Source organism: Equus przewalskii, chromosome 12 (genome assembly GCF_037783145.1).
Source record: "Equus przewalskii isolate Varuska chromosome 12, EquPr2, whole genome shotgun sequence".
Taxonomy (NCBI): Eukaryota; Metazoa; Chordata; class Mammalia; order Perissodactyla; family Equidae; genus Equus; species Equus przewalskii.
The window spans coordinates 31,539,411-31,600,358 of NC_091842.1; the positions used below are offsets into that span (position 1 = coordinate 31,539,411).

At 41.9% G+C, this 60,948-nt stretch overlaps 1 long non-coding RNA gene across 1 annotated transcript; it reads left to right on the top strand.

Moving 5' to 3' along the window:
- The first annotated feature begins 14,552 nt into the window (after window positions 1–14,552).
- Window positions 14,553–57,507, top strand: LOC139074759 (uncharacterized). The gene is made up of 4 exons (XR_011524498.1): window positions 14,553–14,673; window positions 41,626–41,796; window positions 55,851–56,062; window positions 56,980–57,507. It is a non-coding gene; the product is annotated as an uncharacterized lncRNA (long non-coding RNA).
- The last annotated feature ends 3,441 nt before the right edge of the window (window positions 57,508–60,948 follow it).

Genomic DNA, 60,948 nt, shown 5'->3' on the forward strand with positions numbered 1-60,948 from the left:
CTTGGCACAGAGTAGATACTTGATAAATATTTGTGGGATAAATGAATGGGCAAAATGTTGAAGTTAGTATGCTGCAGTGAAAGGGCAAAGGCAAAAGCTTTGAAATCAGGCAGACCTAGGTTCAAACCACCATTGGAATTGCTAAGCTGGTAGGGTGCAAATCCCCTCCTGTTGGTGGCCATTGCTTAGCGGAACCTGCCCGACACTAATGCCAACACAGGGGAAACTTACGGAATGAGGAGATAGAGACGTTTCTAATGACATCACTTGAGTCCCAGATCCATCATGCTTAAAGCTAGGCTACTCTTTGAATTTTCTTTATGTCAGACAATGAATCCCCCTTTTGAGTTCAGTTGTTTATTTTAAATAAGTTAATTTATACTACTTGAAGCCCAAAGAGGCCTGATTGATACACCTGTGCATTTTGCTGTCCTTGGGGGCAGGGAGGTGGGTGGGGAAGCAGAGCAGAAAGGATGGAACACACTGTGTAGAGTGTGAAGGGGCATACTCATTCTTGGTGAGTCCCACAACCATACTTCATCTCAGTTTTGGCTCAGAGGCAGTGGAAAGACTGCCTGAGATCAAATCCCTGCTTTGCTACCTAGGAGCTGTGTGATCTTAGGTGAATCACTTACCCTCTCTGAGACAGTTTCCTCACCTACATAATGAGGATAATGTTATCTATCTTATAGGTGCTTTGTGATGGTTAAGTGACAGGATGGTTGTGAAAGTTCATCCCCTGTTCCTGGGAAATCACCCCATGTAATAGTTTCCTAGGGCTGCTGCAAGAAACTACCACAAACCTGGTGGCTTCAAACAACAGAAATCTATTCTCTTACAGTTCTGGAGGCCAAAAGTCTGAAATCAAGGTTTTGGTAAGGCCATGCTCCCTCTGAAGGCTCTGGGGGGTGGGGGGTGGGGGGGATCCTTTCTTGATTCTTCCAGCTTGTAGTGGCCCCAGAGTTCCTTGGCTTGTGGAAGCATCACTCCAATCTTTGCCTCTGACTTCACGTGTCCTTCGCTGTGTGTCTCTGAACACTTTTTGATCTCTTATAAGGACACTCATTGTATTTAGGGTCCACTCTAATCCAGTATGATTTCATCTCAATCCTTACCTTAGTTACACCTGCAAAGACTCTTATTTCCAAATAAAGTCACATTCTGAGATTCTGGGTGGACATGAATTTTGAGAAGGACATTAGTCAATCCACTATACCCCATAATCTGAAAATTCTACTCTTTGTGTTGAATGCCCCCTTGTCCGTCATTCTGTGAGTTCATCATCCTTTCTTAGTGATTGATCCACTCAAGGATATGAGCTCCCAAGAATCATCCTCACTCTCTTGAGCAGTCCCCCCTTTCAATCAGTGTGGTTGAATTTTTGATGGTGGTTTAGCTCTTAATGACTTTGTGAAGGAGATGCTGTCCCTGAAGACCTAAACTGGAAACTACCCACGTGGCCATCAGCAGAGAATGGATAAACCGTGATACATCCATACAATGGAAAACTCCTCAGCAAAAAAAATGATCAAACAATTGTTATATACAACAAGGTGTATGAATCTCAGAAGTATTATGCTGAGAGAAAAAAGACACAAAAGAGGACATATTGTATGATTTCATTCATATGAAAATTTAGAAAAGACAAAGCTAAGCGATATTGACAGAAAACATAAAGTGATTGCTTCTGGGGTTGGGTGGGAGAGGTATTGAATGGACAGTCAGGAAGGAACTTTCTAGGGTGATAGATATCTTCTAAATAAGTTGAAAATAATAATGACGGTTACTTGGTGTATGTATCCCAACTCTTCAACCTTCACTTACATGGGTGCATATTATTGTGTATAAATTACATCTTCAATAGAGTTGATTAAAAAATAGAGAGGGAAAATATGGGGTCAGTAAGAGTGTCTTCATAAGGGGTTTAACATGTGTGCATACATGCATATTTGTGTATATACAACTGAATGTCGAGTTGAGGAAAGGATGTAAATGTTGGGTTGGAAGTTAGACTAAAAATCCTAAAGGTCCTTCCGTCCCTAATGTTACATGATACTCCAGCACTGAAAGGATATGTTGATTGCTGGGCCTTATCCTCCATGGATCATCTCTCCTGACCCCCGAGGTGACATCAAAAATTCTCAGAGAGCATTAGAACTCACATTCGGAGCAGGCTCCTTGAGTGATCAACTTCCAACTGTCAAAGTTCTGGCTTTGCAGTTAACTCATTGAAGCTGTTTCCTTTCTCAATATGAATCAACAGCCTTTTCTTATCATCCCTGTACACATTTTACATCCAATGGCATTTTTTAATCCAAAAAGATTGTGTTATTAAAGTTTTGTGTGAAGCTGTGATTGCCATCCTTGGAACTGAAGATGCAATCAGGGGAGAGAATTGATGCCTTATAATTCAATGAATGGATGTGCTTCTGTGGTAATTTCTTCAGTAATTACTTGTGTAAACTGTGTTTCTGTAATTGAAACTCAACAGTGAGCGGTAATTTATCAAAATCTATAATTTATTATAGCTTTTCCATCTTGTTTCTTGGTTTCTCTGCTTGTCCTCATTAGAATGTTGTCCCCTCACCACCACTTCAGTCCATCATAACCATTTAGACGAGGAAGCAAAAACACACATTGCTTTTGGGGAAAAAGGTTCTGATGGTCTTGGGTGGAAGTTTAAAATCCATTTTCCAAAGGACACAATTCTTATTGTTGTTTGCAATATGTATTTTCTGAAAGGCTCTAAGATGTGATTTATGAAATGGCTTTGAAGAGATTGTCTACTTCAAGTGTCTAGATAATAACACCATTTTTCTCTTGTGGGTCACCAAGTATTCTGAGTGTGTCTCATGTTAGTTCACAAACGGCTGGAGAGGGAGGCAGAGACAGACATGTGTGTTTTGCTAGCAGAGGACATTCAATCACAGAGCCTTCTAAGAAAAAAGCTGTATCTCCTGACCTGAGGAGTTGCCATGGGGCAACCGGAGGAGGCAGCTATTTGACTTCCATTCCAAGTCCATGCAAAAACAGCCCCCCCAAGCCCAGGAGCTGTCCATGGTGCTTACCACCATTTCCTCTCCAGTAGATCACTGCTATCAAGAAAGGTGCGTGGTGTTTCAAGGATCCTAAACTCGAAGACCATTGAAAGAAACTTTAGAGAAAGTCTCATAATCTAACACATTTTAAAGCAAAATTTATTTGTTTCATTATCAGAATGAAACACAGAAAAGAAGAAAAAGAGTAGAAAGCATTTTTTCTCCTACCACCAAAAGATACCCTATTGTTAGTATTTTGACATAGTTTCTTTCAGTATTTGTTTCTCTGCATCGCTTATATTTGACTTGATATTGTTTTATATTGCATTTATAATACCTCTGTAGCATTCAAAATAATCAAAAGTATAGTTTTAAGGTTTTCTTCAGGATTTTTGAGGTATAATTTACACACAGTAAAATTTACCTATTTTAGTGCACAGTTCTCTGAATTTTGACAATTGTCTACCACCACCATAATCAAGATATAGAACAGCCCCATTGCCACCAAAAATTTCCTCATAAACCTTTGAAATCAGCCTTTCTCCCCACCTCCAGACCCTGGTAACCACTGATCTTTTTTTCTGTCCATCCAGAAATACATTATTTTAATAACTGTATAATAATACATTGAGTAGATATACCATATTTTTCTAAAAAATTTTGTTTCTGTAAAATATTTAGTTTATTATAATTTTTCCTCTTATAAATAATACTGTGATGAACATTTTTTTGCATATGGCTCTTCCATGATTTTAGGTAATTACCTTATTATAGAATTCCAGAAATGGGATTGATGCATGAGAGATAATTTTTAAGTTTGTCTCTAGAACCTGACCCCAAATTAATACCCTTGATACTGAAAATCCAGAGGAACTATTAATAAAAGCTTCACAGTAGAGGCGGGAGAATGTGGAATTTAGAGGAGAACAACACTAATGTTGGGTCCAGCATTTCTGATCATGCCACTATTCTATTTAGTCTTCAATACCTTCTCAATGACCTCAGGAAAAAATATAAATATCTTAGCTTGGTATTCAAAGTCTTTTATCATTTATGCCCATTTCCACCTCCAAATCCTGCTCTATATCTATGGTATACTCTATATGTGCCTACTACTTGTGCTTTCCTAAGTGTGCAACCTTCTCTCATGGTTCCTGTTTTTGCACACGTTTGCCCCTCTTTCTGAAAAACCTCCTTCCCCCTCCACTATCCCCTTCTTTTCTAGTCCTCAATGCTAGGATGGGCTGAGTGCCCTTGCTTTGTGCTCCCACAGTCTCTTCTGCTTATCTCTATGTTTGAATGAATATTCATTCATTTAATCAAGAGTTATATATTGAGGGTCTACAATGTACTGGGTGCCATGGACATGCCAGTGAATGAGAGGGACAGAATCCCTGTCAAATGGGAAATGACATTCTTACAGGGCAGGAGATGATATTGGGGTAGAGATCTGAATGATGAAAAGAAGCAGCCCTAGGAATAGGTGGATGAAAGTGCTTTAGGAAGATGGCAAGCAAGTGCAGAGACCCTGAAGAGTGAAAGTGTTGGTCCATTTGAGGAACAGTAAAATAGCTTTGTGGCTGGAGTCTGATGAGTAAACAGAAAAGTTGCAGGAAATAAAGTTGGAGAAGAAAGTAGGTCAAGATAATCTAAGGTCTTATAGGTTATGACACAGAGTGTGGATTTTATTGCAAATATGATGGAACAATCAGAGATTTTTAAGTAGGAGAGTGACAAGATGTGATATGTGTTTTAGAACATTATTTTGACTTCTGAGTGAAGAAGAAGGAAAATAATGGAAGGAAGATGACCAAGTAGGAGGTCATGGTGGTCACATAGGCATGAAACAATGGTGGCTTAGGCCAGTGGCCAGCAAACTTTTTCTGTAAAGGGCCAAATGGTAAAAATTTTAGATTTTGTGGGCCAAATAGTTTCTGTCACAACCACTCAATTCTGCCATTGTAGCCTGAAAACAGCCATAGACAATATGTAAATGAATGAGGGTGGCTGTTTTTCAGTAAGACTTTATTAAAAAAAACAGATGGTGGGTTGGATTTGGCCCACGGGCCATACGTTGTTGACCCCTGCCTCATACTAAGAGTTATGATGAAGGTAGTGATAAAGGAATAGATTAAGTGTACATTTTTGGATATGGAGTAGGTTTTGTCAGATAAATCAAAAGTTCTATTTTTGACCTACAGAATTTAAGATGCCCATTAGATGTCTACATGAAGTTTGCTTTTTTCTTTTTCTGGTGAGGAAGTTTTGCCCTCAACTAACATCCATTGCCAATCTTCCTCTTTTTTTGCTTGAGGAAGACTAGCCCTGAGCTAATATCCACGCCAATCTTCCTGTTTTTTCGCTTGAGGAAGACTACCCTTGAGCTAACATCCATGCCAATCTTCCTCTATTTTGTGTGTGGGACACCTCCACAGCTTGGCTGATGAGTGGAATAGGTCCATGCCCGAGATCTTAACCCATGAACCTGGGCCCCTGAAGTGGAGTGTACAGAACTTTAACCACTTAGCCACGGAGCTGTCCCCTCCATGAAGATTTTTAATCAGTAATTTGAGAGTTGAATGAAGAGTAGAATAATGTGGAAAGATTGGCTAGCAATATTAATTCTGGGATTATCAACATACAGGTGATATTTAAAATAATAAGAATGGGTGTGGCCCTCTAGGGAAAGAGTTTAGATGGAGAAGAGAGGAGAGGAGAAAGGAGAGAAAGAAGAGGTTAAGGACTGAGCTCTGGAGCATTTCAGCATTTAGAAGTCAGTATATGAAGACAAGCCAGCAAAAGAGACTGCAGAGAAGTTCCAGTGAAGAAGAGTATGGTATCTCCAAATTCAGGTGAAGATGGGGTGTTTTAAGAAGGAAGAGTGGCCAAATGTGTCAAAGATTGCTGAGAATTCTTGTAAGAGGAGGACTGAGAATTGACTGTTAATTTTGACAACATAGAAGTTATTGGCAAGCTTGATAAATGAAATGGTGTAGATAAGAGTCATATGGGTATGGTCAGAATAAGCCTGGAATACGGGGTAGTTTGCTATAAATAGGAAAGAGAAATAGGATGATGAATGGAAGAAGACGTTGTATCAAGAGAAGTGTTCTTAAAAATGACAGTTAGCATATCTTGTCTGTATGCTTATGGGAATGATCCTCAAAGAGGGGAGAATTAATGTCGGGGAGAGAAGGGACAATTGAAGAAACAAAGTCTTTGAGGAGGACAGAGTCATTGTGGAGGGTTTGGCCTACCATAGACAGTCCATCTAGCATAACAGGGAAGTCAGAATTAGCCTGTACAGATGCTTGTAAGTTTAGTGGTGGTGGTGGGATAATGAAGAAGTTCTTTTGAATGCTTCTAGTTTGCCAGTGAAATAAGAGAAACGTCATCAGTTTTCCAAGGATGGAAGAAGAGGCATTGGAGGTTGGGGGAGAAGATGTTAAATAGTCATTCTGGAAAAATACATAGAAAGGCAAACTTTCCAAGGAAAGGTACTAAGATTTTTCTGGGAGGACTCTGGTCATAAGGGTAAAGTGAGTTTGGTCAGCTCGATGTGTGTTTCTCCAACCATGTTGAGCTGCTGGGCTGGAGGAAGAGAGGAGAGGAAGTACTGGGTTTAAGCTGGGCTTGACTGGGCTGGGAAAACAAAATAGAGGGAAGGAGAGGTAAAAGAGTTAATGGTGTCCCCAAGTGGTTTGGTTTAGTGCTTGATCATGAACATAAACTGTGTGAAGAAGACAGTAAAAGTGGACAAGAGATGATCAATAGTGAGGTAGTGATGGAGGACCATGGATTAGAGGCCTCAATGGTGGAGAAGAATTATTGGATTAAAGGGTCCCACAAGGAGTGAGCTGGAAAGATAAGAGGGTGAGAATGGAATAAGATAGGAAGAAAAGATAAGACTCAGAGAATGGAACACTTAAGTTTGAGATCTTAGATCTGGTGCACTCCAAATTCTAGGGTGTAATCTTGCAAATTGGCTACTGAGGTGAAGCAGAAGAATTGATTTGTAGCTTCCTCCTTCAAAAGTCATCCACTGAGATTACTCAGAAGGTTCTTGGCATTTGCAGCCTTGTCCAGGGCTGGGCTTGGCCAAGAATTCTTGAATGTTGCCCTCAGGGTTAATGACCTGTCCAGGAAATTCACCCTTGACTTCTCCCCCATCCCCCCGCCCCCCGCCCAGATTCTATTCAGAGCAGGAACGAGTTGGTAATGACAGCTGGTTTTCATTCTCTTGGTGCTGACAGGGAGATAATGAGTCAAATTGGCCTCGGTTATGAAATGAAGCCCTGGAAGGGAATTATCATCAGACTCCTTAGTGGGGAGAACAGAGAAAGGGATTCAAAATAAAGTGGTATCTGCTGACTTGGTTGGCATTCAGATCATCTCCTTAAGTCTTTCTTTCTCTTCATGTCATCATTAAATGAGACAAAGCATGCAACTGATAAGTGGGAGAAAAGTAGGAAAATGCTCAAATACCATGATAGTCAATCTTTAACAGCTCTCCTTTAGGCTCTGAGCCACACACTGAGCATGGAGCATTCTACTCAGTCCTCACAGCAATCCTACAAGGTGGGTATTTCCCCTCTCCTTGCCCCTTTTGCAGATAGGCAATTGAGTCACAGTATGATCTTACCTGAGGTCATTCATATATCTCTGACCCCTAAATCAGCCCTGTCTCCACCTCATCATGGTCCCTCCCCAGGGACCCCACCCGTCTGCCTTGACTTTGCTTAGAAGCTGGAGGGCAGAAGAGAGGTCAGATCAGGAGGTCAAATCAAATTTCGTTGTGGTCTTCCTCTCTTCCGAATCATGGACTCTAGTGCTTGGCTGCCCGGGTTTACATAATGCCTCGATCACTTACCAGCTGTGTGACCTTAGGGAAATTACTTAATCTCTCTTAATCTCATTTTATCTGTCTGTAAAATTTGGATAATTATGACAACCATCCAATGGAGTTGTTGTGAGGATTAAATAATTTAAGTATGGTAAACATTTAAAACTGTGTCTGGCACAGGAAGTGTTAGCAATTATTTTTATGGTTGCTGCTCTTGTTTTTATTATTGTTAGCTAGTAATGATGATAATGATTATGGGGGCATCAATGATAAGAGCTAATTGTCTGTTGTTCCCTTACTGGGGTGCCAGAGTTGACTGTAACAAGTAGCTTACGTTTAGTATCTTGATTAACTTTCATCAGTTAGGATACTTTTTGGTGCAAATAATAGCAATTGCACTTCCAGCTGGCTGATAGGATAGGTCACTAATTACTGCTTGTAACAGGAAACTCAAAAGTAAGGCAGGTTTCAATGTAGGTTGATTCAGAGGATCAACCTGATACAAGGAGCCAGGCTCTTTTTATCTCTCGTCTGCTTTCCTCAGTGTTGGCTTCACCCATAGGCTCATCACAAGATGTTTGAAGTAGTGACAGGCATCCTGTCTAGACCAGACAACAGCCAGAAATGGAAGAGACTCTTGGAGAAAGGGAATTCTTCCCAGGAGTCCCCAGAGATCTTCTGCTCTTGTCTCATTGACCAAAGTTGTGTCACATGCCCGTTCCTGAACCAACTGAGAGAATAGGATTTCCTCCAGACCAGTCAGGTCGACCTTGGATGTGGGGGGGTGGGGGGGGTGATCAGCATTGCAGAAGCATATGGCTGCCCAGGAAAATTATGCTCTGTGAGGAAGAAAGACAGGGAGATGCATCTGGGCAAAAATTAGGGTCTGCTATAGGTAGGTGTTATTATTCTCTTCTAGTAGAAAAAGAAACTGAGGGTCTGAAAGATTAAGTAATTTTACATGGTCATCAAATCAAAAGTGGAACTCAAACCCATCTGTGTATGACACTAAAATATGTGTTCTTTACAGCCACACTAAACCGTCATGGGATATGGAGAGGAGACGTGACCATTTTTATTGAGCACATACCATGTACTGTGCTCTATGGAGAGACTTTTCAAGAATCTTATTGAATTCCTTTAATCAACACAATGAATTAGGCATTTTAGTTCCATTTAATTGGGAGGGAGGGTAAACTGAGCTTAAAACTGGGGATGTGGCTTGCTACAGGTCACTAATCTCATAAGTGACAAAGCCCAAATTCAAACCTTGTTCTGTCTGGCTTCAAAGCCCAAACTCTTCCTAGGACCCCAAAGTAATCAAATGTCATTCTCACATTCCTCTATTATTGGGGATTCATATGAAGAAAAATCAAACTTTTAATGAGGCTCCTGATGAATTTCAATTCAGTGACCCAGATTTTCTAATTTTTTATTTTAGAATAAGACATTTTCAGAGCACATGCTCCAGTGAACTTTTTCTTTTTCTTTTTCTTTTTTTTTTTTTGCACTCTGAGCTCTGTGACCTCTTCTTTCCCCCTGCTTCACTGAGAACTTCTGGATAAAACATCTTAATTGGCTGCTCTGATGCCCTCTGGTCTGCATGGAGTCGGGAGTGTGGGAATGACCTCCGTGGATTATGAGATGGGTTGCTTCCTCTTCTCCCTTAGCCATGAGCAAGGGGAGAGGTGAGGCGATTATGATAACATGAAACCCAGGTCACACTCAGATCTTGGCTGGCCAGCCCTCAGCAGTTTCTCTTTGTTCCCTGAGATCTCTTCTAGTTCTAAGACTGAGAAAGAAATTCTGGTTGGTTGAGGCCCCAGTAAATTGCCAGGTAGTATACTAGTGTTTAACTTTTACAACATCCACATGAAATATTGGTACCCTTTGTAGAGAGGAGAAAGACCAGTTCACAGAGGTAAAATAAATACCCCAAATAACACAGCAGGTGAACAAGGGTTTGAACTGACCTGTGTCTGACTCCAAATCTTCCATTTTTCTATTGTGTTTCCTGGACTGTAAATTCCTATAGGGTATCTGCCATGGTCCTGTACTTCTTTACACCCCTTCTCTATATCCTTCGCATAGTCATATTAATTTGTTATTTTGGTTGCAAGTAACAGAAATCCACTTAGACTAGCTTAAGCAAAAAGAGGAATTAATTTTAGGAATAATAATGTCTCAGGGAGCCCCAGAGCAGGTCTGAGACTGGCAAGCAAATGGGAATAATCAGGGTCTTCAATGCCACATAGACTTTCCCCCATTATATGAGCTTCTTTGAGTATTTGCTACACTCTTCTTATTCATTGTATAACAGCTTCCTTCACTTCCCACAAAATTACCAAAAAAATGACTGCTGGAACCTCAAGTTTACATGTGACTAGATTTTCATGCAGAAGACATTTCTTCTTTTTTTCCCCCTCTCTCTCATCGTCTCAACCCCCTCCAAATTCTGTGTTCTCAAGGAATGGATTACTTGGGCTGGCCAAGGCTTGTACTAACTCCTGTCCAATTATCTATGTCTGAAGGCTGGGAGTAATGTTTCAAAATGGTGGCCCCCCTTGGAACTTCGTGGATGAGGGAGGGGCACATGATCTCAGAAAAATGTGAAGGGGAGATTGGAGAAGTCGTGGTTGTGCTGGGTAGAAAACCTAATTTCTCCTTTACAATAAAGATGATAATAGTACTTACTCATTAAGAAGATCTGGTGAGTCACATGTAAAGCATATAGAAGAGTGTCTGTTGAAGCAAATCCTCGATAAATGCAGTGAGTTATAGCATTGGTCGTTCAATGGTGTTTCTTTATGCTCTTCTTTCAGTCTTGAGGTGGAAACACTGAGTTACATTTGGAGAGGAGGAAAAAGTCAGTGTATGAGCTCAGAGGGACATGGATAAAAGGCCATGGAGTTCTTAGAACTGACATTGTTTCATGCTTATCTCTAAGACAGAGGTCCTTCGGTTACAGGGAGACTCAAAGTATTTGCAGATTTTTTTCCTCCTTCATTTAAAACGATGTTCTTAACCATGGATGCACATATGGAATTTTAATGCAGAAATTATTATCTCAACTACGTCTGCTTTAAAAATCCAGATGCTCAGGTCCCACCTCCAGGGATTCTGATTCAATTGGCCTGACGTGGGGCACGTGCATCAATTTTTCAAAAGGCTTCTAAGGTGAGTCTAATACATGCAGAAGGGAGAGTCACTGTTTTTAATGTAAGAAGCAGTTGCCTGAGGACCTGAGCCTGTTCAAGAAGACACTAAGACCAAAAAGCCACAGGATCACAGACAGGCAGGGAAGGTGCGGTTTGCCACAGGCAGATTGGCAAGGCTCTGAAGTGGTGTCCTCTCCAGGAGGTGCTGGGCTGAAGCCATTGACAGGTCTCTTCCAGAGTAAGACCTGCTTTTGATAATTGCAAGAGAAATAACTGAAACTCAGGTGGATCTTGTTAGTGTCAAGCACACTGCTACTAGGCTCTAATTTGCTCTGCCCTCTTAATTCATCATCTCCCATTTGAAACAGTATTACAGCATATTAGGAAGACCTCTTGAAGACCTAATGTGATGGGATAACAGGTTCAAGTGGCCATTTCTGATAGACAGCCAAACTTGAAGAGCAGAAGGAGAACATACCCAGGCTCGATTAGCTCACACCAGGGAAGGCCACTCCAGTCTTGCTGTTTGCTCACTTTCTAGACAGTTACAACTGCCCTGCCTAGACAAAGCTGATAACGGCACCTTGTGATGAGGATCAAGGATGCCCCAGGGAGAGGAGAAGCCTAAGGTGACCTGCCCTACATACTGATCTATATCATCCTTTGGGAAGCATAGGATGTCCTGACCTGATCCGATCTGATTCTTATCTAAAGTTATAGGACCACCCAATAACCAGACCTCACCTACACTGATACCATTTTAATGACTTTTTTTTTAAACATAATCTTTCCTTTGTCTTGTAAAGAGATAACTCACATACCCATGTCTTAAATTTAGCCCTACCCTCAACCCATGTCTGCAGCTCTAACTGCCCATGGGTCCTGTCCCCATGCTACTCCATGCTTTTCTCTGAATAAAGGAGCACTACTGCCAGACATTGAGAGTCCAAGAAATCTTTCTTTTGACTCCTTGACTCACCGAGCCCACATCATTTCAATCTGTACAACACTTTGAAACCTACAAAGCTCCCTCACAAATATCTCAGTGTTCCCCAAAGTGTAGTAATACGAACCATAGGAGGAATATAAGATGATTTTAAGTGGTACATGGAGATTTTTAGCAGTTATCTTAATGCATATTAGGGAAAACGTAATTATCAAGTGAAAAGATGATTTCACATTATTTTTTATGATAAAGTAGATGATTAAAGTTTTTCTCTCTTTTTTAGTGAGTTGATTTAAAGAGAAGTATTAATTTCAGGTGGTAGGTAGATAGGGTAAGACATTGTGATGGGTTTTAAGGATGATCAAAGTTTGGGGAACACTGTGTTATTTCATTGAGCCACAACAGTCTGGAGGAACCAGGTTGTCACGTGTTCTTAGCTTCATTTTATGGGTTAGGAAATTGGGGCTTTGAGAGTTTAAATAACTCATCCAGGTTTTTTTACAGGCTTTAATTTATGTCTTCTGAATCTAACTCCAGGCTTCTTTCTAGGACCTGACTCTTCTACAGAGTCAATGCCTAAGCCAGAGCCTGTTTTTCTAGCATGTGCGGAAGGGCTTCCCAGAGTCATCCACATGCCCTCTGTTGTACCTATTCAGGACTGGTGATAGTGTGGCTCTGGATATCGTCGACAAACATAATCCATAACCAATCTACAAATGAAAATTTGGGAGAGTTTATTCTGAGCTGAAATCTGAGGACCATGGCCCGGGGCCTTTCTTCCCGAAGGTAGAAAGGGCACCAAAGAAGTGAGGTATAGAGAGTGGTTATATACCCCCATACAGGACGTTTCACATATGATTGAAATGTCCCTCCCACAATAGGCACAAGATTGCCTTGTTGGCACAGCGCTTGATGGACACAGCAGATAGTGGGTCTGCTATCTTGCGGGTGTAGCAGGAGGCAAGTCTATTGTCTCGAGCTGGGTGGTCACAGGTGAGCACAGCAATCAGTTCCTAGCCTAAGGAAAGATGCTTAATCCTTAAGGGAATGCCAATGTTGGGAGGGGGAGGGAAGTTGCACCTTTATCTCAAGGGCCTTTGTTCTTGCCATAGGGAATCTCTAAAGCAGATATACAATGCATGCTCAATGCCATGGTCAGGCCCTTTTGGAAAGACAAGGTCAGGCCGAATTAGGTTTACACCAAATGGCTTCCTCATATTCTCCAATATATCCTATTACTTGCCGTTTTTATTTGTCAATATGTAATAGAGTGGACTAATTCAGAGGCTCTGTAAGGGTGGTTCCTGGCCCAGCAGCTTAAGCATCACCTTGTCCCAACTGTGGCTAGATGGACACCTAGCAAATAGAGGCCAGGGATACTGCTAAGCATCCCACAATGCACAGGACAGCCCCCCACAACAAAGAATTATCTATCCCAAATGGTCAATAGTGCTGAGGTTGAGAAACTCTACACCAGACTAATTGATCTTGGCTTGATTAGCATTGTGGTTAGGCCAATGGAGCTATACTTGAGAGCAAAAGTCATCTGAAAATCGTGGCTTATTTTGGCCTCTGGTTGACTGAGTAGTGTGATTTCCATTTTCCTGTGCTTAGAGATGAATAGCCAGTGGGCAGGGGTCTTCTCCAGGTGGTCTGTGGCCATATTCATGACACCTGAAATTGACATCAAATTGTGGTCAGAGAGAGCCAGCCCCAATGGCCTAGTGGTTAAAGTTTGGCACGTTCCACTTCGGCAGCCGGTGTTCAATTCCTGAGTGCAGAACCATACCACTTGTCTGTCAGTAGCCATATCATGGTGGCAGCTCACATAGAAGAACTAGAAGGACCTACAACTAGAATATACAACTATGTACTGAGGCTTTGTGTGGGGGAAAGAAGGAGAAAGGAGGAAGATTGGCAACAGATGTTAGCTTAGGGTGAATCTTCTCCTGCAAATAAATTAAAAAGAAAAACATTTGTGATCAGAGTTGGCGGTGGAGTCCAGCCTAGGAAACCAGGGCAGCCCGAGACAAATGTGTGGGGCTTGAGTTTGGTGAAGCCTACCTTGTCTCTCTCAGCACACAAAACTCCAAACTATCCCCTGGATGCTAAGAGTCTACCCCTCCAGAAAAGAATGCATATTCAGTTCCCTGTCAATGAGGCAGTATTGCCTAATGGTCAGTAGCATCATTTGGGAAGTCAAATTATTTGGACTCAAATTTTAGCTTCACCGTTTCTTGGCTGTGTGACTCTAGGCAAATTCCTCACTTTCCTGAGCCTCAGTTTCCCCTTCTATAAAATAAAGGTAATAATAATAGGATTATTATTATTAATCAGTATTATTGTGAAGATCAAATGGGACAAGGCAGGTAAAACTCTTGGGACAGTGCCAGACCCATAGAATATGCTTGCCATATGCTAAGTATAACTATTATTAGTTCTCTGTACTGTCTCTTTAGGTCTTGCATCTTTAAAATGGCAAATCTGTCCCCTTTGTGATCCGTAAGAATGCTTGATCCCCACCTCTTTGGGCTCATTCCAACTCTGGTCTCTTCCCTCCACGCCAGATCTGACAGTGGATGCTGCTTATCCAGGACCAACTTTTTCTCTCTTCTCACCTCTGATATGCCACCCAATGGATTGCATCACGTGCCCCCTGCTTCTTGGATTTCACCCTGGCTCTAGAAGGTTGGTGTGTATTATTACAAATGGGGATGGGGCAGGAGTCCGGCACTATAGTAGCTGCCCTAAATCTCAGTGCATTTTCAATGATCGGTTATCAGCATCAGGGAAGATATTTTTAGGCAAGGGATGGCTTTGCCCCACGTAGACAAGCTCTCATTGCGGCTTTCATAAGGTCAGCCTAGCCCAGGTTAACGTGGCTTTCAAAATCACAAAGGGGAAGAATCAAAGTCTGTCTGCTTTCATTAAGTCCAACCCTTGCCTGCATATTAGAATATGTATAAATCAACCCTCTCTAGAAGGATGGCCGGCCTCCAGGTCAAGCAAGGTACAAGGGATGGGGGGCAGGGCTCCTCATTAATGGTGGAAACAAATGAGGTCAACATCATTAATAGCAGAGCATCCCCAATTTATCTTCAGACAATCAAACCACTGAGGGAGGGGCTGATGAGGGAAGCCGAGCATGTCATTAGGATGAGAACTGTTCAAGCTTCTTTTGCTTCTATGTAACCTCAGAAATATGCCAAAGGTCTCCCAAAAGGCTCCCAGATCAGACCATCATCCACCTGATGCAAAAGCCTTTTTCTGTCTTTGCATCTGAGCATCATGGTGGGAAATCGTCAAACCAAAACATAAAAAACACAGGGAAATTTCACACAGATGTCTATGCAGCCCTCTTGATAACAATGTCCCCATCTTATACGGAATTATTGGAAAGCAGGTTGAACAGTCTTTAGATTCCAAGGGTGGGGGATGAGAGAAGGCAAGGGATTCAGACTTTATGGGAGTTCCTGTCGGATTTGTTGTTGTTGTTGTTGCTGTTTTGGAGTTCTGTTTCTGGGCCACAAAGTATCTCTCAGGGTATGTGTGGGCTTCACACAAAAATAATAGAGTCAACAGCCAGCCTTGTTCCTTCAGAGGGAGTTATTTCTTGACTGTTTTTACGAGCCACCCTAGGAGAAGAATACTGATGGATGGAGACTTCTATTTCTATTGTTAGCTTTTGAGGGAAAAGAGATATTTTGGTGATTCATCCAACAGTTGGAGGGGAAATCTGCTGAAGGTTAAGAGCATTAAATGTAAGAAACACGAAACAATTAAATGGCAGAGGATAACAGACCAAGCCCTATGCTGGGCATCAGGGCGATGGCTCTCCGCCTTGGCTGTCCATTAGGATTGTCCTTGGCATTCAGAAACAATCCAATAAAAAAGTGCAATCCTGTGCCAAACCCCAGACTAATTAAACCAGGACCTCTGGGGATTCTCCCAGGCATCCGGATTTTTTAAAGCTCCCAGGGTGATTTCAATGTGAAGTCAGGGTGGAGAAACACTGACCTAAATCGACAGAGTTGAATAGGACATAACTCCCTCCCTTGAGAAAGTAAATGGAGGCAATCACGTAAATAAATACATGCGACTCAGGATATTAGATGCACTGATGGTTAATGTGTATAACGTATAGGGGTTTTGGAGAGAATGGAATGACTCATTTTCCTTCAGAGGATCAGAGAGCACTTCATGGAAGAGAAGATGTCAGAATAATTTTGAAGATACGATTTTACCAAGCTGGCAAGCGGGGAAGAAGATTGGAGGGAGAAGGAAGCAGACATGCTGTGCATGCAGGTAGAGAAAAGCCAAGAAGATGCAGGAGATTTCCGACCCATAGCTATCAGATATGGAACAATTTGTGCAGGATGATCACACTCAACCTGAAAGCTGCTCTTGATTGATGAGGAATCAGTGGCTGGAAAAATCCCCTCTTCCCTTCAGTGGAGCTCACAGAGTCAGAGCTAGGAGCTGGAGGGCAGTGCACATGCAGAGATGTCCTTCCCAGATTAAGAGGTGACAGAGAAGGCACTGGATGACGTCTAACCTTTAGTGCTATTAACAATTTTTAAAGCATTTGTTGGTATTTAATAAACTCCATGTGGCTTCAAACTAGGACATCAGACCTCTACCCCGTCCTTATTCTTCTTGGCTCTTCCGCTGAAGAAATCGACCTTCATGATAACAGGTGGCTTTCGGAGCTTTCTCTTCCCTAGACCGTTTTCCTAGCTCCATTACACTACATCCATGTTGGGGGCACCTCCAGTCATGTTTTTTGGTAGCATTTACCCAAGTCTTCTCACTGAACAAGGCCTGTAATTCATCGAAATTGACAGTTGGGCAGAAGCTCTGACTCCTCCTTAAGTGGTAACGCCTTATGCTAACCTCGCCAAAGTAACCTGGGTGGCATTTATCTAAGATGCTCCTATGGTGATGCCTGCCACCAGCATTGCCCCGGCTACCTGGGTGCTTCTGGTGCTTGCTGATGTGGCTGTCGCCATGGCTCACCTGGCCCTGAAGTTTCTAGGGCTCCCTCAGTCTGGGTGACATGTCAGTGATGGAGATAAATGAGAAATTACTGTTTTTCAAGTCACAACATTTTCATGAGTGGGTGCTCTAGCTAATGGAAACAAAGACAACTGTGGCTACAGACGCACAACTTATGAAGATCTGGTGCTTGTTGCCATTTTTGTTTTTTTTTTTTTGAGGAGAAGGAATAGCCCTGAGCTAACATCCACTGCCAATCCTCCTATTTTTGCTGAGGAAGATTGGCCCTGAGCTAACATCTGTGCCCGTCTTCCTCTACTTTATATGTGGGATGCCTGCCACAGCATGGCTTGATAAGTAGTATGCAGGTCTGTGCCCGAGATCCCAACCGGTGAACCCCAGGCTGCTGAAGCAGAGAACACAAACTTAACCACTATGCCACCAGGTTGGCCCCTTGGTATTTGGTGCAAATTTGGAAGACATCATGTGAATTTTGGCAATGACATTCATGTTTGGAAATACTGCTTGAGGTCAACACCAGTCCAGCCGTATCCCCATTGCCAGCTGAGCTGTGAACAGGCTTATCCATCATCTGATGTCTCATCAGTTACCACAGTTATTAGTGGAATTACCTAGAAGGATGCTGCAATGAATACTCTGATTACAATAATTTTTAAGAAATTATTGAGGGCTTGCTATACCCTAAATGTGTTGACTATTTTAAGAAAACTTGATTATTTTCTGCCACTTACACTCCGCCTATTTTATTCTTAATACTTATCAAATGTGTTACTCACATCTTGGTTTACTCATGTAATGAGGGTAATATTTTGAAAAATTTGAAGAGATGCTTTTTCTCCTTTTTGTGGTCCATCGTGTTCTTCCAATGCAGCTTTAGAGGCTGAGGGAAGAAAGACGCCACCTTGGGAAAGAGAAGGGTGCAGAACATCCTTGTGAGAGAGGAAGAAGTAGTGGGAGGCCCCTTCCTGCTGTGTCAGGTGGGTGGGAAGGATCAAGTTAGCAGCTCGATGAAGCAGGTGGCGATAGACATGCATCTTTATCCACCACTCCAGACTGAAGAGCAGGGAGGGGAGACCAGCTAGACAGGTGGAGGGGGAAGACAAGAGCAAAAGAGGATTTGCTTTTCCTGCTTCCTATTTGGGATCTGATAGGAGAGGGATTTATAAGATGCCCCCCACATCAACATGGGGTGGCTCCTTCAGAGCCAAGTCAGAAGCATGCTGTGGTTAGGGTAAGAGTCTGAGATAGCATCTTAAGCCTCCCTTGGCTCTTGTGGGGACTGGAAAGAGTCAGAAATTTTTTGAGTTGTTGAGGGACCTGGATGTTAGCTGAGGATGACTAGTGAGCCTGCCTTAGGGGTTGCTGTTCCAGAGGGGAAGAGATCAATAGTAGGATGCCTACAGGGTGGGCCACCAGGCCTGGAGGCTGAGAGGGAGTGGCCATCCTCAGAGGGATATGCAGCTTGAGGAGAAGCAGGGAGGGACCTGTCATAGGCCCTGTCTGGACTGGGAGACCACAGATCTCAAGTTCACTAGTCACTGGCTTCTACTTGGTACACTGCCAGGCAGGGTGCCCAGAAACCAGACAGCAAGGGACATCGCCATGGAGACCAGAGGAGCCTGGATTCAGTGGACGGTCTGGGTGGATGGCTCTGAGCCCCCTCCCTTTCCTGCCACCCCAGTGCTATGTACTCCGGCATCTTGATCCCCATTCAATACCCAATGGAGAGGATGAGTAAGGCGGGGGGAGGAGATTGGGAACACGGGGAAGAAGCTGACTTACCTTGAGAGATTGTCTGAAGTATTATATCCGACTGAGATAACTTTTTTTTTTTTTTAAAGATTTTATTTTTTCCTTTTTCTCCCGAAAGCCCCCCGGTACATAGTTGTGTATTCTTCGTTGTGGGTTCTTCTAGTTGTGGCATGTGGGACGCTGCCTCAGCGTGGTCTGATGAGCAGTGCCATGTCCGCGCCCAGGATTCGAACTAACGAAACACTGGGCCGCCTGCAGCGGAGCGCGCGAACTTAACCACTCGGCCACGGGGCCAGCCCCCAGACTGAGATAACTTGATTAAACTAAATTTGGGTTTCCCCCACTACCCCGGGATGAGGATTTGTGAGGGTTATCAGGTTAATTTAGGAAATACCAAGTGACGCATTTTCTTTGAAATCCCAGTCTAATGTGCAAATTTGTGACCGAACTGTGTTAGCTTCCTAGGGCTGCCACACACAATCCACCACAAACTACGTGGCTTTAAATAACAGAAATTTATACTCATGGTTCAGGAGGCCAGAAGTTCAAAATCAAGTTTTTGGGAAGGTTGGTTCCTTCCAGTGCCTCTGAGGGAGCTTCTGGGAATGGCTGCCGGCAATTCCGGGTGTTCCTTGGTGTGTAGACATCACTCCAAACTCTGCTTCCGTCTTCACATGGCATTCTCTGTGTGTCTCTGGGTCATCCTCTTCTTGTCTTAGAAAGATGCCAGTTATTGGATTTAGGCCCCACCCTAATCAAGTCTGACCTCATCTTAACTATATCTGCAAAGACCTTCTTTCTGAACATCCTGAGTGTAGATGTGAATATTTGGGGACACCATTCAACCCACTACACCAACAATATTTATTTATTTCTCCCTCACTACCTGTAAGCCCAATGAGTCAGTTTTATTTACCATATTTGACAGCCCCCACGGAGTGTGTTCCCAGCGTGTATTTACTGACTAAATGAAAGAACAGATGCACTCGATCTGCCATGACTTTGGCTCCTTCCTTATAACCCTTCCACCCATCCCAGTACTACATCTTTAGTCCACCTTGGTTCAGACTACTATCCGTCTTCATTACCCAGGTCCTACATCCCCAACTTCTGACCCTCTGGCCTGCCCACTGCCCCACCGCAGGATCTGTCTCCAACAATATGGCTTCAATCTTATCTGCAAGTCCCCAAACTTGCTCCCCTCTGCTCCTGAGGAGGACGTGGTTACTGAACCTTCATTCTGCCTCCCCTAGCATTTGTTGAGAGAGAGGGTTCCTGCTTCTGTGCAAACACGGAGGACATTTATTCCTCGCCTCACATGGCTGGAAGAGGCCAAGCTCTGTCCATCCTTCCTGACCCTCCATTAACTCTGCTGTTTATCTGAGTTGAGGATTAACCTGGGCAAGACACCTCCTCTGCAGGAGGGAATGACTCCATGCAGAATTTTGGAAGGCTTTTGATCAGCCTGCTGTGTAATTAGGAGATAAAATAAATCATAGGCAACTGATGGAAAATGCAAAAAAATAGGTTATTCTGTCAGTGAGAGGCATTGTGCGTCAGCTACAGTATAACGATGGTTACTTCTTATGGCTCATTTTGCTGTGTGCTTGCCACAAAAGAGATTACTTAGCCAATCTTGCTCAAATGTTTAGAACCTGAAGACTAAATTCAATATGGTGCCCAGGTGCCTAAACTACTCTCAATCCCTAGGCACCTGCATTTTCCAGGTAACAATTGCGTCAACCCTAAATCTAAGAGTGGTCAAAATCAGATCTCTTCCATCCTCAACTCTGCCAGCCTTACTCTAACCCATCTCTCCTCTAAAATGCTCCTGCCTTTGCTTGCAGACAGTGAAACTCAAGGTTAAAGCCTGGGCTGTGGAGTCAGATAGACCCAGCTATATGCTTAGTTGTGTGTCCTTGACCAGTGCTCTCAGACCCGGCTGCACTTTAGAATTACCTGGGGAGCTTAAAAATCCTGATACCCAAGCCCCACCCTAGACCAATGAAATCACAATCTTTGGGGGTGGGACCCAGGCATCAATATTTCTCAAGACTCCCCAGGCAATGACAATGTGCATCTGCATTTTAGAACCAGTGACTTGGGACAAGACATTCATCTCTCTTAAGCCTAATTTTGCTCTTCTGTAAATGGAGGCAACTTCTATTCTCATAGAGTTTTTGCGAGGAGTAAGTGACAATCTGTGAAACGTGCTTAGGACAGTGCCTGGCATTTCATAATCTTAGTAATATGATAGCTATTTTTGTTATTTTTCATCTTGTATTTTTCTCAAATGGTTTCTTACATCTTGTTTCCAAAATAAGATGATAAATTCTTCTCTAGAGACTATCTAATACATTTTGTTCTTAATTAACTAATTAAACAAGTATTTATTATGGTTCATCTCTGTATTAAGTACAATAGGGAAGAGGGTTTAAAAATAGATAAGACAGGCTTCTTATCTCCAAGAGCTCAACACATAATGGGGAAAGATGGTGTAATGTACGTGGCTCTAATACAAAGTGCGCTCCACGATGAGCACGTTAGTGTAAGTGCACATGACGTGCAATCGAGGAGAGCACAGTTAATTGTGGTTGGCGTACTTGGAAGACTTCTTGGAGAAAGTAGAGCCTGAACTAACTGGCTCTGTAGAATGAGTAAGTCCGAGATGGACATCTCAGTGCGGGGCAAAGAGCATGAAGGGAGAAAGAATAGCTTTTACAAAGACAAAGGGGACGAAGAACATTGAGTTTTTTTCCCAGAAAAACAAGCAATTTGTGTCTCAAGAATGCATTCTGCAAGGCACTATAATGGTAGAAAAGAACATAAGTGTAGGTAGAGGAAATTTATGGATGCCCTGGAAACCCAAGGTAAAGAGTTTGGACTTTTTTGTCTGTTTTACAAGTTGGGGGCACAGGTTGTGGGTTGTCATGATCTTCTTGCTTCTAGGGGTTGAGTTGTGCAAATAAAGAACAGTCCTGCTTTCAGCATCCCATGGTGCCCAACCACATCAGGACCATTAGCATAGAGCCTAGTTTAGAGGAGTACACATTTCCCAAAATGTGTGTAAGAGAGACACTGGTCAAAATGCAGTGCATTGACCAGCAGCATTAGCATCACCTGGGGGCTTGTTAGCAATGCATAATCTTAGACCCAACCCCAGATCTATTAAATCTAAATCTGAATTTTAACAAGATCCCCAGTGATTCCTACGCACGTTAACAATTGAGAGACATCAGGCTAGCCTCTTCTCTTTGCGACATCTTTCCCAATCTCCATCCAGTTGAGCATTTCTCTCATCACCATAACAACTTGTATCCCAGGATAATCACTAAGGATGTTAGCAGAAAGGACAAAAGGAGCAAGTTGGCAAATATAACCTTTACCCCCAATTAAGAAATGTTTTGTTTCCAGGAGTCTCTTGTGGTGATACCAATTTCTTCTTTTGGGCACTCCTCATGTTTTAACATACAATATTTACTTACTAATACTGGAAAAGTCACCAGTAGATCTGGGCATTCTTGCCGCCAGTGACCTCATTCAGATGCATATGTGCATTTTCCAAAGTTCAGCAAAAATAGTAAATGTACATAAATCTTAAGAATTTTATGCTTCTCTAATTGCCTAATATCTTGATTGCCAACAGAGAATATTTAAGTTATGCTCTATTAGTAAGAGTTGCACAAATATAAGGGCAAAATTAGTATGGGAAATGCCATGTGTTTTCTTTCCTTTCTTAGAGATTTATAATGTATACTAACATATTTAAGATTCTACAGTGTCCTATAGGAAATAAGCCTGCTTAATTTACTGTTCCCAGTGTGTTTCACAACAGAACACCCTTCATGGATGCACTAATCTCTCATGGAGCACAGTTAGAGAAATTCTGCTCTAGGAAAGACATGGATGAACAATGTCAGGAGGCATAAAACGAGCCACTAGAAATGCACTATTCATAGAGAAATAAAGGGAGGGAGGAAATTGTGCAAAGATAGATTCGAAATCCACTGGTCTCAGACTTCTGTCTTGTAAGAAGGTACTCAGTTTAGTCCAGATCAATTCTAATTGATTGCATACCTTTTTAAGCCTCTCCAAATTTCTGAATACATTGTTGGTAAATGGAAAAAATATTAACCAATTTCACAGTCAGAGCCATATACAACTTTTGTGAGGGGGGCAAGGGCTTGGTGTCAGACTATCTATGACCCTGGGTGAGTTCTTCATTTGTATGAGTCTTAGTTTTCTCATTTCTAAAATGGGGATAATGATTTCCATATAACAGACCTTTGTGAGCATTATTATTTTTTGTTTAAGTATTCAATTATGTTTTAAAGAAATTTAAAATATAAGAAAAAAATTCTATATATGCCCATGTAGTTATCATTTCTAGTGCTCTTCATTCTTTTGTGTAGCTTCAGATTTCCATCTGAAATTGTTTTTCTTCTGCCCAAAGGAATCCCTTTAACATTTCTCCTAGTGTCAATCTGCTGAATTATTTGGATTTTGTGTCTAGAAAGTTCTTTATTTCACCTTCATTTTTGAAAGATATTTTCATCGGGTATAGACCTAGAGGGTCGACAGGTCTTTTTTCTTTCATTACTTTAAAGATATTGCTCCACTGTCTTCTTGCTTGCATTGTTTCTTATGAAAATTACTGTCGTTCTTATCTTCATTCCTTTGTGTGTAATATCTTTTTTATCTAGCTATTTTTATGATTTTTCTCTTTATCACTGGTTTTAAGCAATTTGATTGTGATGTGTCTTAGTGCAGTTTTCTTCATGTTTCTTGTGCTTAGGTTTGTTGAGTTTCATGAGATTTATAAAATTTTTGGTCATTATTTCTTCAAATATTTTTTGTGTTCCCCACTCTTTGGAATCTCTAATTACACATACATTAGGCCAAATGAAGTTAGTCACAGCTCATTGATGCTCTGGTTGTTTCATTTTTATTCTTTCTCTTTTTCTTTGCATGCCACTTTGGAAGGTTTCTATTGCTATGTCTTCAAATTCACGAATCTTCTCTTCCAATGTCTAATCTTCTGCTGATTTCCTCCAGTGTAATTTTCATCTCTGGAAGTTCAGTTAGGTTTTTTATATGTCTTCATGTCTCTACTTAACATGCTCAATCTTTCTTCTGCAGTCTTGAACATAGGGGATATATTTATAATAACTGTTGAATATTCTTATCTAATTGATTCTATCATAAGTGTCACTTCTTGCTCTGTTTTAATTTGTTTTTCTCCTCATTATGGATCATAATTTCCTGCTCCTTTGAATGCCTGGTAGTTTTTCTTTGAATACCAGACATTGTAATTTTAGCTTCTTGGGTGTTGGATTATTTTGTATTTCTATGAATAATCTTGAGCTCTGTTTTGGGATGCTGTTAAGTTACCTGGGAACACTTTGACCCTTTTGAGGCTTGCTCTTAAGCTTTGTTAAGGGGGATCAGAGCAGCCTTTAGTCTGTGGCTAATTTTGCCCCACTACTGAGCCAATGTCCTTCTGAGTACTTTACCTAATGCCTCTCAAATTGTGAGGCTTTCCACTTTGGCTGACAGGAATAGGAACTTGTCCTGGCTCTTCGTGAGCTCTGGAGATGGAGGTTTCAGGTGGTTCTTTCCCTAAACTTTGGTAGTTTTCTCACACTAGTGTGCTGACCAGTAGTCAGCCTAAGATTGGGGAGGGGTCTTCTTCCGCTCTCTCTCTCTCTCTGTCTGTCTCTCCTCTCCAGTACTCTTCCCAGTGAATTCTAGCCACTTTGGTCTCTCTGATTTTCCAGCTCCATCTCAACTCGACAGATCATTGGACTTTGGCTGAGTTCCCCATGCCTACATTGTGGCCTGGAAACTCTCGCTAGCCGTAAGTTGGGACAATTTGTGGGACTTATCTGATTGGGTTCCTCTCTTTCAGGGATCACTGCCTTGTGCTGCCTGATGTTCAATATCTGAAAACAGATGCTTCATTTAATACCCCCAGTTTTCTAGTTGTCTCAGGTAGGAAGATAAATCTGGTCCCTATTACTTCACCTTGGTTGCAAGCTAAAGATTCTATCAAGAGGGCTCAATTTTAAAACATATGTGAAAAATGCCAAATGCGAGCAGACAATAGTAAACAATATCCATTTATTTCTCCTTGTAATTTGTGATTTTAAACCGAGGTCTCCTTCATTTATTCTAGACACTTTCACTTCTTTGTTCAAAATAGTGTTTTGAATATCACAACTATGTGTGAATTCCCATGTTTAGCAATAGTGTCTCATATCAGTGGTGAATTTCCCCAAATGATTTACAGAGAAGTGCAAAGGTCTGATTTCATGTTATAAATGACTTTTTATTTCGGTACAACTACAATCTGGGCTGTCCTTAATTGACTTATTAGTAGTTACTCTCAATTTATGAACATTAGCCAAAGTTTTGTCTTTAGCCAAGATATATGGCTAATGTAGTGATGTACCCAAAAAGTGAACCATGTGCTAAATTTTGCTTTCTCTAGGTAACCATGCTGGGAGAAAATCCAATTGGCCTATAAGGGCAGAAACAGATGCCACCTAGTGGCTGCTACACAAATTGCAGGCATAGTTCTGATATGCATTAACAGATTCAGTACAGTAGTTCCTAGGCTAGAATACCTAGATGACAGAGGCCCTTGATCACAGAGAAGATTAACTCCTAAACTAATTTTTTTTTTTTTTTTTTTTTGCTGAGGAGGATTCGTCCTGAGCTACATCAGTTGCCAATCTTCCTCTTTTTTTGCTAAGAAAGATCCGCCCTGAGCTAACATCTGTCACCAATCTTCTTCTATCTTGCATGTGAGCTGCCGTCACAGCATGGCCACTGATGAGTGGTGTAGGTCTGTGCCCGGAACCAAACCCAGGCCACTGAAGCAGAGTGTGCTGAACTTAACCACTAGGCCACCAGGGCTGCTCCTAAATTAACTTTTTATACTACAAAAACTCGAGAGGAAATTTACATTTCTCAACAATGAATTTGCACAGAGTAGCTACAGTGTCATTGATCATTGTTGTTTCTTTGGGCTGAATTATAAATATGTAAAAATAATGACTACTACTTAATAACAAATATGATGTTCAAGTCATCATAGCTAGGCCTCAACACAGGTGTGCAAGAAAATCACAAGTCAGGAAACAGAGGTACTGTTGTCAACATGATGTGCTTATGTGCTTGTCCTGAACTGATAAGAAAGTCTGTTTGGAATTATAATTTTGTTTGACTAAGATTATGAGAATGAATGAATGATTACCACACTGGAACAGGTTGTAACAGGATACAGTAAAATGGACACTGTCTTTGGAATCAGACAGATATGGATTCAAATCTCAGCTCACTAATTCATTTTGTGACCCTGGGAATATTACTTGTCTGAATGAGCCTCAGCTTCTTTACTATTAGTAAGGTAAATAATTAGTAAATAATAATAAGATCCAGCGTTATTTGAGCACTTACTATGTGCCAGCCATTATGGTAAGGTGAAGTAGGGGTGATTATCCTCCCCATTTTACAGGCTAGGAAAGTGAGGTTTAGAGAGGTCACTTTCCCTAAATCACATGGATGATAAACGGAGAACCAGGATCTGAAGCCTGATTTACTATAGTATTATGCAAAAATAAGGCAAAAGGACACCTATCTTAAAAAGCAGTTTGGTAAGAAGGAAATGTCATGACACATGTTCTTGATACACAGTCTTCAATAAATGGTACTCCCCTTTTCCTCACTGTAATTTCTTAAAACAAGGAGTCATAGGGGAGATTGAATAATTAAAAAAAAATAGTACTTGGTGGTGAGAACACTTGTGGTCAATGGGCAAATTCAAATGCAGAAAGCAAAGGCCTTTCAGGATATCTTAGGAATAACGTCGATCTACTCTATGTGGGCCCCATGCCTGGGGCTTTATGTGGATACTCTCAGATCATCTTTGCCGCAGTCCTAGGAGGCAGGCACTGTCAGCACCATTTCTATTGCAAATTGTGGGGGACATGTCTACTTTATCCAGGTTCACGCAGTAAGGCCAGAGGAACAGAGACAATCTTTGAGTCTAGCCAATCCGAGTCCAGAGTTCTAACTCTGACCGCTGAAATGTCCTGCCTCCTCATAGTTCTTACACATTGTTTTCAACCAGCATTTTTGCATTTCTGACTGAAACCAGCTACGGGCTGGCCGCCAGGATTGTTGTAATCATTCAAGAAGATTCCACCCCACTCGTGGCTGCAGCATTCTGCTTAAAGTTAACACCACAAGTTCAAGGCAGGTTATGCAAATATTTCCACTGCACTTTCCATTTTGAAATTACCCTCCTGTCACAGTCTGATTTCAAATTCCCATTCCTGAAAGCCCATTTGGAGCCAACGAGGGTCGAAGGCACAAAATCCTGGAAATCATGGGAGAAATCCCTTTTCCTCGCAGGTTTACAGCAATTAAATCCTTGCTAATGAATGGCTCATCAGTTCTGCAGGCAATGGAAGTGATTGCCTTTGCAGGTAGCAATCATTTCCTGCAATTGCCCCAATTATCAATCTCCTTCAGGATGATTGGAATTTAGCAATAGGCACCCCAAGAGTGGAAGGTTTTTCAAGAGATGGACTAATATTAGAAACTTGCCAATGAGAAATTATGTCTTTCCTCTGATGAAGGTCTCTTAGAAAGTGAAAAGTGGTTAGAAAGACCAGCATTTCTAAGTCTCTTCCCTTATAGAGTTTAATGCACAGTATACACCCAAAAGACTTGATGCTTTTTAAAATCTATCACTGATTTTCTTTCATCTTCACTGCTCCCACCAATTATTATGCTGACATACATTCATTTTTTGACATGTGTTAAATTCTAGGTAATTTTTAATGCTGGTGATGGTATTGGAAGTATACACTCCCCTCCCCCCCCGGAAAAAATCATTTGGCAGCATGCATAAAAAGCCTTAAAATGTTTATACTCCGTCCTTGTCATTTCTCTTCCAGAAGTCTATCCAAAGGAAAGCAGAAAGGTAGGAAAACGTTTAAACGCTCAGTGTTATTTCTAACAGAAAAATATTAGAAAACACTTCAAAGCTCAATAATGAGACTAGTTAAATAAATTATAGTTCATTAAATGATAGCATGTTATGCAGCCATTAAAAGTCATGTTTTTGAAGAGTAGTTAATGACACATGGAAAATGTTCATTATAGAATGTCAAGTGGAAAAAATAAACACAATCAAAGTTAAATAGTGGTAGATGTAATATAATTTATTAAGCATCCATTATATGATCCTGAAAAGTAGGTATTCTTATCATTAGAATATTCTGGGCGCCTAAGAAACCAACAGCTCTGGACAAGAACTCCTTGAGCCAGGCTACGTGAAGCAGGAAGTGCAGCTTGGTCTTCAGACACCCAGACTTGCATACACTCTTTCTTGTTGCTCTGGTCCCTGGTTAGGGGTGATTCAGACACGGGAATATGCCCCACCTGGCTCAGGGCTGGCAGTCGCCCTGCAGCTGTCTCCTCTCATGATATATGGTTCCCTGTCCCAGAAAGAAACATCTGGCAAGCTCACCCACACTCAGGTTTTTGGCGCTAATAGTGGTGTTTCTCAAAAGCCTGATCCTGGAACCCCTGACATAGGAATTTAATAAGAAGCTCAGGCTCCTTATTAAAAACATGGATTCCTGGGTCTTTCAGAACTCCTGGGTCGGGATGAGGCTGGGCATTCCACATCTTCAAGAAGAGCTCCAGGTGATTCTTACGTACGCTATTGTTAGGGGGCCATTGCTCCCGAGGAAGCTACTGCCAAAAGGAGGAGAATGAAGAGAGAAATGTTTAACCCACTGAGAGGTTCTGCAAAGAAGATATCTGGGGCAGAAAATCCCTTTAATCACATCAGGTCAGCAGCCTCCTACTAGGATCCTAGCTCTGTTCATCCCACTTGGGTGACCTTGACCTTGGGAAAGTCACTTCCCCTCTCTGAGCCTCATTGTTTTCATCTCTGAAATAGGAATGGCAACAACAACAATAATAATGAGAATAAATATTATTATTATGGCTGGACCTATCTTATAGAACAGCAGCCAGAGTAATCCCTGCCTGAAACGTAAGCGTTCAGTGATTCCTCAAGCCAGATCTTTAAAATGGCCTGCGAGGTCCCATGTGATCCACTCTCCACCCCCATCCGCTCTCTGACCCCACTGTGCTCTCTGTGTTTGTTTAATCAAACAAGCATGCTCCCACCATAAGGCTTGTGCACCGGCTGTTCCCTCTGCCTGGCTATCCACACGTCTAATTCCATTGAATCTTGTGCTCAGTTACCTCTTCCAGGAGAGCATCCTATTTAAAATTTCAACCTGTTCCTCCTCATCACACTCTCAATCTCCCCTCCCTTGCTTTCCTTTTTATTGTGCACTGCACTTGTCACCTTCATTCTGTGTAATTGGCCTTTCTGTGATCCCTATTGTGCTTTGCATGCCTTCTCCCCCGCATACCTGTTGGGATGTAAACCACCCCAACCATGGATCTTTGTCTTGTTGTTGTCAATCGACAACACCCACACCCCAAACACCTTGAACAGTGCCTGGCACATGGTGGGTGCTCATAGATAGTTGCTGAGTGAATGCATGGGCAAATGAATGAATGAACGAATAAAAAAAGAACTTGATGTATCTCCATTCTCTCCTTCACCAAGTAGATTGATAGTTGCTTAAGACAGAATGGCTTTAATGTTCCAGTATGTACTTATTTACGTCTTGTTTTATGTGAGTTTTAGCTAAGTCTCTGGAAGTCTCTGTTAATCCACTATGTCCTTCTTGCCAGAAGCCTTTGCGTCTCTGAGAGGGACCAAGATCTGTGTACAGATGACTCGGAATCTTTAACAGCTGGCCAGTGGGCAAGGGTCTGGAGGTGCTGTTTGCCACGGGTGTTGTTAAAAAAAAACCCAATGTCTCTGAAAAAGATGGGTTAAATGCCTCCCCCTCGGAGACATAGGGGACACTTTCTGCAGTGGATGCAGACTTGGGCGGGCTGTGGTGTGCTCCGTTAAGACAAGCTTGTGCTGTCAAGTGGATCTCACCGAGGAACCTCTTGACATCATGAATTTATTAAAATTTCCCAAGTTACTAAAACCAGTTCTGACTTCTCTGCGTTCCACTTGAGACCCTCAGAAGAAAACAGGACTACTGGCTCAAAAATCAAAATGTGTTTAGCGGGGACATATTGTAGAGTGTAAAACGCATAACATTTTAGTGTGAGTGGTGTTATTATTATAATTATTGTCATCGTTATTATTTATTTGCTCTCCACCATATGCATGAAGACTCCTGGGAACTGTTGCTGCTTCCTTGCTCTAAAAGCCTTCAAATTTGCCCCAAATTGGACTGAGTGATGTAATTAGCCCAGAAGAGCCATTCATTGTTATCCTGATAAAAGCAAGTTTTCTCCAGGCCAGCTTGCTTTCTCCATTATCCCAGGCCTCCATAGAGGTGATCGATAAGGATATATAAAGCACCTGGAAGGGCTTCATTCCTGGGAGAGGGGACCAGGGGACAAAACCACTAAAAGCTTCCCAGTGCTGTTCGGACCCCCTTATGCCAGGCCCACTTGACTTTAATGATTGTTTTTGTCCTTCTGCACTGCAAGATGCAATTTATCCTTTCTGAGATTTCAGAACAGGATGCTCTTTTCTTGTGCTTGGGTCTTTTTCGGATAGCTGTACTGGAATTCTTTAGCAATTGCTCGCAGTGGCGCAAACTAGAGAGCAGAAAGAGAAACAATGAGCAACGCACGGAACAGTCAAACTCCATCTAGCAGCCTTTCTCTGATTCCTAGCATGGAGGGTGCAGAGCAAGAGGAAGGCTGAGGAGTCAGATTAATCTTATCTGATCATCTCAAATGTCATGTGAAACAACAGGGCAGTGGGATGGGCGGAGGTCTCAGTTGAGGAAGACCCTGATTCCAGTTTTGGTTCTGCCACTTTTCACCAACATGAACTTGGGTAATTTATGGAAATTTTCTGTGACTCAGTTTCTCTATCTGTAAGAACAGTAATGCCTCTTACAGAGTTGATGTTAGAACTAGGGGTGATTACTTAAAGATCTTGGCACATAGTAGGTACAGAATTCATTAGTATGATGTGGAGAAATGCCCATTTTGAAACCCCTAGTGCTGGTGGCCATATGTTGTGAACAGTGGGTTTCATCACAGCACAATTAAAGTCCCTCTATTTCTCAATTCTTCTGTAGTACTGGTTATTTTCCCCCCTTAGGCAAAGATCTCTGGTGATTGCGATGATTTCCATAATCTTGTCACCTTAATTGCTGCTGTCACTGTAAGTATTGAAATTAATTTTGATTTCTTTTTGTTTCTGCTGAGCACTTCAGATGTGACTAATGGGATTATTTTTGGATTTGGCTTAGAGCAGTGTTCCCAGCAGCTTGAAGAGCAACGCTGGCCTGAGTTTTCCATGTGGGGCCACTTTCTGCCCAGGGACTGCAGGGGCACTGGAAATCTTAGGAAAGAGAATCAGGCAGCTGTGGTCATTTCAGCCAAATGGCACATAAATGGTCTGTGCTTTCTGATGGTCTGTTCCCTCTTGTACATCTCAATGAAACCTTATGTGTTGATCTTACCACAATTTGGGTACTGGAAGGAAGGAAGAAAAAGAAAATTGAGGGCCTAGGCATTATGTTGCTTTATATGAATTATACGACTCCTCATAAAAACTCCAGGAGCAAGGAGTGGCCGCGTGACTTATGCTAAGCCCTTCAAATGCTCCCTCCCTGGATTTAGTCCTGAGTGAAACAGCGGATTCATCGTGATCAAACCAGTTGTAGCATCCAGAAGAGACCAGGCTAGCATCCTATAGCTTCCCAAAGCTGCACTTTCTGAGCCTGGTTTTTCAACTTTCTTGGTGATTCTTGGAGCGACCCTACATTCATCCAGCGAGCTCCCTTTCTCCCTTAGTGAGTGAGCATCAGTTTCTGTGATCTATGACCCAGGAACCCAACTGGTACATCTTCCTATGCACTTTACGCTTTTTAGGATACCAGTAGTCACATACTCTCTTTCTCTCTTTCACTCTCTCTCTCTGTCTCTCAATCCCGTTGCTTTGCCTGGAATGCCCTGCTCACCTGGCCCATCCAGGGTACTTCATCCTTCAAGACCCACATTGAATATTATTTCCTTCCCTGAACATCCCAGGAAGACTTAACCCTGATCCTCCATTTCCCCCACAGGGCTGTGTCACGCCTCAAGGGCGGCATCTATTACACCACACAGCTATGTTTGTTTATGTGTCTGCCTTCCTGCCATGTAACTCTCCTTTGGGGTGAGAATGGAACCTCTGAAGGCTGCATGTGTGACGCCAAGCACAACGCCAGGCACAGGGTCCCTGCTCAGTCATTGTTCTCGGCACGTGTCAGCAGATGGATGGATGCACTGACCTTGTGCGGGGACAAAAGGTCTGAGAGTTGCCAGCTGCCAGACTGAGAGCAGTGGCACTGAATTGTCTCAGAATAAACCTTTAGTGGGTTTGTAATCATATGTTCAAAGTGCCTTGGGCCCAAATCAAAGAGTTCATTCTTCCTGACGTGCAGAGGACAAATAGTGCAAAGTCACTGTGACCTCTAAGGTTCTGCTTTCTTCAAAAATAGCATGGATTTTTTTTTCTGATTCTAAAAGCTGTACAAACATATTGTGGAGAATTTATATAATACAAAAAGGCATAAAGGAGAAAATAAGAATCACCCATGAGCCCAGCACCCAGGGCTAAATGCCAGCTTTTTGAAGTACTTTCTTCTGGTCGTTTCCTCCCATTATGTATCACAATTTGTAGATGTAGTTTTTTATGCGTTATTTTTATGGGGAGCTTTCTCCAATTTGATCTTAAATACTGCCCATGTTTGTTTGTGGACCTCTTTTAGAGTCGGTGTTATATCCTACCCTATTGAGTTATCCATCCCCTTGCTTGCCCTAACTATGTTGTCCTGCTCTGGGGGCATGGTTAGAAGTAACACTGAGTTGGGGGTTGAAGGGAGATTAAGAAATAGCACCTTCTCGTTCCTACCCAACTTTGGAGCCAATTGAGTGTTCGGCATCAAGGGAGTTAGGACAGTGGGGCCCAAGCTGTCAACTTGCTTACTGATTGGTTACTAATTTAGGGGATGTGGCTTGGGTGGGGCAACAAGGAGCTCCCTGATACTGCACCCCAGAGTATTTTTTCCAGCTTTATTGAGGTATAATTGACATATAACATTGTATAAGTTTAAGGGGTACCACGTGATGGCTTGATATATGGACACATTGTGAAACGATTACCACAATAAGCTTAGTTAACACATCCACCACCTCGCATTGTTACAATTTTTTGTGTATCTTGAGAACTTTTAAGATCTGTTCTATAGTAGTTTCAGATAGACGGTACAGTGTCGTTAGCTGTAGTCACCATGCTACACATTACATCTCAGCACTAACTCGTCTGCTAACTGGAAGTTTGCGTCCCTTGACAGCCATCTCCCCATTTCCTCCACCCTCCAGTCTCTGGCAAACACAATCTGTTCTCTGTATCTGTGAGTTACGTTTTTTCAGATTCCACCTGTCAGTGAAATCACATAGTATTTGTCTGCCTCTGTCTGACTTCTTTCACTGAGCATAACGCCCTCGGGTTTATCTATGTCGTTGCAAGGGGCAGAATTTTTTTCTCTTCTATGGCTGAATAATATTCTGTGATATATATATATATGAATATTATATATTCGGGTATGCCTGAATTTATCTATGTTTTTAATTTGCTGTTTTACTTTTATTTGGTTTATCATTTAAATAAGTTATGTATTGTTGAATTTATTGAGTGCTTACTTTGTGATTCTTCCATTGTTTATAAATGTCCTTCTTGTCAGATTTAAAATAAATATTTATCTACACATGTTTATGATTTTATTCATAGATTTGCATTTAACATTTTAATCTGGTTAGAATTTATTTTGGTGTGTGTTGTCGGGTTAAGGTTTCTTTTCCTCCAGAACCAATAGATAATTGTCCCAGCACCATTTATCTTTTACTCCTCTTTTATGTAGTATCTTATTAGAATTTTAATATTGAGCAGGACAAGACACCCATCATTTTGCACCTCTCCCCTTTCCTCCCAAATTTCTTGGTCAGCCCCATCCATTTATATTTTCAAATGAACTTTAGAACAATTTTATTAAGTTCTAAAACAATCCTTTTTAGAATTCTGATTTGCGTTGAATTGAATGCATTAATTATTTTTAGAAGAAGTGATAATTTAATCGTGTTCATTTTTCCTATTCGGGTAAATGGCCATGGAGGTCTTCAGATCTTCATGTGCACTCCCCGGCCAAGATTGCTTGTGTGTGGGTGTGTTTCATCTATTAGATCTGGGTGTTTTCTTTTTCTTTTTTATTATTGCTACTGTAAATTGATATTTTTTTGTATTTTCTAATTCCTGTATTTCAAAAATATAGGAAAGTGTAGACATTGATTTTGCAACTTGTCACCATCAGAACATACTTATTATTTCCATTTGTTTTTTCCAGCTCACTTTTTCTCTAAGTAGGCAAACATATCTTATGGAAGTAGTAATGAATTTACTTACTGCTTTATTTCTCATGACCTGTTGGATAGCCTACAATATTCAGCACATTAGTAAATAATAGTGGGCTTTCTTGTCTTATTATTAATGTCAGTGGAAATATCTCCTCATATGATATTGATCATTGACTTAAGACAATTAAAAAATTGTTTTGAGGACTTTCATTTTATTCTAGTTGCCGTAAGCTTTTGTTATTAATGTAATGAGTGTTGACTTTATCAAAAGCCTATGTTACGTATTAGGATGCTTTTCTCATTGCCTCATACACTAATAACATCTTGGGGGGTTGGTGGAGCTTCTTGGGTCGTAATCTTTCCTCCTCAAATCTTGATGTTATGGAAGAAAAGTCTGAGACCAGGTTGATGTTTAATCTTTCTAGATAAACCGTTTTTTAAGTTGTTTTGTTTTCTGTCTAGTTGCATGTAGGACTTTTAAAATTTATCCTTAAAACTCTGAAACTTTATCAGGTTATTTCCAGATAGTGCCATTCACTGTATCTATCTGAATTACAATTTCAAGTCACCCCTAAATCTAGAAGATGTTTTGCTCTTTTCTCTCTCCGATTATTGCTTTTGTCTTATTATGATTGCTTTTTTTAGAAACATCAGTTAGTGATGTGCTGAATCTCTTGTTTTGTCCTACACACCTGTCATTGTATATCTTGCTATTTCATGTCTTTGTTCTTGTACACTTCATTCTGGGCAAAATATGTTTGTTCTTGTTGCGCATTGTTGGTTAGTTTCTATAGTATTCTGCACTGCTTTTAATGTATGATTTAATTTTGTGGTTACATTTTGTATTTCTTTATAATGTTCCTACGTCTTATCAGGATACTTTCTTCTCAGTTCTTCTTTCGCCCAATTCCCTTTTGTAATACTATTACGTATATTTTTCCTTGAATATTCTTCAGGGATCAAATATTTTATTTCAGTCACTAAACTTTGAAGTAATAAATTCTTTTCAGATTCTAAAAGTAATATATATTTACTGCAGAGAGTTTAAGAAATACTGAAAAGTACCCAGAAGAATATAAAAATGACCATTATCCCATTAACCAGGAAAAAAAATCAGTGCTAGTATAATGGAGTATCTTTTGTAGTCAAAATTTGTCATTCTTTGGTATACATTGGTATACGTTTGGTACACATTGGTATACATTTGGTACACATTGGTATACATTATTTTGAAATAATTACAGTCTCACAGGAAGTTACAAAAATAGCACAGAGCCCCATGAGCCCTTCACCCTGCTCCCGATGGTGCCATCTCATAGAATTTAGCATAGTATTAAAACCAGGAAGTTGACATTGGTAAAATACTGTTTTCTGGCCACAGATCCTATTAAGACTTATTTTCACATGTGTTTATTTGTGTGTGTATGTGTGTCGTTCTGTGCAGTGTGATCCCATGTATAGATTCATGGAACCACTACTACAATCAAGATAAAGAAGTGTTCCATCATCACAAAGGAGCTCCCTCATCCCCCTCCACCCCCTCTTATATTCACACCCTCTATTCAATCCTTGTACCTCGGCAACTGCTAATCTGTTTCCATCTCTACAGTTTTGTCATTTCAAGAATGTTATGTAAATGGAATCATACAGCATATAACCTTTGGGGATTGACTTCTTTGGCTATGCATAATGCCCTTGAGAGCCATCCAGGATGTTGCATGTATCAATGCATGGGTGGACCAGAGTTTGTATAACCATTCACCCATTGAAGAACATTTGTGCTGTTTCTGGCTTTTTCCTATTATGAATAAAGCTGCTATGCACATTCATGCACAGATTGGGATCCTTTGGCGTTCATTGTTTTCAACTCCCACTTTTAAAATATAGCATTCTATTGCAAGCATTTCTCTGTGTCATTATTTAGTCTTTGCAAACATGGTTCTTAATGGCTGCATAATATTTCTACCATATGGATGGACCTCAATTTACTTAACCATTTCTCTCTAAGTTCCTGTTTCCTTGAATTTTATCAAGAGCATACCAGATGCTTTTTTAACATTTTCTTTTCTTTCTCAGTAAATCTTTTAAAAATGTGTGCATTTTCTATGCATTTTGAGTGCACTGTTCCATGTTTTTTATGATAGGAAGTTGTTTCATAGACCGCGGGTTATTGGTTTTTTTATTCTTCTTCTATTTTCTCAGAAATAAAGAGAGGCTTAGGCAGGCTTGGTATTTGCTGAGAGACGGGTTGCGTGTGGATTTTCCTCTGCATCTCCAATTGTCCTCTGGGGTCCAGTTGGACCTCCATCCCTCAGACCTTTTGATGGATTGCTGATTAATGTCCCCCACTGCTGACCATATTTCTGAAGCCTGTGGCTATATTTTGAGTGTAGCAGAAGAATGATCTCTGCCCCAGTGATGTTGCAGTGGGTATTCAAGGATTATTTATCATAGTGTGTAGTCCTTCCTTTGTCAAAAGCAGTGCATCAAACACTACCCAGAGTACATCCTTTCTACTTCTCCTTCTCTCTCCCTGACTCCTCCCACTTTAGTGCTTACCTCTTGCATCCCAGATGGCAATAAGCAACTGCTCTTCACTCTTTCTCTTTGCACTCTCCACCATGTCACAATTCCGGGCATCAGGTGAATATAACAAGAAAGGCAGTACTGGGGGGGGGATGGGAGTCAATGAAGGAGTCATGACCTCATCAAAATGTACCTCCTCCATATCAGGGCCCCATGTGTCTCAGATATCAGGGGTCAGGCAAAATCCATTACCTATTCCCTTCTTGATCTTGCTGTTCCACCTCGGGGGCCAAGAGTGAATTCTTCATGGAAATTTCTTCTGGAGTCTGGCCAGTGCTATTGCAACCAGGCGTCTTGAGGTAGTTTGAAGTTATTTGAACAGAAAAGAGGTGCTGTAAAAATCAAGCGTCTCTAGATTTCCACCCTCATTCCCCAGAAGTCTGTTATAGCTTTGTGAGTTAAGAGGATGATACTGGGGGCAGTGTCTTTTTCTCCTCCAAATGATGATGACTGTCAATTCTGAAATATTCCATTGTTTAAAAAGCACTTTATATGCATTATCTCAGCTCATTCATCCCATTTCTGAGCACCTGTTATATGCCAAGCATTGGGGATACTGAGTGAATGACACATCCTTTTTTTTTCTCTCTTTTTTTTTGCTTAAAACCCTTCAATGGCTTCACATAACACTCAGAATAAAATTTCAATTCCACACCCTCACGACAGGAGCTGGCTCTTTTTGTCTCTCCAGCCTCATCTCTTACTCTCTCTGTTCTTCATTTCTCTCTAGCCACAGAAGCCTCTGGCTGTTTCTCAAATATACGTCTTCCCACCTCAGAATCTGTTATTCCTTTTGCCCAAAATTCTCTTCTTCATAGTCATATAACTTGCTGCTTCTTGTCATTCAAATTTCAGCTTAAATGTCACCTCCTAGAGAGGTTAAAACACTCTACTTTGAATTTTCTAATATTGGAAACAAAAGCCTTCTGCCCCAACCAAATCATTGCTTGTGCTCTCTGCGATCAATCGATTAATTTATCAATAATTATCTATCAGTGATTAGTAAGTGCCCCCTAGGAGTGCACTGTGTTAGGCACTGTGCGCACAGGGGTGAAGAGCTGAACATGGCTTCTGACTTTTTGGCGTCTACATTCTTTTGGGGTTTGACAGTCTTCAAATAGACCAGACCTTGGCAGAGGATGGGTAGGAGAGATGAGATGAGATGATGTCAGCCTAAGAAGAAAGCTGTGATGCTCTAAAATTCCTGCCAGGAACTCTCATTTGTTTCTCCCCTCTGATTTCTAATCTGATCATTTATGAGCTGAGGTTCTGAAGGAAAAAGGATTAATTTTCAAAGTGACCCAAAGGCTCTCCGAGAGCACCATTAACCTTACCTATTTAGGAACCTGGCCCGTCTCCCAGCTCCAATGCCAGGAGTGATTCACCCTATTTGATCGAGGACAGAGAGGCCCAAGCACACTGGCCCCGGTGTTTGCCCACAGAATGTTCCACAGAAGCTTTGTTTGACTTTTGCTTTTCCCCTCCTTGTGAGCAAATTGACTAGAGCTCGTTGTCATGGTGACACAGGATGCTGAGAACCTTGCAAATGGGAGGTTTCCTTTGTTCTTCCTTCTTGGTGGAGGAGGAGTGAGATGGGTAAGGCCAAGAGTGGGTTCTGGAATCTAAAATCGGCAGATACCTCGATTCCAGAGGCCACTAGCTCTTATTTAAAGCCCTGACCCTGCCATGAATAAGCTATTTAATCCCAGCAGTTTGCTTAATCCTTGTTAGCCTCAGTTTCCCCAAACTGAGGATCATGAGCTTTGTTTGAGAAGGTTTCTGAAAAATAAACAAAGTTATTTCTGCTTAGGATAATAGCTGGCACATAGCAAGGCAACCAGTGTTTGCAATGATCACTTCTGTGTCTACCACCATCAACATCATTGCTGCCATCATCATCATCACCAATGGATCCCAGTAGCATCTTTGTAGAGGAAAGAGTCACAGCAAAGAACAAAGAGACCCAAGTTCAAGTTCAAATCTTGATTCCACCGTTCATGAGCAAATCTATTCATGTATTTGTCTCAGTTTCCTTATTTATAAAATGGTGACAATAAAATTATTTTTCAGGGTTATTTTAAGATTTCTGTGAATTTGCTTAAGTGAAAATATCTGGCACATAAGTGCTTAATACAAACGGGTTGAACCTGAATTTGAATATAGATCTTGCAGCAATATAGCCTTCGGGTTTAGGCTGTCTTTCACTGCTAAAACTTGAAAGGGGCTTAATAATTAAAGAAAAAAATAAAAACAACGTTCTCCTTCTCCAGATAGTGAAAACCAAAGAATATCTTACGACCTGTTTGAAATAACAGTTAAAACTACGTTAACTTCTCTGACAGTCTGATATTATCATTGCCACAATATAGTGTTGGACAGACGACTGACTGATCAACAGACATTTGTGGAGCAACTCCTGTGTGTTAAGTGTTGTGCTGGCACTCTGCAGAAGGAAAGAAGACACAGAAAGAGCTTGAGTCAATCAACACATATATTGCCCCAGGAAGAAATAGGACGAGGAAAGGGAAGATCCTGCAGTGCCCAGAGGAAAGGTTCAGACTCAGTTTTCCCCAAGAACCCCAGGTTCTGGTCTCTATGTTTTCCTAGCCTTATTTCCTACCGTTCTTCACAAACACCCAAAGCCCCGATTGGTGTGATTGTGTTTGCTCTTAAATGTCCAAGTACCTCTGCTCCTCTTTAGGCTTCTGCCTGGATCACCCTGTCCAAAACCTTCTCTGTCTCTTCATCTCTGCAAACTCAGCAAAGCTTGACATCCCCCACGGGTACCCTCTTGGACCTTCCATCCTGTGTGCCTACCATACTTCTATTTTTCTATTTAGGTGAATCATATGAAATTGCCATTTTGTAGGTTAAAGGTGGTTGAATATACTCATTTTCATCTGGCTTGATCAAATTCCTAGCATTCCATGTACAACCCTGTGCACTGGTTCCAACCCCAGCTCTATCACTTCCCTGCACTGTGATCTTGGTAAAGTTACTTAACCACTCTGTGCCTCATTTTCCCCATTTGTGAAGTGGAGACAATATAACCTATCTCATAGCATTAGTGGGGGGGATTAAATGAGACTATATCTGTAAAATTTAACAGAATCTCAGGCATATAATCAATGATAAATAATGATAAATAAGAGTTAACTGTTATGTTATAATCATTGATTTATTTTACCGGGCTCCTCTTTTAGATATAAGCTCATTGAGGGTATTTACTGAATATTATTTGACCTTACTCTTCTATTGCCAATAGAAGCATCAATGATAAGTGACTAAGAGATGTTTATGGAATGAATAAAGACCTAGATTTGAGTTCCAGTTCAGGTACATACTAGCTGTGTAATCTTGAGGAAGGCACTCAACCTCTCTGAACCTCTTTTTGTTTTTCATCTTAAAGTGAGAATGATCATTTTAAAATGCCATTTCTATTTCTTAACATTTCTGTAGCTACCAAACGGCACTCGTTAATTCTGCAAATATTTTTTAGTGCCTGCTGTGCATGTGCCCGGAAGTATGTACACTGCCAGAACATTTTGGAGGTGCCTTGTCAGCTGTAAAATTCTAAGCATATGTAAGGGGTTACTTATAGAAAGAGTCAGCCATTGGATATGAGAAAAAAGATGTGTTACTATGAAAGCTTCCCAGATGATAGAAAAAAATGATTCCCAGACTTGAGGTCTGACAATAGGTCAACAACAGTCCATAATTAGATTTTTAAAAATTATCCTCAAATACATATTTCACACTCTTTGACATAAAATTAGAAATAATTTCTTTTTTCTACAATTTGAGGAAGTTTGATGTCCTTAGGCCATGTACATTTAATGCAGAGGGAAGAAAGGTAGAGTGACAAAGCCATTAGGAGTTTAAGTGGGAAGAGAGGGGAGACATGGCTGCTGGGGTCAAGTTCGCCGGCTAACAAGCTTCCCTGGTGGCCCATCCTCTTTCTAAAACACCAGATGGAACAGTTGGAGTGGACACTATGGTTTGTTACTTTGGATATGAGTCAAGTTCAAGTACTAACCTTGTTTGAAGGTCTCTGACTTCATTGAGTAAGATCAGTTGCTTTAAAAGGGATTCTCTTCCCTCATTCCAGACTATCCCCACCATCTCAAGCTCCCAAGAGCATCTTCATTGCCCCAACCCAACTGTCCCAGCCTAAATGTATATGCAAGCAGTGGGGAAGGAGAGAGGAGCCATTCACTCAGAAACGGGACCAGAAAGATGGGCAAGCAACCCTTTAGCCTGGTGCAGAACCAGGAAGCAAACATCTCCAGGAGAAAGGGGGTGAGGAGAGAGTTCTTGTGTGTCCCCATGGAGTACCTACTATGTGCTTAGCACTGGAGTAGATGATTTACACACAACCTGCTAAAAAAGGATTGTTCCAGAAAAATCACTCTTCTCATTTTATAAATGGGCAAATTCAAAGCAGAAATGATGTGGAGTAAAAATATGTTGGCAATAAGTCTAAAATTTTTCAAAATAATAATTAAAAAAACTCCAAGTCGACAGATGTTAATCTGCTCCCTGTGTGTTGACTCTTGGTTGCAAGTGATAGAAATCCAATGAGTCTTAAAAAAAATAGAATACTGGGGTGACTGACAGAAGCCAAAAGGGCAATGTGACTGAGGCTCAGATCTAATTGGAACCAGGCGCTTGAATACTCCCAAGGTGATCTCTTCTCCCAATCACCTCTTCTCTGAGTGCTTATTCCATTTTCTTTCTCTCTCTCCCCAGGCTGGCTTCCTCCACATCTTACCAACAGCTCTCAAGCTTTACCCTTTTACAGTCCTGAAGACAGATAGGGTTTCTTTCTCGGTTCCAGATCCTCAGTTCTCAGGGAAGGAATCTGATTGGATTAGATGCTGATCCATGGACCATCTGGAATCAACTCTATCCAGGAGTCAGGTAATATAGTTCTAACATGGAAGCTTCTAGGATAACCCTCTGGGTGGAGTGGAGAGGGGTGACAAAGGATGTCTGGGCAGACAGCACAGGAGTGAAGAGGCTGTATGGCATGAGAACAAGGAGTTAAGTATGTCACTGCAGCATAACTTGACTGATACACCATACCACCAAAGAGGCAACATTTACCAATTAACAATTGCTAGTCTCTGAGGCCTGGCTGTAAGTGTGCTGGGCATCTGATTTGGCTGTGGACTGGAGCAACGTGAGAGGGAGAAGGAAGGAAGTCAACAGTTATGCGTGTATAATCTATGTCTTGTTCTGGTGCTTTATACACATACATCTCATTCAGTTCGTCCCCCCTTTTTGGTGACATGGAAACCTAGGCTCAGAGAATTGAGGGGACTTACTCAAAACCACAATTGTAATAAGTGGTAAAAACAAATCCTAAAAGCTGTGAAATTTCCCCAAACCTTTACCACGCTGAAATAAGCTCATCCGTGACTGGTTTTCCCTCCTCGCTGGTACCTTGTCCGACTTAGAGAAAGTTCTCAGAATAAAGTTAGGCAACAAATATCTGGTTTCCTTCCAATTTCTGTAAAGCCTTTGGTTCCACTCTGGCCTCAGGGGTGCTTGCCAACATCTCTGAGTCAGTCAAACCATCCCTTAAAAAATAAAAAATGCAACCAACCCAGCCCTAAATGATTCATGGGACCCAACATGCATATTTATAGGCTGTATCCAAGAGGGAAATCCACTCGAGGCTCTCTTGTACACACCCCCACACATCTGCATGCCTGTCTCAGGCACTTGGAAGAACCAAAGACCCTGCCACTTATTCACCCACACGTGTCTGTGATGGGGTTTGAACTCTCGATGAACCACCGCTAACCTGCGGAGCCAAACTCTAAGTGGCCATCTGTGGAAGTGGAGCTCTGGAATGCAAAATCTACTCTTGGCCCCAACTAAACATTCTTCTAGTCAGTTTTTCTGCGAGTTATATCCACACTTGAAGCACCACCCCACTCCTCTCTTGGAGATAGGGGAGTGAGGTCATTGGCATTAGAGTCACACAGATCTAGGTTTGAGGATGTGCTCCTGCTGACTCTGATCTTGGACATTCTCTTAATCTCCTTGAGAACTTAATGTCCTCTGTTTAAAATGGAGCTATTCGTAACCTGCACCACGGAACTGTTGTCTTGAGAAAAATGTGGACAGGGGTTAAGGAAACCCACAAAGCATAACAAATGCCCCTGGGATAGTAACAGAAGGCAACTGATACTATCCCAAAGCCTGAAAGGGTAAGAGGAAGAGGTGGTTACCGCCACCTGGGAAAGTTAGTCATATGGAGAGGGCTGCAAGATAGGAACTGTGGTCTCCAACAGTTGATGCAGCCAGCTCACCCATGGTGACGGGTAGAGAGGGAGCCAGGGGAATAAATACCTTGACCGTACTCTATGCATTCCCTCTGACTTCTGCTGGTGCCTCCCGTTTGTTGAATCCATCTAGAAGCTGGAGGTTGAGAGAACCCACGCAGTCTATATATAAAGTTAACATCCCAGCACCCAGAGCGTGATGGAGAGGGGTAGAGGGTGAACCTGGAGGGGCCAATGGAAGACATCCAACTCAGGTACCAAAAAGAGGGAGGGAGGCACATAGAGTGCTTCATCACAGTGTGATATGTGTTTAATAAATAGTGGCCCTGATTACTTAATCAAAGCATGTAGAATTGGAGAACTGCCATTTTGTAATTCTTTGCTGCTTCAGTTTTGACGTTCAGTTTTCTAGAAATTTGGGGGAAGACAGTTTCCATTCTCAGTGTCATTTGCCTTGCAGATTTGCAGATTCTCATCATCCCAGCAATAATCTCTGGCACTTTCTACCTTTCCTCTTAGGGAAGGCATTCATTCATTCATTGGTTTATTCAACAACGATTTACTCAGCACCTTCTGTGTGCCAGGCACAGTGCAGGGCACTGAGCCCATGGTGGTGGACACACACCTGGTCTCAGTGTTTCCTGGCTGGCAGAAGACAGGGCCACATAAGCCATCAATTACAAAACAGTGTGTGAGATATGAGATGGGGGAAGGACCGGCGGCTGTGGTGGAAGCACAAGAGGAAGTTTGAGCGTGACACTGTCGCTGCTAACCCTTTGAAAAATGAACATTCAGGGATTAGCCCAAGAGAAGCTTTTCAGAAAGGAAGATCAGTCTTTAAATGCAAAGGTTTGAGGATTAGCAAAGGCAGTCATCAGCCCTGATTTTGGTGTCTTTCCAACTCTTTGGTGTCTTTCCAACTTTGTGGTGGGGCGTGTGTTTAAATGAATAAGATTAGGGTCGTTTCTAATTGCTTTTAGAAAAAAGGCTCTTGTTTATGTGCTGAGCACATTCTTTTCCAACTAATTAGCTTGACAAAGCAGAACAAAAAGTAGTTTCTGACCCTCCCTAGGCAATTAAACATAAGTGTTTTATCCTATCTATGACCCTTCCACCACCTTCTGAGTTTCTGCTGCCAAAGGGCTGTCTGCAAGGGATGGACACACGTATAACTCCTTTTATGGCAAAGAAATCATGGTGGCATCAGGAGCTCTGGTCACAATGGCTACCTTGAACCATTCTCAGCCTCTTATCTCTGCCTATCTACAAAAGAAAGCAACTAGGATGAGAGTCTGACATAGTTTGCTCCAGAAGATGCTTGGCATAGATGCTTGGAAAGAGTACAGCTCAAAAATAGCAGGACTCTAGAATGCCCCGTCCTGGGAGTGCCTGGGAGTAGCAGAGGATAAATGGAAGTGGCCAACTGTCCTGATAGATGCACTGAGATTCCCCAGACTCGGAGGGACAGGCATAGTGCAGAGACCAGGGGGTTGCTTACGGAGTGAGAAGTGTCTTGGGCATCCTTCTCTCCCTGTTCCTCAAGCCTGAGAAAGAGAAATCAAATGTTTCTCAGGTTCAGGAGAGGCTGAGAGTGACTGAGACCTGGAGTGGCCATGGCTCTGTCTAGATGGGATAGAATGCTTCTCAGGGGGTGCTAGCACACACAGAAAGACAGAAAAATAGACATCCTTTAGCTCAACGTCACTCTAGAAGCCCCAGAACTTAGCCAAAACCCTTCAAGAAAGGAGGGAAGAAGAACCCCGAAATAGTCCAAGATTTAGTTTCCTCTGCTTGGTGGAATTGAGACTCAAAATAAAAATTAAGGCATATTATAGAAAATGAAAGAAAGTCTCTCTTCTGGTCATCATTCCTTCTCTGCCACACACACACCAAGCAAAGCGCAGGTCCAGGAGTCAGATGAGCTAGGCAGAGGACTCTAGTCTTAACTGCCAGTTAATGGCTGTGAGAACCCACTTTGCAGATGAGGAAACTGAGAGGCAGAGAGGTTAAGCAACATGTGGCTTGCAAGATGGAGGCAGATGCTAATTCAGGTCAGTCTGGTCCTTAAACCGTCTTGTTTTAATAGACATGACTCTGTCCTCTGGGAAGAATATATTTGCATTTATGAAATGGAAGGTTCTAAGTGATGTATGATGCAGGCAATTGCTGATTACCTGGTGGGATATAGATTAATATTAGCAAGTGTTTTAGTGACATCTCCTAGAGTCAGTTCATTGGCTCTTACAAGAGAAAAATTCCAGCGACGAATTCTGAGGCCCTTATATCAGCCCCAGTAAAACCAGGGGGGCATGTGATTGGATAAATAATGGCCCCCCCAAAATGTTCACATCCTCATAACCAAAACTTGTGAATATGTTACCTTACATGGCAAAAGGGACTTTGCAGATGTGGTTGAATTAAGGATCTCGAGATGGGGAGATTATCTTGGGTTATCCAAGTGGACCCTGTGTAACCCCAAGGGTCCTTGAAAAAGAGAGGCAGGAGGGTCAGAGTCTGAGTCTGAGACGGAGATGTGACAAAGGAAACAGAAATAGGAGTGACTCAGGGCCATGAGCCAAAGAATTTGAGCAGCTGCTAGAAGCCGGGATAAGCAAGGAACTGAATTCTTTCAGAAGGAGGCCCTGCTGACACCTTGATTTCAGCCCGCTGAAACTAACTTAGCACCTCTAACCTCCAGAGCCATAAAAGCATAAACTTGTGTTGTTTTAAGCCACTAAGTTTGTGGGAATCTGTCACAGTGGCAATAGGAAGCTAATACAGAGCGTTACCTATGGAAACAACAGAAGCCCTGATGGTCCATGAGAGTCACCCAGACAGCTTGTTAAGTTCACAGCCCCAAGCACCACCCCAGACGTTAGGATTCAATGGATCTGAGTCCAGCCTTTGAGTCTGCATTTTTAACGCCTTCCTCCCCCTAAATCCCCTGGTGGTGCCGGTTCACGAGGACTAAGAAATGCTCAAGTAGAGAGACGAAAACTGAGAGGATCTGGAAGGTTGTTTTGCAGAAAGCAGGTGATGATTTTGGGAATACGTTTGGCAGAATCACTAAACCACGACTAAGTCATTTATAAAATCCTAGACTATTAGAACTGGAATGGACCTTTCAGGGGTGATATAGTTCAACGCCTGCATTTTGCAGATCTAGGAATGGATGCAACAGGAGGTCCAGGGTTTCTGGGGAGTAAAATACAGTCTGAGACTGGACCAGACTCCAGTGCTGCAGGATAATTCCTTCTGACCAAAGCAAGAGGGCAACATTGGTTCTTTCTAGAGTGTGGTTTCTTATTTTGGGAAGAAAACATTGATTTGAAAGTGTATGTTTTTTCTTAGGTTGACAGACAGCTCAAAGCCAAATGGAAAACCCATATGGGCATATGTAATTTTGTGGACCTATATATTTACATATAATCTTTTCCTTTTTCTTACCTTCTTATCTATCTATCTATCTATCTATCTATCTATCTATTTATCTCCCTGGCTTTTAAAAACGTTTTCTATTAGTTAAATTTTACAAATTCTTATAGGTCACGTTGGGTTCCTAGTGAAATGAAAAGAGGGGTGTATTTTTTAAATTCCTTCAGCAGTTTCTCCAAAAATGGGATAAAAGACATTAAAATCAACCGTGAACATAAAATAACGGTAGGGGGTCCTCCCTGAAATGCTTTGCCATGGGATCAGGAGCTGACAAAATTCCCAAGTTACAGCGCAAGCCCTGGTCGACCAGAACCGTAAACTGGGGCACTGTTCTCAGAGATTCCTGCAAGAGTTTATATTTCGGTTAAAAAAAAGATAATTAAAGAACTAGAGAATGTGTGTGTGTGTGTGCATGTGTGTCTGTGTGCATGCATGTGTTGTACATGTGTGCTTGTGTGTTCATGTGTGTTGGAGAGCTGAAAGGATAATTGAGAGCTCTCAGGAGAAGAATTACATATATTTGTCCCTACAAGGTAAAAACTTTCAAGGGCTTAACCCAGGAGAGTTCCCTAAATATTTCTCTCTGACTCTAGGAAGAAGCCCAAAACTCTCAGCATTGAGAGGCGAACTTTGGTGACAGTCCTTAGAACAGAAATGCAAGGAACAGGAAATGCCCCTAAGTGACTCAGAGTCCCTTTCATGTGTTTTAAAATATATACAGACAGTAGATTCTGTCAAGATCCTGACATGTTCCCCCTGGCAGGTTCCCTTTTTAGTTAAAGAAACAGCCGGATGGAAGAGGGACGGAAAGAATTTCAGATGAAAACCCTGAGACTGAGATGCCCCCCAAACAAAAGACGATCCATGATCAGATACAGCAGGTCCCCAGATGGCAAGATGGGGAGAAAAGCAAGGAAGTCTAGTCTTTTAAATGCAGATTCCAGTTTGCATTGGGAAGTCCTTCCTGTTCTTTTTCTTTCTTTCTTTCTTTCTTTTTTTTTTTTTTGGAAGAAGGAAAGGGGGAAGGGAGAAAGAAAGGGAGGAGGGATTGTGGGAAAAAGAGGCTTCGTGATGAATTTCATGTGAGGACGGGCTAGGACCCCTTCTCCAACCTCCTCTCCTTCCATCACCTCCTTCTCTTTATGGTCCGAGCACATCATAGTCCCCTGAACTTGCGTGTTATTTCAAAAACCTATGATTTTACTTGGACTGCTCTGTCTGTCTTAGAATTCTTTTTCTCTCCTTTTTGTGTGGCAAAATCCTTCTTCTCTTAAATCGCTCCCTCTAAGAAAGTCTTTCTAATTACTTTTTTCCAGTCTGTGTAGGGTGCTCTCCTCTGTGGTCTGATGGCATCCTGTGCTTATCAGTCATGACACTAATCATACTGGGTTGAAATAATTGCTTTTGATTCTGTTTTCCAATTGGACTGTGGATCCTTTGAGGACAGGAGGATCTCTTACTCATTTTTGATTCTCCAGTGACTAGCCTGGTGCCTGACACATAGTAGGTATTCAGTAATTGTTTGCCAAGAGTCCTGAAGTGGATTTCCACGAGTGGAAAATATGAGGAGAAAGATTAAAAGAAAAAATCCAGAGGTGCTTGTGGCTGAGTGACAAGAACCCAAGCAAACAATAAGGTGGCTACGTGGAATGGCAGGGAGGGTCTGTGCAGTCCAGACTCCTGGGTTTCTCCTTTCAAACCCTGGGAAATTCAATCAACTATTACATGAGGTATAGCATGAGCTTTGAGTTATAAAGACTGAGTTTGAATTTCAGATTCTTTGAAGCACCTTAATAATGAATAAATATTCTCTGTGCGTCTGGGCTTGTGTGTGTAATTATTTATACATTCTTTTCTCCTCTACACCTGTGAATTCTATGAGAGACTATGACTATCTTGACTATTCATGTTTCTGCTGTACCTCACACATATTTGTTGAATGAATAAATAAACACATTATAAATGAATGTTATGGGCTAGCTGTGTGACCTTTAGAAAGTCGTATAATCTCTCCAAAATATAATCTCTTCATATATGCCTCTATTTCCTCACATAGAAAATGAGGATGAAAATTCCTTAGCCAAAATCCTAAGAGCAATTCTTGATCCTCCTGTCTCACAGCTCAGAGCCAAATTAGGAGTGAGCTCTGAAAACTCCACCCCCAAAACATATACCAGTTTCATCTTCATCCCTCCATCTTTAGTCTCACCATAGCCAAGCGGAGTCCTGTCATCCTGAGGACAACTGTAAAGCTTCCTAATTCATTTCCTTACTTCCATTCTTGCCCCTCATAAACTATTCACTGAAGCGCAGCCAGATTGATTTTGCAAACAAAAAAAATAGGATCATAGCACTACCTTGCTTAAGATCCTCCAATGACCTACCATTGTATTTGGGATGGAATGAAAACCCCTGGCCTTGGTTTACTGAGTCCAACATGACTGTCATGACTCTGCTCCTACCAATACCCAGAACCCTATCTCTTCTTACTCTTCACTCTCCAGTGACACTGGCTATTTTTGGTGCTATTCTTTGGACCCACCATGCTTGTTCTTAACTTAAGGGCTTTGAACCAGCTGTAACCTCTTCCTGGATTATCCTGATATTCCTGTCATTGTTTCACTCTTGTCATTTAGACATCACCTTAAATGGCACCTCAGAGCACCCTCCACAGTGACCTGACCTAAAGTGACACATGTTCTATCTTTATCACATTTTAGTGATCTTCAGTGATCTGTTCATAGCCTTGTATTTTTATTTTATTTATTCGATGTTGTCTGTCTCCCTCACCAGAATGTAACTCCATGGATGGAAAGTACCTTGTATTAATTCATGGCAATGTCCACAGTACCAAGAACTGTTCAAATAATCCAGAAACATTTGTTGAATAAATATATAAATCCCTACATCTTAACGTAATTTGGAAGATTAAATGAGGTAATTTATGTAAAGTGCTTAGCCCAGTGTCTGACACATAAATAGCAATAAATGTAGCTATAAATGTGCAATACATGTAGCTATTCTAATCATGTTTTACCTTGCTTTAAAGAAAAAATTCCCACCTCTAAGTTTCTATTTCCACATCAATTCTATCAGATCCACTGGGAATTGGGGTCGGGGAGGTCCTCCAAGCAGAATTGACTTGTTTCTGTTTTCTGTGTTGGGGTAATGGTACAGACCCAAATTGTTCTCTACGGAGGAAAGGGGCAGAGGGGCAAATTCAAGAATATGCTCAGCTGCAAGTAACAGAAACCAAGAAAAGCAGTGATTTAAGTAGATCGGGGGGATTTTTTCCTCAAGGCTGAAGAGGGTACCTCTTGAATGTTTGACTGAATACTGATTAGCACATGCAGGTGAGGAAACTACTTGATGTGAGGGAAAGAATCACCCCAAAAGATTAGAGGTAGCAGGGCTCAGTGCTCCCACAGGGCTGGGAGTCATGCCTGTTCCACCAGCCAGACTAGAAAACCTCTGATTTATGAGGCATTGGGGTGAGTACATAGAAGGATCATGCCTCACAATGGGGAATAATTAGACCAAGACTGAGCAATGCTCTGGTCCTGCCTAACAAATATTAAAAGCAAGATCTGAAAGGATAAAACTTTTCCAAGGAATAAAACTGTGTCCCATAACACGCTCAAGAATATTTATAGGAATACAAAGATGGTCAGCACCCAACAAGGCATAATTCACAATGTCTGGCATCCAATCAAGAATTAATTGGCAAGAAAATATGACCCATAATGAGCAGACTAATTAATCAAAATTGACCTAGAACTGACACAGATATTTGAATTAGCATACAAGGATATTAAAGTAGCTGTAATAATTGTATTCACAATATCAGAAGTTAAGTAGATATATGGAAGATATAAAAAAGACTCACATTGACTTTTTTTTCTTTTTGTGAGGAAGATTGGCCCTGAGCTAACATCTGTTGCCAATCTTCCTCTTTTTGCTTGAGGAAGATTGTCGCTGAGCTAACATCTGTGCCAATATTCCTCTATTTTATATGGGATGCCACCACAGCATGGCTTGATGACTGGTGGCAGGTCCACACCTGGGATCCAAACATGTGAACCCTAGGCTGCTGAAGTGGAATGCGTGAACTTAACCATTACACCACCAGGCTGGCCCCACACATTGACATTTTTGAAATGAAAACTACAATGTGTGTGATTAAAACAACACTAGATGAGATTAACAGGAGATTAGATGTGGCAGAAGAAAAGATTAGTGAACTTGAAGACATAGCAATAGGAACTATCCAAATTTAAATAAAGCGATAAAACAGAATTTTAAACATTAACAGAGCATCAGTGAGCTGTGGGATGGATTCAAACAGTCAAATATAAGTATAATTGGATTCCCCAAAGTTTGGGAGCAGAAAAATGCTTGAATAAAGGTTACAGAGCCAAGATTTCAGAGCTAGTTTAAATAGGAAAAATGTACTGAAAGGAAATTGGAATGAGCAATGGCAGGAGACATTACTTTAATCATTCATATGTATAGGCCAGCAAGTATATGTTTTATAGATCAATGAGCTCATTTAAAGAGTTAAGAGCAAGGCATAGAAGCACAACACTCAGATCCCTTTTACTTTTTAGGAAGAGTTGGATCCATATGTGCTCCCATCAAATTGGACACCTCCCTCTTGAGGATCTCATTCTGCAGAAATAGGACATGCCCATTCAGTGCTTGGGTCACTCACCCGATCCTTCCTCTACTTGTCTTTACGATTCTCTGTTACTTACACTAAGAGGCACAGACAAGTTCAGTCCTTCTTTATCCTCCCCTGGTTTTTTGATATAACACCAGCTGGCCCATATCAGATATCCTGTGTAAGGAATATCCTAGAAGTTACAATGACCTTTTGCTCTTCTGTGGCTGTAATCTCTAAGGCTGTTGTGTGATTCAGGGTAGGCCAGGCTTTACTGTGATAAACACAAAGCTCTAAATTCCAATGGATTGACACATAAAAGCTGATTTATTGTTCACTCAAGATCCGTGGCAGGTCTGTCAACTCACTGGGGTAGTCCCTTCCAAGGTCACTCAGGGATCCAGTCTGCTTCCTTCTTGTGGCCATCTCACTAGGTGCATTCAGGGTTGCCACTGCAGGAGAAGAGAAAGATGGAGTGTTGGACAGAAACTGTTACTCCCTCAGCTTGGAGTACACCATTCTACTCTTAGATGACCAGGATTAGTCACTTCAAGGGGGCTGGAGAACCAGATATAGATGAGCACTAATAATTTCAAACAGAGCAGTGTTTCCTAAATTATATACATAGAATACAAGTATTTTGGATGTTAATAACCTAGAATTCTAAAGTTTTTAAAGATTATATGGTATAGTAGGTGCTTGTGATTTCCATGCCACGTCCCTTTAGTCCTCCAGATTTCAGCACTGCTGTGGTAGACAGTTCCCCGTCCCCTTGTCAGTGTCCCATGTTAAGAGTCATGAAGTCTTTCCATTCTGCTTTCCCCAAAGCTGGAGGAGGCTTAGCAACTGATCAACTCAGAAGTACATGAAGGTTAAAGTCCCCTTAGGGTAACTTCCCAATAATGAGGGATATGAGTCAGTGGATAAATGCCTAAGCTTTTCTATCCTCCAGCAGCACAATTCTGTGATGCATTCTACATGAATCTTTAGGGGGTCCTCAGCAAGACTAAACCCCGATTGTCCTTAGCAGTAATGAGTTCGTTAATACACTCTTGATTGGTTTTCTTCTCTGTCCTGCCTCTCTTTTCGCACTCCTTCACTTCTGTTTTCTGAAATAAACTAACTATAATCCAGTCCTTATCTTAGGGTCAACTTTTGGGGGAAACAAAATTAAAATCTATGGTAAAATAAATTTGGGTAAATATTGGGTTAACCATAGTTAAACATGTTTTCTTACGGGAGTTTCAGAGCTTGAAAATGCTAATGTTCATTTTGACTCTTCCAGAGGGGAATATAGAAATTTGAACTTCCCAAATTTGGATTATAAACTTTTATCCCCAAGGCAACTTGCAGAATTAGCACTCCATGAAATACATGTTAAGGATGCTTGATCTAAAGTTTTAACAACTTTTCTTATTTTTTACTTTTTGAGGAAGATTATCCCTGAGCTAACCTCTGCTGCCAATCCTCTTTTTGCTGAGGAAGATGGGTCCTGAGCTAACATCCATGCCCATCTTCCTCCACTTTACATGTGGGACACCTGCCAAAGCATGGCTTGACAAGTGGTGTGTAGGTCCACACCCAGGATCTGAACCGGTAAACCCTAGGCTGCCAGAGTGAAACATGTGAGCTTAACCGCTGCACCACCGGGCTGGCCCCACAACTTTTCTTATTTTTGAATAAAGAAAAATATTGAAAATTTTGAAAGGTGTCAAAGAATAGATAGGGGAAGGAAACAGATTTTAAAATGTATCAAAATACGAATACCTCATTTTATAACACCAACAAGAAAAAAAAATTAGCTACAATGCTGGTACCCAGCCTCAAGATGGAGATGTCCAGTGGCAGGTCCCAAGAGGGGCATTAAGTGGCCAGATATCCCCTGGAAAGCTTCCTACAACTTCCATTAAAGGATGGAACCATGTGCCCTTTGGTTGCAAAGAGCAAACTCTTCTCTCCCACCCCCCTTAATTACCGTGCTGGATGGTGAAATTAAACTCAGCAGGTAAGAGGCTTCTATACAGATTTCTGGAGCTATCTCATGCTCTGGTTAATTGTGTCAGCCTGTAGAGGCTGATTAGCATAATTAATCTTACCCTGTGATTACCCTGAGGAGGAAGAAGTTCTGAATGCATAGGTGGGATATGGTGAATGAGCCACTGTGCCTATCTCCAAATGACAAAGAAGCATGGGCTGGAGAAAGTGTGAGAACCAGAACTAGAGTCATTTGGGTGAGCACAGAACGGGGCTTCATGAGACAGGAGAAAAGAGGAGAGGAGAGGCAGTTTGCAGACATTGAGACCCAAGGGCCAAGATGTGTCCACATATCTTTATATAGTTGCTGAGTTCCAGATCTCCTCTCTGCTAGGAGCTCCCTGAGGAGCTTCATCTTTGTCTTATACATTTCCTAGAGTTCTCTCATCACTTGGTGTGGGTCAAGTAAAATATTTAGGATAAGATGGGAAAAGCAAATAAATGCGAGTAAACAATTAGAGGAAGAAAGGAAAGTAGTATATTGGAAAAGATGGAGAAAGATAGACAATTAGGTAGATGGATGGGTAAGTAGATGGAAAGACAGAGTGATGTGCGACACTGATCATGTGCCAGTCTCTGTGGTATAAAGCAACTCCAAATCTGCTTTATATATAAGATCTTCTTTAATCATCACAACAACTCACTGCGCCCATTGATTCCCATCTTGAAGGTGCATATGAATCATCAATAATGCTTGTTAAAATGCATATTGATGAGTTGCACCTAAAGAGGTTTTGGTTCTAAAATCTTCAAATAGTCAGTAGGAACCTGCATCATTAATAACTGGTCCAGGTAGTTCCCATGTGGTTAGTCCTGGGACATCACTTTGAGAATTGCTCTTTACTGAGTGGATGAATGATTGTGCCCTTTGGGGCAGTTATTCGATGAATCATTTTAGAAGGCAGAGACTGAGGAGCAGAGCAAGTGAGTAGCTTGTTCAAGCTCTCACGAGTAGGAATTGAGGGTGTATATGCCTCATATTTGCCCTCCCTATTGTAGGAGACATTCAGGGGAAGTCATAAAAGACATCGTCCATGCTCTTAGTGTGGAAATGGAGGAAGAGGCTCAAGGAGGATTACCCAATTTGAATAATTTCTTCTTTCACTCATTTAACCAAAATTTTAAGCACATACTCTGTGCCAGACATTGAGATTGTGATAATGAACAAAAAAAGACATGATTCCAGCCTTTTTGGAGTTTACAGTCTAGAACACATAGACATCAATGAGAATACTCTCATTAATACAACCTTCTAAAGTGCTCCAAGTATTTTCTACAAATACAGCGTTTATGATGTTAAGAGAAGATATAGCAGGAGAGCCTGACCTGCCTTGAGAGTCAGAGAAGGACTCCTATTTGAGTCGGTGTCTTCAGCATGAGTATGAGTTAACCAAGTGAACAGGGTTGGAGGGAGAACACTCCAGACAGCGGAAAAAGCAGGTGCAGAACTCTGTGGGGGAGGGAGCAGAAGGCTTGAAAAACTGAGAGGATGCGAATTAGGCTGGAGCATCCTTGGCGCTGCATTTCTCAGGAACCAGAGTAAGCTCTGGCCTATGGGACAAGGCACATCTCCAGCTAGGAAGGATGGAGCCCCAATCATGGTTTGGGGGTGGGGAAAGGCAGATCTATCTGAAGACAGGTCTATATGCTAGAGAAATTAAATCAGAAGGAGAATCTGAGAGGTCAGAAGCTGGTCTGGATCGTAAGGAGGGTTAGGAGAGGAGGTTCAGGAATAAGCTCGTGAATGAAGTGAGGGTCTCAGAGACCTGCTTTATTCGACGGCAGGTGCAAAATCTAGGGGCTTACAGGAGCCCTGTGGGATTAAACAAGGCTTTTGAAAGGCACATCATAAAGGAATGTGGAAAGACAAATGCCCGCCAGTCCCATCGTCCATTACAATGCAAGCATCTGCTACTCTCCTCCACCCCAGAGCCTGAAGTCCATTTTGGCTGGTTAGTCAACACATGAAGAGTGAGCACCCACAATTTGTCAGGCATTATGCCGGGCACTGCTTATAAGGCAGTGAACAGAACAACTAGCTCAGTTCCCGCCTCCATGAAGTTTACAGAGAAATGGGAGAGACTCTCATTAAGTAAATAATTACAAATGTGATCAGTGTGATGAATAAATAGAACAAGAAAATGAGAATTTCACCAGGAACCTCACCTAGTCAGAAAAGTCAGTGGTTGGGGCAGGAGCCATGGGAGTGCTTTGAAGGCATGACATTTAAACTGAGACCTAAAGAATTAGGGATGATTAGATGGGTGAAAAGTGGCTGGTGGGAGGGGGTAGGATGAGTGCATGTGGGGACTGCATAAACGCATAGCCTCTGTGATGGCAGGTACTGTGAACAGTACAAGCAACAGACGGAGGGTGTGTGTGGCTGCAGAGAAAAGGTCTGTTGAGAGAATAAACCACCAGGTCATGAAGGCTTGGACTATGTGGGGGCTGGCAGCCATGGCCCACTGCGTGACTTTCTTCCAAGAGAAATGGGTAAATATTGAGCTATTCACACCAGAAAATGGCAAGAGCTGGCATTTTTTATTCTCTAGGGTGCTATATCTCAGCAGAGCATAGGACATCACTTCTTGTTCCAACCAGAGTCCAAGCCTCACCTCAAGGGTATGGAAAGTATCCAACAGCTATAAGAAGGAAGCGCACAGATGTCCTGACTCTAACACGGCTGTGTGATGCTGAGCAACTCACATCCCCCTTCTGAACCTCATCTCCTCCTCCAGCCAGCAAGCCGCTGGGCCCAGCATCAGTAAGTATTTCTTGAATCACTGGAGATAAAGGTACTTTCTTTTCCACCATGAGCTTTCTCTAGAGTGGAGCTATGTTTCTCCCTTTAAAATGCCTCTTGAAATACTAGAACATCATTTAAAAATGTGATCTTGCTGTAGATTGATATGTTCCAATATTAGATGAGAAGGGGAATAAAACCATATCCTTTTAAAATCTGACAGAGGAACACGGAGAATAAAACCCTTTCAGTCTAATGGAGAGACTGAGCTGAGTTTTGTTGTGATATTAGTGGCTGTTAAGTTTCTCAGTTCTCTCGAAGTGAAATAAAACACCTTCCAGATTAGCGATGTGTGTAACTGGCGAATTTCTGGAGCATTCACACACGCGATGTGTGTTGCAAGTCTTCCTTCCTGAATTGTTTTCGCTTTTCAATTGAGGGATTCTTCTGGGGGAGATAAATGAACCTGGTATTAGGTGGATAGGGAAGAAAGCAGGAAACACAGCTGGTGACCCACGATTCCACGTGGGAGTAGAAGAAGGAGGGAAATGAGAGAAGCCTCACGTCACGCTGGCTCCATCCGCAAGGGCAACCGCCGGAATCTATCAAGAGAGAACCATTCTCTGAATAAAGCCGTGGTAAACTTTTTCAGTTAAGGGTCAAATAGCAAATCATTTAGGCTTTGGGGACCATGCAGTCTCTGTGGTTGTAGCGCAAAAGCAGCCATGGATAATACACACGTGAATGGGTTTGCCTGTGTTTCAATAAAACTGCTTATAAAAACAGGCGGTGGGCTGCGTTTGATTCATGAGCTGTAGTTTGCTGATTCTTCCTCTAAATCGCCTCAGTGGTTTCTTCTTCTTTCCCAAGAGGCGGAGGGAAAACAGAAAGGGCTGTGGAGGCAGACAGATGTGATGAACCTGGCTCTATCTTTACAGGCTTCTGACCTTGAGATAAATGATTTCACCTTCCTGAGACTCTGGAGTGGACGTCTGTCGTATCTGCTGCCTAGCATCGCCTCCTCCTTCTTTAGATAACAAGATAACAGGTTTTTATGAGTGCAGGATCTACCTTCTACCTCTCTCAACCCAGGCGGTTCTGGTGAACGGGACTCCATTCCTGGATCCGGAGGTGGATCATGTGACCTGGGCCGTACCAGCCAGTTCACCTCATCCTCGTGGCTTCAGCGATTGGTTCAAGATGGTCACATGACCAACCCAGGCCAATCAGCGTCAAGGGGATCTATTCCAAGACTTTTGCTTGAGTTGAAATGACCAAGTGTCAATAACCTGGGAGCAATGACTCAAGATCTGCAGGTGACGACAACACAGAGGACAGCAGAGCCAATAGAGAGAGACTGGGTCCTGATGTTACCATTTGAACCCTGGCTGCAACTGGACTTGAAGCCAAATCTATGGGTGGATGTTTCAGTTTCGAAAGCAAATAAATTAATTTCTTTTGCTTAAGCTAGTTTGAATTGGATTTTTAGTCACTTGTCTCCAAAAATATTCTAACCCGTAATATCCTAATCCACCTCAATTTCCTCATCTGTGAAATGGGAAGAATGATGCCTACACCGTACAGTGTGTTCTGATGAGGAAATACATGAGAAGCTATAGGTAAAACATCTACCACAGAGCCCTAAAGGTAATTTGGTGCTTGCAGTGACTGCTGTGGTTTGCCATGAGATGTTTCTTAGGACCAAGGCATTTATTCTCCAAGCTGTCAAGAGTTTTGGCTTCTGGGGACTCATAGCTTAGTCTCTTCCCTGGACTTGCCCTTGTTTATACCTCCCCCAGGGGCAGCCCACCCCCAATAAGTGGTCAATAGAGGGATGCAAATGCCCATTCCCCGTGTGTCAATTTGGGACAATTCTGAAGGGGTCTCCCAGCTCCACACCTCCCCACGGTACCACCAGAGGCCTCTGTTACTCTGCCCAATCCTGCATCTCTCGCTCTTTTCTGGATGTCGTTCCCAAGATCACCTCCTCAGTCAACCTGGCCAAAGATGGTGGTTTTTCACATTCATGCCCCACATCCTACTAGAGATGCCATCCTTGCTGAACAAAATCTTGTGCCCTGGACTTTTCCTTTGGCCTCCAGATCTACCAAAAATGATCTACCCCTTGTTGAACTCCATTCGAGAGACGTTCCTTGGGATTGTTCTATGCTTTAGAGCAGTGGTCCTCAACCAAGGGCAGTTGTGCCTCCCAGAAGACATCAGGCAATGTCTGGAAACATTTTTGGTCATCACAGCTCAGGGAAGGAGATGCTACTGGCATCTAATGGGTGGAAGCCAGGGATGCTGCTAAATATCCTACAGTGCACAGGACAGCACCCCACAACAGATAATTAGCTCTGTGTCTGCAAATGTTAATAGTACTGAGGCATAGAAACCCTACTATAAAGTTAATAGCTAATGGTAACATTCTGTGTGGTAAAAGGTTATGTTTTAGAATGGGGCCCCATCAACCTTTATAACGAAATCTTTGATCACTCTAGATCCCTAAATAGCAACATTAGAAGGAGACTACCCACTTGTTGAGAGTTTAGGAAAGTCTTTATCTGCATAGAGGACTTAATAAATTTCTCAGGTCCTTATTTTTCTCAGCTGTAAAGTGGGGATAGGAACAGAACCTCAGGGCTTTTGTGAAAAAGGTATAAAGAATGTTATACATGTATAATATCCTGAGCAGGGTGCCCAGGACCTAGAAGCCACTGCATTTCAGCCACCATTATTATTTTATTATTATTAGTTACTGTGAAATTTTTCCAGTTGCTCTACTCAGGGGAAATGGATTGGCGGTTTGGGGAATAAAGGAGTTCACCTTGAACCAAAACAAAATATAAATGAAGTCCCAAGAAGGAGGCATTAGCTGGAGACAAGGAATCTGGTTCAGACTCCAGTTGCAAAGTTGAACTGTATATCCAAGGCATCGAAGCACTTAGGCCGAGATGGAGAGACCAGAGTGGGGAAAATACAGCCTGTCCTGGTTTTGTGGGGTCGTGAGTTTTGGACTAATCTTAGATGAAGCTTAGCAGCCATCAATAAAGAAGCCACGGTGAGATACACCACTGCAGGAATGATGAAATCTACCAAGTGAGATTCTAAAATTTTGGAGTCCTCTAACAGATCAGAGGGGCTTTGGTAAATTCCTCCTGAAAATAGTGATTGTTATTTATAGCTCCCTTTTATGAAACCCTCACTAAGTGCCAGGCAGTACACCCAGCTGAAAAGCTTCCTCTCTTCCTCACAATTACTCTCAAAAGGAAGTAACAGAGTTAATGGAATTATGCCTATTTTATGAATAAGGTAACAGAGACATGGAAAGATCAAATGAGGAAACTGCTATGTAATTCTCACAACACACATGCACTGGGGTGAGGAGAAAGGAGTATGTGCTTTGAGTCTGGGAGACCTTAGACTTTTCTTTCTATTAATTAGCATTCCTTTAGGGCGTAAGGTAACTAGGAAAATAAAAATAAAAAAAAGAACAACCCTGCCTAAACTAAATAGTGAAGTAATTAGAGGAAAGTCAATATTAACAAGCTTTTGTGATTCCAGGGACCCAAAGGCAAGGATTCAGAAGCCTCTGTCACTTAGCAATTTTGTAGACTTGTGGCCTAGAGGGAAGGGATGTGACACAGGAATCGATTCTTGGCCAGCTGATTAGTTAGTTTCTCGATAATTTCTGAACAGCCAACAGTCCCGAGGAAGCTCTTTCTTTTAGGAAATAGAGCCCCCTACTCTACACGTATACAGAATTTGCAAAGGATGTTTTCTCTATTTCTCGACCTTGGCTACCCAAAGCACCAAACCAAGAATAGGATCATCACTCTCAACATAGTTGATACTAAATTCCCTCATCTCTGCAACTGGAGAAGGTAATGGAGCTCCAGGGCGGGTCTTGGGAGAATAAGTCAAGCTCTCCAGCCAGAACGAATCTAGGTATCTCCCTAGACTCTTCTCTCTGTTTCAAGACCTTTAAGAAGTCTGTCTCCAAGTGTTGTTGGTTCTACCTCTATGCTCCCTCTTCTGCCCACCCGGTCCTCTCTCTCCCCAGCCCATCAGGGTTAGTTCCCATCCTCAATTTCCTAGAAATCCTGCAACATCTTCCTAACGGGTCTCCCGGCTCCACGCTCCTTCTTCCCAGTCTGTCTGCCCTTTACATGAAAGCCACAGCGAACTTTCTGCAGTTTTGATGGTACCATCGTCCTGTTTAGATAGTCCCAATACAATAGAGTAAAACTAAGCTCCTTAACATGACATAATATGCTCTGAAACCTAGGCCTTACCTACATTTCCAGCCTCATCTCTCACCCCCTTTTCCTCCAGGCCTCCATTATACGGACTGATTTTCAGTTCCCCAACTTCCTTACCTTTATACATGCAATTTCTTCTGTCTGAATGACCTTTTCCTTCCTTCTCTAAGCTTAACAAGATTAAACAACTGATTTAATTTTATTCACTTTTTTTAAAGGCTCAAGTGAAAGGTTAAAAATACCCTTAATTGTGTCAGGTACTGGTCCCTCTGCATTTCTGTGGCTTCCTCTTCTTGCCTCTTGTGGTGGTTTAAACCTATGTTCACAAATTCTTTGACACAGCTCCCTTCAAAATGTAGAGCCTAATTCTCTGCCCCTTGCTTGTGGACCAAGTTTATTGACTTGCCTCAACCATGGGACAGAATTGATGGAGTATGACTTTTGAAGCCAGACTATACTAGACATTGCTGCCCCTCCTTGCATTTTCTTGGATCACCCACTTTGGAAGAGGCTGTCTGCCATGTTGTGAGGACACTCAAGAGCCCATGGACAGGGCCCTATGGAGAGTAATTGAAGAATCCAGCCAACCACAGCAACATGTGTGTGCGCCATCTTAGAAGTGGGGCTTCCAATGCCAGTCAAACC